This window comes from Bos grunniens, chromosome 18, assembly GCF_055505025.1.
Source record: "Bos grunniens cultivar Pamir isolate PY7600 chromosome 18, Bosgru_T2T1.0, whole genome shotgun sequence".
Lineage (NCBI taxonomy): Eukaryota > Metazoa > Chordata > Mammalia > Artiodactyla > Bovidae > Bos > Bos grunniens.
In genome coordinates, this window is record NC_141182.1 from 15,495,978 (window position 1) to 15,568,066 (window position 72,089).

At 41.9% G+C, this 72,089-nt stretch overlaps 1 protein-coding gene and 1 long non-coding RNA gene across 3 annotated transcripts; one reads left to right on the plus strand and one right to left on the minus strand.

Moving 5' to 3' along the window:
- Window positions 1–5,919: 5,919 nt before the first annotated feature.
- Window positions 5,920–17,771, minus strand: DNAJA2 (DnaJ heat shock protein family (Hsp40) member A2). 2 transcript variants are annotated; one of them, XM_086350559.1, is made up of 9 exons: window positions 17,593–17,771; window positions 16,106–16,165; window positions 15,589–15,812; window positions 13,213–13,293; window positions 12,835–12,968; window positions 11,089–11,285; window positions 7,599–7,743; window positions 7,336–7,463; window positions 5,920–6,800 (listed from the first exon to the last, which is right to left on the minus strand). In XM_086350559.1, exons 1-9 carry the CDS (start codon window positions 17,668–17,670, stop codon window positions 6,609–6,611), a joined length of 1,239 nt encoding a protein of 412 aa, XP_086206685.1. In that variant the 5' UTR covers window positions 17,671–17,771; the 3' UTR covers window positions 5,920–6,608. The 2 variants fall into 2 exon arrangements, with proteins under 2 accessions (XP_086206685.1, XP_086206684.1); XM_086350558.1 differs by having other exon boundaries at window positions 16,106–17,390.
- Window positions 17,232–54,567, plus strand: LOC147353148 (uncharacterized). The gene is made up of 2 exons (XR_015145431.1): window positions 17,232–17,370; window positions 53,600–54,567. It is a non-coding gene; the product is annotated as an uncharacterized LOC147353148 (long non-coding RNA).
- Window positions 54,568–72,089: the final 17,522 nt, after the last annotated feature.

Here is a 72,089-nt window from a genome sequence, read left to right on the forward strand (position 1 = left end):
GGAAATAAACCAGACAGAAAAAGACATAGTGTATGATTCCACACATGGAATCATACACCATGTGCAAAGATTGAAGGCGGGAGGAGAAGGGGACGACAGAGGATGAGATGGTTGGATGGCATCACTGACTCAGTGCACGAGTCTGAGCAAGCTTCAGGAGATGGTGGAGGACAAGGAAGCCTGGTGAGCTGCAGTTCACGGGGTCGCAAAGAGTCGGACACAACTGAGCAACTGAACAACAGCAACCACTTGTATGTGAAATCTAAGAAACAAATGAACAAACATAACAAAACAGATACAGAATCACAGATACAGAGAACAAACAGCTGGTTGCCAAGGGGAAGGGGTTGGGAGATGAGAGAAATACATGAAGGAGAGGAAGGTAATGAACTTTCAGTTACAAAATAAATGAATACAGATAGGAAATGTACATTGCGGGGAACGCACTATGTGGGGAATAGACAGTAATGTGGTAACACCTTTGTATGGTGACACATGACAACTAGATTTATCATGGTGATCATTTCGAAATGTATGGAAACATCTTACTATGTTGTATACCAGGGACTAACATAGTGTCACAAGTCAATTATACTTCAAAACCAAACAAACTCATAGACAAAGAGATTAGATTTGTGGTTTCCAGAGGCAGAGGTGTGGGGAGAAAGGATTGGATGAAGACAGTCAAAAGGTACACACTTCCAGTTATAAGTAGTAGGGTTGTAATGTACTAGGGATGTAATGTCATTAACACAGCTACACATTACATAAAAGTTTAGAGAGTAAATTCTAAGAGTTCTCATCACAAGAAAAAATTATTTTTGTCCATTTCTTTACTGTTTTTATTTATATGAGATGATGGGTGGTCACTAAAATTATTGTAATAATCATTCCATAATGTATGAAAGTCAAATCATTATGTTGTCATACCTTAAATTTATACAGTACTGTATGTCAATTATATTTCAATAAAACTAGAAGGAAAAACAAAGAAAATGAGTGAGTATAATCAGTACTTGGGGCAAAATACTCAAGACCTAATTGATGTAACTGTTGAACGGTACCTTCATGTGGATTCCCAAATAAATTATCAATTACCAAATAAGATCTACAATGTCTTACATACACCCAGCCAGAGCCAGATGACTGCTGTATGTAAAAAAGAAGCTACTGTTTCGCAACGAAGATGACCTTTGGTAAGGTCATCTCCAGTGTTAAACACAGTTTTAACACACTTTGGTTGAAAATTTTATGTAAGTAACAAAAGAAAAAATAAACTGGAGTTAATGAAAAATTTAAAACTTTGTGTTAAATTCAAAAGACACTATCAAGAAAGTGAAGACAACCATGGAATGGGAAAAATATTTGCAAATCATATACCTGATAATGAATAAACTGATACATCCATACAATGAAAACTTTTTCAGCAATGGTAAGAATTAAACAAATTGAGAAAGTAGCATTGACATATATACACTATCATGTGTAAAACAGACAAGTAGCAGGAAGCTGCTGTGTAACAGGGAGCCCAGCCTGGCACCCTGTGACGACCTAACGGGTGGATTAGGGGAGAGGAGGAAGGCTCATGAGGGACAGGAGATACATGTATATATATGTAATTATCACTGATTCGTACTGATGTAGGCAGAGACCACCACACTATTGCAAAGCAATCATCCTCCAACAAAAAAATAATAATAAGTGAGCTATCAGGCCACAAAAAGATATGAACACACCTTAAGTAAGTGAAAGACTGAAAAGCTTACATACTATATGACTAATTTTATAAAATTTTGGCAAAGGCAAAACAGTAGGTGTTTGTCATGGGTTCAGGAGTGGGGAGAGTTGAATAGGTGAAGTCCAGAGGATTTTTTAATTCAGTATAGCGTAACAGTAAATCCATGACACTATGCACCTGTCAAAACATACTGAACTGCACAGCACAAAGAGTGACCTTTAATGTATGCAGGTTTTCACACGTTTTGACTGTGTTGGGTCTTTGCTGCACTACGTGGGCTCTCCGTTGCAGGGCACAGGCTTTCTGTAGTTGCAGCACACAGGCTTTTGTGGCACACGCGCTCTAGAGGCTTAGTGGTGGCATACAAGCTCTCTAGTTGCAGCATGTGGAATCATAGTTCCCTGACCAGGGATCAAACCCATGTCCCCCACTTTGGAAGGTGGATTCTAAACCGCTGTACCACCAGGGAGGAACCCAGAATTTATTTATTTTTGACTATGCAGTGCAGCTTGCAGGATCTTAGTTCCCCAACCAAGAAATGAACTCATGTCTTCAGTGTGAAAGCGAAGTCCTAAAAACCACTGGACAACCAGGGTATCCCTGTATGGAGGTTTTAAAAAATCATTTAGGAGGTGGTGGTGGGGTGGCACCTAGGATAGAATGCAGAATGCTCGTAGAAGGCAAGCACATAATTTAGCGGTATTACAAACATACGAAACAGTTCTCAAGGAGGGGGGTGGGGCAAAGGTGTTGGCCTAAATAACTTTGAAAATAGAGTCTGTAAAATTAAAGGCAAAAGAAACGATGCTTAGCACTGTACACTAGTTGACCTAGTTTTTTTCCCACGTGGGTATGGGTTAACAATGGATATTACCATTCATTTATACTAGAATTGAACAACTCAGCAGAAAGTTGGCAGATGATAAAAGCAAGGTTTCTACCAAAGTAATACCACATGGATTCATTCATGCAAAACTATTAGAAATAACTTTTACACATGTGCCTTGACAGAGTTTATAATATGCAGCTTTTGTGTTTCACAAAATAACACTGTGATATTGTGATAGAATAAGAAAAATGTATTTGGTTTTCATCCCTGGTTCCTGGCAGAGCTCCCTAAACCCTTGGAGTTTTCCAATAGGAGTTAGTGGAGTATCTTTTTATTACAAGCCCTTTTCAATCACTCCTGGGTTTATGTTAATGATGGGGCTTACCAGAGGGAACCAACAATATGGTAAGAAGGTTGGACCTTTCCATCTCGCCCCTAGACCTCTGGGAAAGAGAAGGGCTGAGACAGTTCAGTCGTCAATGAACAATGATTACGTCCTGTTCCACTGGGCTGTTCCTGAGTTGTATCACTTGTAATAAGCCGCTAATCTGGTATGTGCTCCTGAGTTCTATGAGCCATTCTAGCAAATTATTGAACTGAGGAGAGGGTTCTGGGTACCCATGATTTATAACCACTTGGTCAGTACAAATGACAACCTGGAACTGTGATTAGTGTCTGAAGATCAGGCAGTCTTGTGGGACCTGAACCCTTAACCTGTGGAGTCTAACTCCAGGTAGTGTCAGAGTGTTTTGAATAGAAGAAACAGGTTTTTCTTTTAGGCATTACACTGATTCATTCCTGTAACTAGTACTGTTAGAATCAACTTTTACATATGTAATACTAATATTACATTGTTCATTCTATAAAATACTTGACTCCTCAAAATTTTCTAAGTCATCAATCAAAAATAAAGAAACTCTGAGAACTGTTACAGCCAAGCAGAGCCTATGCAGATATGACTAAATGTAATATGGTGTCCTGGAACAGAAAAATGTTAGAATAAGAAAACATATTGAATAAAGTATGGGAAAAGGATTTGAATAGACATTTCTCCCAAAACACAAATGGTCAGTAAGCACATGAAATGATGTTTAAAATATAACATCATTAGGCAAATGCAAATCATACCCACTAGGACAGCTATACTAAAATATAGCAAATGTTGGTTGTTACATGGAAAAACTGAAGTCTTCAAATATTGTATTGTAAAATGGTGCATACTTTTTGGAAGTTTGACAGATCTTCAAAAGATTAAACCACGTGAACCACTAATTACACTCCTAGATTTATGCAAAAGAACTTAAAAACATGCCCCCACAAAAATCTGTATGTTAATGTTCATAGAAGCATTATTCCAAATGGAAAAAATTCAAATGTTCACCAACTGATGGATGGGTAAACACGGTATTTTATACAATGGAGTATTACTTTGCTATAAAAATGAAATATGGATACATGCTATGACAGCGATCAACTGCTAAATGAACATGTCACAAATGGCCGCATACTATTTATTCCATTTTGGAGACAATGTCTGAAACAGGCAAATACTTAGAAACTAGAGATTGTACCAAAGGGGCAGGGAATGGAATGAGGAGCAAATACGAACAGACTTAAGATTCCTTTCCTGGGGTAATGAAAATGGTCTGGAATCAGTGGTGATGGTTGCAAATCTGTGAATACACTAAAAACCACTGAATTGCACACCTTTTATTTGGCCATGTGGCTTGAGGGATATGTTTCCAGTCACAGATTGAAGCCAAGACCCCAACACTGGAAGTATGGAGTCCTAACCACTGAACAGCCAGGGAATTCCCTGTACTTTTTTTAAAAAAGTAGATTTAAAGGTATATAAAATTATTTCAATAAAGCTGTTGTAAAAGGTTCTTTGTACTGATGATACATGCTTTTTCTTTAGACAGATGCTCTACAACAGAGCCAGTAGCTTCAGTGAAATAACCTTAACAAGGTTTTATTCCCCTTCTACATGGTTCACTTCTCTCGTAGCTCAGCTGATAAAGAATCCACATGTGATACAGGAAACCCTGGTTCAATTGCTAGGTCAGGAAGATTCCCTGGAGAAGGGACAGGCTACCTCCTTCAGTATTCTTGGGCTTCCCTGGTGGCTCAGCTGGTAAAAAAATCTACCTGCAATGTGGGAGACCTGGGCCCGGTCCCTGGGTTGGGAAGATCCCCTGGTGAAGGGAACTACCCATTCCAGTATTCTGGCCTGGAGAATTCCGTGGACTGTATAGTCCATGGGGTCACAAGAGAGTAGGACACGACTGTAGCAACTTTCACATAGTTCACTACTACAATTCAAAAATCTGGATAGAACTGAAAGAAAGACTACACTGTACAACTGTTTTACAAACCTTTATTGGAAAGGCTACAGACTTTGTATTGCCACTGCATTTCTTTTGCTTAAAGTGTTGTGGGGGAAGTAACCTTGGATACAAAACTACTACGCTGTTGCATCTTGCCCAGGCTGGTTGTGAAAGTTTTTGTACAATGGAGGTAGAGTGGATAGGGCAATAATTTAAACCTCACAGGCCTTGATTAATGTCAGGACCTTTTTCTTTCTTCAGGTTCTAGAAGACCTAGAAATAGACTACAAGTACTACAAATAGGCTCAGGGATGGCATATTTAAAATTTTTAATTTTCAGTTTTCTCCCATTTGTCTTTTACAAACGTATCTACAACTCATCTATTTTTTCCCTAAGTGTGTTCTAAAAATATCTACTCTGGAAATGAAAAGAAGATAATAGAAAATGAAAAAGCAGTACATCCTTTTCATAGTAGTTTTACCTGATTTTTCTCATACCAGCCTAAGAGTCTTACCTTTCTGTAAAAGAATAGTAATCAATGCTTCCCCCAGTCTCAAATATTCAACTTAATGGAGACAAGAGAATCTTTAACTTAACATTTAATGAAAACAGAGCATCTTAACAGGTTCTATGCAGACATGGTTCTAATACTGATTTGCTGTTACCTTATTTTTTTAAACAGAGTTGGGTGCGGAAATACAGAGGCCAGGTTAACTTGGCCCCAGTACTCAGGATCATGAGTTACATAACTTAGATGTCCTTGACTCTACAAAGCATTAATTGAAGCCAATAAAGCCCGTTTCTACCAATATATCAAACTTTCTCTTGTCTTTTGAAACTATAAAATGGGCATGAGCCTGAGGCATAAGCTTCAGGCCAATGGGTTTTTAAATACTGTTTAAGAACCAAAACTAGGATACATTCTCCAGTTTAAGGATAGATTTTACAGTTCAAATTATGTCCTTAAGGAAAGATTTTACAGTTCAAAATATGTTCTTCTTTCTAAAAATGTTGAGACAAAGAGTAATTTACACCAACTGCTTTTTATTATTCAGTTCCAGAAACCTTTCACAAGATGGTAAAAAAAAAAAAAAAAAAAAAAAAACCAAAAAAAACAGGTGGGGGCGGGGGAGAAAGAAACAAAGAAAAAGAAACACCCCGACCCCACCCAAAACTTTACAAACACAGCTCAGCTAATGATATTTTTTCCATTGTTCCCAGTCAGCTCCAAACCCATTGTGTGCAAAGCCCATTTTCCCATGCATCTAAATGATAGACACAGGCTATGAGATTCTTTATTCTATTTGTAGCAGCTTATGCAGGTGCAGCCAAACACAAAGCTTCAGGACAAACTGTACACAAACTTTACAATGTGGGAATTGAATTTAAAATATGAAACATAAAATCTACACAAAACTGATAAAAATCAAGCACAAATATCAGGACTGAAACTTATAACCCATGTGTGAAAGGGAGTCTTGTTTCCTTTCAAGTGCTTTATTCTGCTATAGAACAGTCGAAATGAAGATGTAAAGCTTTGTGGTTAGTTTAAATTATACACTCTGTAGATACTATATCAATTTTAAAAGTTACACATAGACCAACAGATGTCCATCAGTTCATCTGGGTTGACCAGACCCTCCAGCTGGATTGCGGCAAACAAACCAGGCCAATGTGGAGAGAAAATCCCCCTGTGCAAGTTGTCTGCAGAGTTTACTGATGGGCGCATTGCACTCCTGGTCCATGATGGCTACTGCTTTCTTCATCAGAGCTATCATTATAGGCTTCACGCCTCTGGCCGCCTCCTGAGCCCCGTGTGCTATCAAATTCTTGAAGCTCTACCTCCTCAGTGTCTCCAATAATATTTGGAACTTCTGGTCTAGATGGCAGAAGATCTTCTAATTCCTTCATGAAAATGAACAAAAATAAGATTAGCTTGAAGATTATTATCTACTATCAATTTCCCTTTTGATACAATCCAAGGTGTATGTTTGACAGTTAAAACCTTTGCACTTTAAGCCAGAGATCACAAAGGGATGACCCACAGACCAAATCGAGACATCTTTTGTGCAGCCCATCTACTGATTAGAAAACAATAAACAGATTTAATCGCTAACATTTAAACACTGGAAAACTTCACATTAGACATGTCTTCCTGCATGAACGACCAGGAGATGCTAAGCTGGGGTAAGAGATCTGCTCTGCAGAGTCCCAATCCTCCTACCCCCACCTCACACCGTCTGCTTATGCCTTCACTATTCCCGACTTGGCCCCATAAACTTTCACATCAGCTATTTCCATTTTAAAAAACAATGAGGCCAGACCATCAATCACTCAAATTAATAAACTATGTGATCTAATCTTAGCACCCAAAACAAATGGTAAGTGACAAAGAAACAACTATCATTAACCTTTAAGTCATCTGTTGCCTAATACTTACAGAAAGTTTATCTGGGTTGATCCAGTTGTTTTCAGGAAACTGCACATCAAACTTTATGTAAAGATCACCTTTTTCAAAGGGATTACGATATTGTGGCATTCCTTCACCTCGAACTACACGAACACATCCTATTATTTGAGTAAATAAAGGGGAAGATATTAAGAATTTTACCCAAGAAAGTGCTCAATAATAAATGTTTTTTGAGAGTCACCCACTGTAGAAGATTACAGAGAATCTTAGATCAGACAAAAATCAAGATTTACCTGGTTCAATTACTTTGCCAGGGGGGTATTTCACCACAATCTGACGTCCATCAAGGTGCTTAAATGTGAACTGAAACCCACAAAGAGCTTCAACAAGTCCTATCTTATATGTCATGTGCAAATCATTCCCGTCTCTCTGGAACACCTACAAATGAAGCAAACAAGAAATAGCGGGACTATGGAGGCATGCTCTGTTGTGCTGTGTTACTTGAATCAATTCAAAACCTTAATTCTACCATTTACTGCAAAGGTCAAATTGCCACCATCCCTAAGTTCTCTAAATGTATCAATATATATAAGGAAATCTAGCTATTCAGAAGTAATATGCTAGAAACTTCGATCACGAAAGAATTGGAATTGGGAATACAATGGCTCATAAGGCACAGCTGAAGCTTAAAAAACAGAACCAAGTATATTTTACAATTATGGCCCATTTCTGAACCATGAGGGAAAAGGTGTACAAGGCCCAGTGGGATTCTGTAGAGGCTAAAATTCAAACAGAAAATCAACAGGCAAGCATGGCCAGGAAATTTTTGAAAAACAAGACTAATGAGGAGATTACCAAGGACCAGACAATAAAACACTTAAAAGCTGAAATAATTTCTGAAAAATAGAGAGACTAGTATCACCCAATGTTACCCACCACTGTGGTTCTTTGCTGTACAACTTCATTATGACAGCAAAATCACCAAAAACAAACACATACCTATACTGAAAAATGATACACATGCATACACATTACTCTCAAAATTGCACTACTTTTTATCAGATTTACATTGTTTCAAGCTACAGAAGCCACCCTGATCTCATGGCCTCACAATTCCTACAAGTGTTGACAATTTTTAAACAAAAAGCCCCAAGCAAAATACAAGCTTGTTCATGAACTAGTTCAAACTAGTCAATTTTTCTTAAGAGGGTTTAGAATATTCTCAGTGGTATAAATTAAACAAGATGCTTAAATCTCATTTTGGGTTCAAATTTACGTTACCAGTCAATAAAACCCAGAAGGAAAAATCTTTGACCTCTTACTAGATGAACTTCCATTCTAGCCTTTATCATCGTCTATTTTCTACTTTAGACAACCAGTAGCATCTGCTATCACCCCACTCCAGTACTCCTGCCTGGAAAATCCCATGGACGGAGGAGCCTGGTGGGCTGCAGTCATGGGGTCGCAAAGAGTCAGACACGACTGAGCGACTTCACTTTCACGCACTGGAGAAGGAAATGGCAACCCACTCCAGTGTTCTTGCCTGGAGAATCCCAGGGACGGGGGAGCCTGGTGGGCTGCCATCTATGGGGTCGCACAGAGTCGGACACGACTGAAGTGACTTAGCAGCAGCAGCAGCAGCATCTGCTATTTGTTAGAAATTCCATGCAATTCCACTGTAGCCAATAATTTTAGAGGCTGATTTAGTTCCAAATGCCTCCTCACAGTTCCCAGCAAGAGCAGGTTATTCTTTATCTCATTTGATTCTACACTATCTTTCTGACGGATGAGTTTTGTTTTTAAGTATGCAAAGCCAAGTCCAGGGAAATCAAAACTAGTAGTACATGGGAGCCAGAACTTAAGTCTCTTGTCTCTAAGAACAGTGATTTCTATTTTGTAAAACCCAATATACTTACAGAATATTTCAACCCATAAGATGGAATTCTAGAAATTATTCCTCGAAAAAAAAAAAAAAACAAAGCAATCTAGGGACGCTTGTCATTGGTAGGTTTGGCAATACTCACAAAAGAACAAGATATATTGCAATTCATAGATTTTCACTTTCACAGATTTGCTGAGGCAATACATTTGACTACCATTCCTTGAGAAAGGCTAGTGTAGTAGTAAGCCAGTCTAGTGAAGGAATGAATCTAATCAAATTCCCAGAATCTGCATCTCAATATGGCTTTATTCTCTACTGGATTCTGAGTAATTTTTAAAATTTATTTGTAGAAATCACCATCATATGGGAGAAAATTTTATTGTGAACTAAAAAAGGTGGCTGACTTGTGATCTAGACTTCCAAAGGAACTCAAAATAGCAATGCAATCAAATACAAAGCCAGGATTCTGTCAAATGCTTCTATATTCAAGAACTAAGTGAAGTAAAGTGAAGTCGCTCAGTTGTGTCTGACTCTTTGGGACCCCATGGACTGTAGCCCACCAGGCTCCTCCGTCCATGGGATTTTCCAGGCAAGAGTGCTGGAGTGGACTGCCATTTCCTTCTCCAGGGGATCTTCCCGACCCAGAAATCAAACCCGGGTCTCCCACATTGCAGGCAGACGCTTTACCGTCTGAGCCACCAGGGAAGCCATTCAAGAACTAGGTGGGCACCAAAGCTCCACGCATGTTCTTCATGAATGAAAAGGTCTATAATATACTCCACGGCACATGTAAAACATACAGGTGCAATGGTGTAATCAAAATAACATACTCCAGACCACACTGTTAGCTCAGTTCATTTTCCCAAGTACATTAACACAGCAGTCCCCAAACGTTTGGGCACCAGTTTTGTGAGTTCTTCCTGGACTGTGGGGTGGAGGTGGTGTAACAATGTTCAGGCAGTAATGCAAGCATGGGGAATGATAGGGAGCAGCATATACAGCTCCACTCAAGGTCCAGGGGTTGAAGACCCTTCGTTAACAGATACAATACTGAGTCAGTCAGAAATTTAAAAACAGGGAGTTCCCTGGTAGTCATGTGGTTAGGACTCAGTACTTCCACTGCTGCGGGCACAGGTTCAACTCCTGGTCAAGGAACTAAGCTCCCACAAGCCACAGGACGCCCCTGCCCTCCCCTACCCCCAAAAAGAGAACGAGAAATTTAAAATGCAATGTTTTTAAAACTGAAGAACTTTTTTTTCAAGAAAAGCTCACATGGATACCCAGTATGTAAAACAAATCAACAAAGCAGTACTGAGGACACCGTCACCAACTCACCGACCGTCGAAGGAGCTCACAGTGAAAACTAAGCTGCCTACGTTATCTGGTCCAGTGCCTTATCTTCATAAACAAGGAAACGGGGGAACAGACACAGCAGGATTACTTAAGGTTACAGTGCCAGTCAACGGCAGAGCTGGGACTAAGGTCAGCTCCTCCTTCTGACAGCACCTGTCTTGCTGGTCTACTAAGCAAGTCAGTTCTTATGAACTCAGCCAAACCACTTAACAACTTCATCTATATTCAATGCTACTTCAGGGAACTCAAACTGATCTAACCTGTATCTTGGGCTTCTTTCATAGCTTAGTAGGTAAAGAATCTGCCCGCAATGCAGGTGATCCGGGTTGGATTCCTGGGTTGGGAAGATCCCCTGGAGAAGAAAATGGCAATCCACTCCAGTATTCTTGCCTGGAGAATCCCATGGACAGAAAGGCCTGGGGGGCTATAGTCCACACGGTCGCAAGAGTCGGACACGATTTAGCAACAAAACCATCACCAACCTGTATCTTGCATACAAGACACATTTCTGATCCTCTGAGGCAAAAATAAAACAAAAAGGAAATTACCTCATGCTCTTTTTCTTGTAGCAAAAGAACAATGTCTCCTGGTTCCACTCCTGGGGCCTGGTCTGCTTCCCCAGTAAATGTAATTCTCTGTCCATGTTTCATGCCTTTGTCTACGTGGACTTCAAGAATCTTGACTTCTTTAATCACTTTCTTCCCTTCACATTTTTTACAGCGGTCCTTTTCATTAATTACCTCTCCTGGAAAAAGAGGTCATTCAAACTTCCAGCAAGGGTACTATATTGCACTCTTAAGTAAGACAGGTCCTGATAACACCTTTATTCACTAAATAAATTTCCTGTACTTCTTTAAACTGCTACCTGAACTTTTCATGAACGTTCTTAGGAACAGAACTCACATCTTACTGCAGATTACCTAAAGGACCCAGCTACTCTATTCCAGAGTATAAAGTATCTTAAATAACATTATCTTACCTCCTGACACTACTTCCTAAAGTTAAAACAAAGCCTGAGGATCAAGCAAACAAAATGGGTAGTTAGACACTAGAACTTCTACAAATGCTTCATTTTTTGTCTTAGTTTCATTTAAATTTAACAATGGAGCGACAACCCAAATAAAAATTTAAACATCCTTTATGACTCCAACAGTTTTTTCTTTCATGTATTCTGAAATATTTGATCAGTGGTATAAGAAAATAAAACTGAAGTCATACAATAGTATATCATGAAAAAAATACCATCAATTTCTAATGTCTGATTATTGGCACACTTTAATGCTTAGGTGACATATAAATGACTTTAGGAACACTGCTTCTGCCAGGTATGTTCTGCAAAGCACCAGTTCCTTAAAATGGTAATGGCACATGGGAAAAGATTTCAGTCAACTCCAATTTCTTGAGTGGGAAATGTCAGCAACTTTAATAAGGTAAAATGCACTAAGACTCTTCAGGAGGGAAATATAATATGTGGCTTCTCAAAATTATCTTGTCACTTTCAGAAGCAATTTGGAAAAGGGTGTTCTAGAACTGTCCAATATAGCAGCCATTAGCCACCTGAGGTTATTTAAGTTTAAAATAATTAAAAGCTCAGTTCCTCAACCACATCCAGGTGGCTAGAGGCGACTACAGTAGCCATCACACACACACAACCTTTCCAGCACAGAAAAATCCTTTTGGACAGCACCGCTCTAGAACAGGGCTGGCAAACTAAGGCTCACAGGCCAAACTGGGCACGCTTGTTCGTGTAAATACTGTTTATCCAGAAGACAGTCATGCCCACTTATTTACATATTGTCTGTGGCTATAAAAGGGCTAAAAGGGTAGAAGAGTAGCAGTTTCAAAAACCATTAACCTACAAAAACCTAAAATATTTACTTCTGTAAAATAAGCTTCAATTATAACGATCTATCCTCAAAAGCTAACTAAAGTTTACAGTAAAATTCTCTACTTATCAGAATGAGAACTAAACAATTTGCTGTCTCCCTTTTACCTTTTAATACATAAAGGATAAGTAAACAACAACAACAAAATCCAAAAGGACAAAAAATTTTGCCCATCTTTTTGGAAAAAGACTAACATTCCACTCAACACAATATAAATTTACTGTTTATCGGTGTTCACTGGGCCTATGCAAAAGGAAATAATATCTTTGCATTTTTAAAAATAACTCTCTACCTTTTACAATACGATGAATATAAAAACACGTTGAAAAAGAAAAACTGTAAGCCTCTCCAATTTCTGCACCCCCAATCCATTCCAACAGAAGGGCAGAGAAGCACTGGCATGCGTACCTTCTCCATTACAGTCAGAACACACAGACTGCATCTGCTGCACCATCCCTGGAGCCAGCTGTCTGATCATGATGCGGACACCTCGACCCCGACAAGCACTACACTTCTGAACAGCTCCAGACTTCCCACCTTGGCTAAAGCAAGCAAAAGTATAAATTAGACTTTTTCCCCCCTAGGTCATGAAAAATGGGAATTGTGCTTTTCACCTTCATCTTCAACCCCCAAAGACTGGAATTTTAACCAACTTTCAGAGGTATCAGAAACTGTTCTGGGTTGGGTAGTCAGTTTGAAATCATGAATAATTTTTATTTGATATAGACTCAACAAGTTATTCAAACAACAGATGAAATGTATTTCATAACCAGGAAACACACTCACCCACTGCATGCACTACAGAGTACATTCTTGCTAAGCTGTAGTTTGGTTGTCTTGCCATTATACAGGTCTTCTAAAGATACTCTGTGGAGAAAAGAATTAGATCCAAATTTTGCCAAGTTGTCTTAAATACAAGAAAGCATTAGCTGATACAGCTAATTTCACTATAACCTTTTAAACAAAGAATTCAAGAACACCTTACATTAAGTCAACTGAGTGAGATTTTATTTTGTAGCTCAAATTGTTTATGGCTATAAATACTTAAAGCCAGAATGTAAAGGATCAAGCCAATAATTGATTGTGCTGTATTTTCTGATAAAGCTGATAACTACACAAATTCAAAACATTACACCTTCTTCTAGCTTTAGACAAAACCTTCACCTAATCCAACCCTTTGAATGAAGCAAAATTATTATCCTCATTTTAGAGGACAAAACTGAGGCACAGAGAGGTTAAGTAACTTGGCCCAAGATCACACAGGGAGTCTAGCTCCGGAGTCCATGCTCTACTTGTAAGCCTCTGTCTCCTTCAAGGACAATTCAGAAAGGCTACAAAGTTATATTACAATTTCTGGGAGATGCTCAGATTGGCTATCTCTTTAAAAAAAAAAAAAAAAATTGGCTTTATTATACTGTAATAGAGAATGGGTTTCCAAATAGAAAGCCTACAAGCTTTCAATGTCTGAAAAACCCAGAGAATTACAAGCAAAATTTGAGCAACTTTTACAAAAATTTCAAAGGGGTCCATGACCCCCAAATGGTCCAGATAAAAAGCCTATTAAAAATCCCAACTGATAAACCCCAACTTGCTTTTATTCACACAACATATTTGAACTGCAGGACCATTCATTTTCAAATAAACCTCAAAAAAAAAAAAAAAAACAACTATATCAAAGTCTCAAAAATATTCATTTACAACTTGAAAACAGCTTGCATTTAACTTGGTTTTACCCTTCTCATAGTGTGTGTTTTTTTTCTCATAGTGTTTTAAAATCTTCTTTAGTAGTAAAGTGAAAGTGAAGTCGCTCAATTTACTTTAAAACAAAGGAACAAAAGTATTTTTTAAAAAATTAAATAAAGGAACAAAAAAGTTAAAACTACCTGGCAAAGCACCTACATTATTCTGCAGCATTGGAAGCTAAAATTTTTGTACATTATAAATAGTGTAAGAATAAAGCACTTAAGGTCAAAACATTACCAACACTTCTAAACTACGGCATATCTAGACCTTAGACCAAAGTACTTGGTTCCATCAGCCTTTTATCTTCCTCCTCCTAAGAACCTTTAACCATTTACATGATAGGTAGGTCTTCTTTGCCTTACATATTAAATCGCAATTAGTATGCAACATCACTATATAAGAGGTCAGCAAGAAAAATCGTTATTTCAATAAACATGGCGAAGAAAGAAAAATGCGGGTAATGGTCTAGGGAAGCTGGCACTCTCCACCAGTGGGGCTAAACTGACACATCCTCTAAAGACAATATAGTTGTATTATCTATCAGCCTCAAAACACTGACACCTCAGGAATCCCTACCAACGAGAGACAAAGCTGTATATAAAGATACAGCAGCACTATTCATTATAGGGAAAAAACTGGTAACACCCTATAGAAAAGGGAATGAATAAATAAATCACGGAATGCAATATTATAAAGACATCCAAAATGAAACACTGTAATGAAAATTTTAACAAATCATGCTTTACAGTCCCCTTATCTACTCAAATGTATAAACTAGATAATACGAAACATTTTAAATACACACTTGAACTTCAGTGTCATGCATTTGCTAGTAAAACCATTGTTGGTTTATGAAAAATTAACAGATAAAAGATTTCACAGAATGTGCAAAGTAAAACAGCTATTTTCGTCTTGGGTTCACAGTCTAAGATTAAGGTAAGATACCATTCATATGCTGGCAGATTAATGTCAGGCCTGAAGCCAGCAAGCTCCATGAAAATCAATTTAGGAGAGCTCACACTGTGGATCAAGTAATACGTGACTGTAACATGTCAACCAACCAGTCAGATGGTCACTCACTTTCTAAGTTTTTAAATTAAAACTAACTCAGAAGGTTTAAATACTTCAGAGAAAAGAATCTTAATTGAAATTTTAAAAACAAGAAGCCTCAGAAGCATATACCAAAACCACCTTCCCATTCTGTAAAAACACTAACCATCCTTTAAGATCTGTCACCAAATACCAACACCCAGGTTATTAAATTCAACTTAGTCATCCTATGAGGACAGTATGGCAAATGGAAGACTTTTTTTCTGATTAAAGACAGAATATTTTTTGATACTTTTCCTCTCCTGTACTGAATACTTCTACTTGGAAAGAAAGTGCTTAGTATTTTTAAAGAAAAAAAGAGATATTCACTTGAGTGGATGCATCATGTCTTCTCCTCTTCTTCTGCCATTTCGACTTCTGCTCTGATTACCCATAAAGCTAAATAATCCTCCACCAAAGATGTGAGAGAAAATATCATCCATGCCACCACCTCCACCGCTACCTTCCCGAAGACCTTGTTCTCCATATCTGTCATATAGTTCGCGCTTCTCAGGATTTGATAGTACTTCATATGCAAAGCTTATTTCTTTGAACTATGAACAAAAAGGGAAAAAGGAAAACAGTTGGATTTTCAAATAAATAACTAGGGAAAGGCTACAGGAATCTAGAATTCATTTAATTCTAAAAAAAGTTACAGGTGGTCCTATTTACCAACTGCCACTACCCAGAATGTTAGTATCCCTATTATGAAGTCCAAAATATTAACATAAAAACGTGCTCTACGGGCGTAAGTGGACTTTCCTTACAACATTCCCTTTTTGTCCAAAAAGGGCAATTTAAGTTTAAAACAAAAATCTCAGGGGGAAAAAAGTCTCGAATAACTTACTTTGTCACCAGCATTTGGATTCTTATCAGGATGGTATTCTTTGGCTAACTTTCTGTATGCCTTCAATAAAAGATTTAAAAAAAAAAGGTTACATATAAAGACCAGTTTAAAGACCTGCTGAGTACTAACTTTCACATCCAAATTTCTGAGAAGCAATACTTCCATCGGCACTGTTGGACATTCCCATCTTAATACCATTTACTCACTAATAACAAAGTAAACAGTAGTTACATTAGAAAACATATTATACTAAAGACAGACGCAAACAATAAAACAAAACCACAGAGAAAAACAAAACACTGAAACATCCCATATTTTTACTGTTGTCAAACGTCTTTGATGGCCAGTAACCACACCAAGAAGACTCCAATAAACTCTAAAAAATTAAGCTAAGGTAAGAATCCAGGCTCATGATGGCTTCTCTAATTGTAGTATCAGGAAAAATCCAAGACAATCTCCTATGTCATGTTTATTTTCATACGGTGAATTGACTGTGGTCTCAATTGGCGTGACTTCAGTCTTCGCGAAGCTGCATACATTTGGGTGACTGAGCTATAAACCACTTAAGCGTTCATTCACAGATAGATGAATTATGTAATAGAGAACAGCATTTCCGGTAAGGTAACAGGAAGTCCTTTTACTCTGAACTGCACCCGTCCCACTGCCTAAGAAGCATTCTCATTTTTCTAAGCTTACAAATCCGGATACTCTAAGCCCCGTGAAGATGCTATGGGACTTAAATGTCTCAAATGCTTTGAAATCCTGCGAGGAAAGAGTCGCAGCACTGCAAAGAGCGATAATGAGGCCTTCTATTTATTTTTAGTCAGTGTACACTCAGGTGTTTGGCTGGGACCCATGGCTTCTTCCTGAAGCTGGTAGAGAACATCTGAGTTACCTGCCTACAGAACAATGCACCCAAACACAGACCCACGCCACCTCCGGAGCGACAGGCGAGGGAGAAGCTCCCCAGCCGCGGCTCCCAGGAAACATCCCTAAGCTTCCCCAAGCAGCCAGCGGGGGCGGCCTCGACCCCTCCACCAGGCCCCAAATCAGTCCCAATGCGGCTCGGGCGCCGACGTCCGCGGCGTGGTCAGCTCCTCTCCTGGGGCTAGGATGCGCTGGACGCCTTGGTCCAACCTGTTTTTCCAGGGTGGTGACCTCCGCATGAGCAAGGCCAGGCAGGCAGCTGCCTCCCGGGAGCGCCCGGCCTCCGGCGCTCGCCGGGGGAGGGAGGAAGGAAGCGTTTTCGTAGTGTTTGCGCAGAGGTGGGTTTTATTTGCTGCATCTGCGGGCGGGCGGGCGGGGACGGCGGCCCAAGGTCAGCCGAGGCCGGAGTGCGCGGCACGACGCGGGCCGGTCTCGCCGCCGGCCCCCAGCCTGGGCCGGCCGCTGCCGGCTCGCGGGCTGCCCCGCAGCGCGGCCTGGCCGTCCCAGTCGCGCAGGCCCGCGCCCCTGACACCTTGCCCAGCCGGCCCGCGCCCCAATACCTTCTTCAGCTCGTTCTCGCTGGCTCCAGGCGGGACGCCCAGGATGTCGTACAGTTTCGTGTCGGCCACGTTCGCCATGGCGGCCGGCCGGGCAGCGCTCAGGAAAGAAGGCGGAGAAGGAGGAGGAGCGGAACCGGGCCCTAAGCAGCGGCAGAGGTGGCGGCAGCGCAGGCGGAGACAGTGAGGAAGCGGAGGTGGGGCTAAACTTTGACCTGACGCACGGCGCTCCGTGACGTCGCTGCGCAGAGCCCGCCGCGAGCGCAGGGGACCGTTGGGGTCGTGGGTGGTGAGGAAGCATGCTGGGTACTCTTCTAGATTGAAGTTATGGGCCGCCAGATGAGGTCCAGAGTAGAAACCCGGAGAACTAACTCTTCATGGGGCTCTCAGGGACATTAGCTCTCTCCAGAGGCATTTATTGGGGGTACTGAAAGGATGAAGAAGCCGATGCGGCCCACGCCCGCCCCTTCGGTCCACTTCCAGTCCCGCCGTAGAGAAAGTCTGTTCCGGGCTCGCGGAGGTCGTCCTCAGAGTTAAAAGATGCCGCGCGCGGACCCTGTGGGTCTGGTTCCCTCCGGGCTTAAGATAAAAAACATCTTGTAGGACTTGAATGGTGTTTTCTATTAGGGCATTTTGAAGCATTCACCAAAAGTTGTGTATTAAACTGTTCAACGGTTAGCTGCATTTTGCCGATTTTTAATGTATTCCCCCATACCCCCTACTTACAGTGTCTTAAGGGAAATCATTTGTTTATAAATACTCTGTGTGTGTGTATACATATAATTTTTTAAGGCAGGGTCACATCCCCACATGTAATGAAATGAATTCATTTAATTCCTAATCTGCATTTGAGCCTAGTGGCTCAGTCATGTCGGACTCTGCGACCCTAGGGACTGGAGCCTGCCAGGCTCCTCTGTCTATGAGATTCTCCAGGCAAGAATACTGGAATGGGCAGCCATTCCCTTTTCCTTGGGATCTTCCCTCCCCAGGGATGGAACCTGGGGTTACTGCATTGCAGGCAAATTTTTAAGGGACTGTTTAGACTTTCACCATTGTCCCATGTCCTTTCACAGTTGGTTCGTAGCATCTAGATGCACAAGTTCCACCCCTTGCATCTGGATCAAGTGCCTACGTCTCTTACTTGGTGTATAATAACTTTAAAATTAGTCAGTCAGAGATCTAGATGGTAGCAGCAGCCTGGTTGGGCGCATAGTCATCTGATGATTGTTGCCCATGATTTAGGTTCAGAAAATGTTTGCCATGCACCTAGCCATGGACTTACCTTGTGGCTCAGCTGGTAAAGAATCCGCCCGCAATGCAGGAGACCGGGGTTCGATCCCTGAGTTGGGAAGATCTCCTGAAAAAGAAGGAAAGGCTACCCACTCCAGTATTCTGGCCTGGAGAATTCCATGGACTCTATAGTCCATGGGGTCGCAAAGAGTCCCACACGACTGAGCGACTTTCACTGTTTACCACGTGCTAAGATGTATGGCCTCCTGGTGGAGGGGAGTGTTACAGAAGAATAAGTCATAATGCCTAGCTTTTAAACTCACTAATGATTTATGAAGATAGAAAAAAACAACATCTTCCGATCCTTTGGAACCTGATCTAGTATAGTAATAAAGACTCCAGCACAGGCATCTCATTTAGGATAACCATTTCTCCCTGGCATTCCTCCAGACCTAGTTTGGAGGGCTTTGAGTGCCAAGCCAAGGAGTTGAAATTTATCCTGAAAACCCTGGGGAGTAATTGAAGTCATGATTCTCTTTTCACCTAACTCTTCTGTTTTTCTTAAATCCTGACCAAAATGCTGCTCTTTGAGTGAAGTCCTTCTTGACTCCATAACCAGTTGAACATTGCTTTCTTATTTGAATCCCCACTACCCGTGGCTTGTGGAACTTGAATGGTATTTTGCTGTGAGTCTGAGCTCCATTAGTAGGTTCCTTAGGGGAAATTCACTCTTCTGTTTTTGAATGCAGATGGTCTAGTTTTGAATGCAGTAAAGGCCCCAATAATTTCAATTCCTCCACTTCCTTTTCACATTTTGAGTGGTTCATAAGAGGCAATATAAAGTTGTGGAGGAGTTAAAACACGTAGGCTGGTAGCCTGGCTCTGCCATTTATTAACAACATGACCTTGAGCAAGTTACTTAACTTTTCTGAGGCTGTTGCCTCACATGTAAAATGGGGTTTAATAGTTTTCATATCATTGACTTACTCTGATGATTAAAAGAGTTGATATACAGTACTGAAAACAGGAGCTAAAACCAAGTAAGTATTAGCAACTTTTTTTGCCCATTTGCCTATGAACTGTCACCACATCTCTATTCATTGTCTTTATCTAAATTCTTGGCTTTCCAAGTGGGATTTCCCAACTTCATTTCCCAACTTCATTGCCTATGTGGAATAGTCCTCAGTCCTTCTTGGTGATCTCGGCTATCCAGTTCTCCCTGCTTGCTGATTACCAGATTCTCTCCTTCCTCCATCCATTCCTGTTCCACATGAGATTATGAACTAAAAACTTTGTCTGAATTGCAACTTTTGTATAGTTCATTATTTTATTTTCATCTTATTTTCTTTCTGTCCATAAAGAGTCAAACTTCTATTTGTTTCAGTTTTACTTAATTTTTTTTTTTGCAAAGGTTTTCCCTTGGTTAGATTTTAGCTTCTGTTTTCTAGTGAAGAATAGCTGGGTAAGTCCCACCACCACCACCACTCCCACCCAGGTCAGATTTACTTTACTACCTGACTTAAATCAGTTGTCACAGCTCATATTTTTATTTTCATTTACTTACAATAATTCCTCCATTTCTGAGCATTAATTGTAGTCAGCATTGTTATTTGCTAATGTTATAGGTCAACAAGTTATTTCAGAAGAGTTCTGTGTGCTTCAGCTGACACATGCTCTCCTCCCTGTCATCACATACTGAGTCAAACCTGGGTCAGGGTGAGCACTGTAACATTTTCAGCCACTGACTTTGTATTTTTAAGATAGCTCATTTATTTTAGCTCCATATTTAGCTAATGCCGTGAAGGGAACAAGATCTTTATCTCATTTCATGTTTCAGGCATCATAAAATGCTGAGTCACAGTGCATCTGAGGGCTGCTCTCACTAGGCAAGTGATTTAAAGTTTGAAGTTGGAGTGATTTCAGATTTCTGCCAGGTTTATATTGTTGTTCAATTTCTTTTTCTTTTTTAAATTTACTGTGCTTGTGTAATGTGGGATTGGGAGTGGGGTGGAGGTGGAGAAGGACTAGGGAGAGACTGTAGGAACCTGAAAGGCCCTTCATATTGTTCACAACTAAGTGAATACAGTACCATGAGGTCCATGCTTTTAAATAGTCTTAAATATACTGAAGCGACTTAGCAGCAGCAGCAGCAGCAGCAGTAAATATATGGTTCAGGCAGTTCAGACAGTAGTTTTGCTTTCTGCCTTTTACCTAACTAGTGTGTGTGTGTGTGCATGTGTGTGTGCACTTGAATGTTTATTCTGCTATTGTGTGGAATGTTCTGTAAATCTAACTAGTTTTGAATGTACAGAGCAGATGATGCCAGTTGAAATATTTGTCAGGGTATACAGAAGACATACCCTTGTCATGAGGATGTTAGTACAATTAGAATTGATGATTGTTGGTACTCTGAGAAAAAAAATTGTGGAGTTTGGATGGCTGGATAATCTGCATTCCTTGCAGTTCCTGAACTAGATTGTTTAGTAATAGTGCAGCGTGGTTATATAGGGTATATATGTATATGTGTGTGTATATATTGTACATACACAATACGGTGTTTCTATGAACTGCCTTACAGTCTCATTTTTGTGCATGTTCTTAGTTGCTTCCATAGGATACATTTCTAGGATACTGTTAATATTTTCATTTTGTCAATTTGCATGTGAGGAGCACATGCTTTTGTTCTGGCATATAATCTTAAAATATTCTGAAGTTGTGGGTTTGCTTAATAAAATGTCCATACCTTAAGTGTTAGAACAATTGTTAATAAACAATTGACAATATAGATTAGGAAAATCATCCAAAATCTATACTGACATTTAAGTATCAAATATATCTATATCTAAATATATATGTGTGTATGTACACATATACACACACATCTATACATTTATATACACACACATATACATATGGTGTACATCATTGTATAGCTCCACAGCTAACCTGTTAAACCCTGTCACGTCAAACCTTTCTTGTCAATTAGCACATTTAACTTTTCAGTTTGCTTATATCATTGCAATGGTATAGTAAGCAGACAAACTGGAAAGTTAAAGCATTTGTTTAGGGACAAATAATGGGGAAAATATGTCTATATATTTATCCACTCATTCAACAAATATGTATTATGGACCCATTTTGTGTTGGGCATTTTTTAGGGTAAGGGATACAATCATAAACAAAACAAAATCCTTTCCTTTACAGAACGTACATTCTAGTGGTGAAGACAGGAGGTAAACTAACAAGTAAATACATGGTATAACAGGTGAAAAAGAAGAAAGATAAGGAAGTATTGGGGTTGGACAGTATTTTTATTTACAATATTTGGGGAAGACTTCATTGATAAGGTGACATTTGAACTTTAAAGGAAGTGATGGAGTTAGCCACAGGAATATTTGAGAAAGCTTTCCAGGCAGTGGGCAAGCAAAGGCCCTAAGGCAGAACATGCCTGCTGTAAAGCATGTTCTTTATAGAGGATGGAGGCCAGGATGGCTGGGTAACAGCAAATGAAGGAGATAGTACAAGGAGCTAAAGTCAGAGATGTTGTCAAAGACCCAGTTAGGTCCATTGTAAAGACTTTGGCTTTTACTCTGAGTGTGATGGGAAGCCTTTAACAAGATTGACCAGAAGAGAAACAGAAACTAAGTGACATTTTAAATGGGGTGTGGGACCTCCCTGGCGGTCCAGTGGCTAAGACTGTGAGCTTTCAATGCAGGGGGCCTGGCTTCCGGTCAAGAAACTAGATCCCACATGCTGAAAGAAAGACCGAAGGTCCTGCATGCTGCAACTAAGACCCAGTGCAGCCAAATAAATAAATATTAAACAAATAAATGCATCCAGTAACTGTGTTGAGAATCTATTGTAATAAAACCCAAGGGAGGAATGACTTGGGCCCAGGTTGAAGAGGTGGAAGTTGCTGAGGAAAGGTCAGATTCTGGATATATTTTGAATTTGGAACCGATAGAGTTAAATCTGGGGTGTAATGGTAAAAATAAGCATTCATGTTAAATTAGAGATGCTTATCATACATTCAAGGAGCAATGTTGAGTAAGCAGTGGGTTTATAAGAATGGAGTTGGAAGGGCTGCAGTTTAGGCTGCAGTTTAGATGTAAATTGAGGACTCCCTCAACACATTGATGGTATATAACTTAAGACTTGCTAATCTCACCTATGATAGTTTACTCAGTAACTACACATTAGAACCCCTGGAGGAACTTTTTAAAGATTCCAATGTCCTCCCAGAGGTCCTGACTGAACTGATCAGAAATAGAGGAAGGCATTACATTTTTTAAAATAGTCTATTTTTGAATACTTAGATTGTTATAGTTTTTTTTTACATAGTAAATGTTTTTTTACATTACAATGTTTTTTTTTTAACATTGTAAACAATGCTTCTATGAACTGCCTTATAGTCTAATTTTTGTGCGTATTCTTAGTTGCTTTCATAGGATACATTTCTAGAATATTGTTAATATTTTCATTTTGTCAATTTACTCCTGAAGAACACATGCTTTTGTTCTGGCATAAAATCTTAAAATATTCTGGGCTTCCCGTGTGGCTCAGCTGGTAAAGAATCTGCCAGCAATGCGGGAGAGCAGGGTTCGATCCCTGGGTTGGGAAGATCCACTGGAGAAGGGATAGGCTACCCACTCCAGTATTCTGACCTGGAGAATTCCATGGGCTGTATAGTCCATGGGGTTGCAAAGAGTCAGACATGACTGAGCAACTTTCACTTTCACTTCACTGCTGAGATGGGAAAAGGACGTGGAATGATTGGCTAATACTCAGCAGGAGGGCAGAAAAATTGGCAAAGGGCTTGGCAATAGCCTTGAAAATATTCTAAAAGTGTGGGTTTTTTAAAAATAAAATTTCCATACCTTAGTTCATTCAGTTCAGTTCAGTCACTTAGTCGTGTCCGACTCTTTGTGACCCCATGAATCGCAGCACGCCAGGCCTCCCTGTCCATCACCAACTCCTGGAATTCACTCAGACTCACGTCCATCAAGTCAGTGATGCCATCCAGCCACCTCATCCTCTGTCATCCCCTTCTCCTCCTGCCCCCAATCCCTCCCATTATCAGAGTCTTTTCCAATGAGTCAACTCTTCGCATGAGGTGGCCAAAATACTGGACTTTCAGCTTTAGCATCATCCCTTCCAAAGAAATCCCAGGGCTCATCTCCTTCAGAATGGACTGGTTGGATCTCCTTGCAGTCCAAGGGACTCTCAAGAGTCTTCTCCAACACCACAGTTCAAAAGCATCAATTTGTTATTAAACAATTGATAATATAAATTAGGAAAATCATCCAAAATCTATAGTGACATTGAAGTGTCAAATCTTTTTCCTAGACATCGTACTTAAAGGTCTTAACATTGTTTAATCAGAATAAATTGTTGCTAAGAATTTCTTCTAATTAAACAATGTAAATGAACAGAATCCAGAAAGTTCATTCAATTCTGACTTAGTCATTAAGGTAGTCACAATCTGGAAGTCAGCTTAATTTTCTTATCAGATACCTTTTTTCTCAGTACATTTCATCAGGTTAAAACAAATCACGGTATCAAAGACACACAGTATAAAATGTTGGTACACAAGGATCAGGGCTTCCCTGTTAGGGAATTAGGAAGCTCAATTGCAGGAATTCAGACAGTATGGACTAGGATGCCAATGGTAAAAATGGAGAGGCGTGAATGAATTTGGTATCAGTTCAGTTCAGTCGCTCAGTTGTGTCCGACTCTTTGCGACCCCATGGACTGCAGCATGCCAGGCCTCCTTGTCCATCACCAACTCCCAGAGTTTACTCAAATTCATTTCCATTGAGTCAGTGATGCCATCCAACCATCTCATCCTCTGTCGTCCCCTTCTCCCGCCTTCAATCTTTCCCAGATAATATGGATGAATCTCATTGCTATTTCCAGGTATTTCTCCCTCCCACATTCCTGAAAACATAAAGCCTTTAGTTTTTAGTCACCAGATAACATCATTTACTACCTGATTGTCAGTTTATTGACCCTTATTATTCCTCTTATTTCTCTTGTAGCTCTTGGTTTGTTTACTCTCCAGCTTCACTTCTGTCTTAATCTTTAGCTTGAAACATGTGTAAATGACCCTTCTAACACCTTGGCCTCTCACTTCCTTGAACTCACATTCAATGGTCTTGTCCTCCATTGCCATGGAGCTACTTACTCTGGTGGTTTTATAACTTTGTCATTGCCAAACTCTCATTAATCTCATTCACTGATTACCACTTATCTTTCCACTCCCTCTAATACTCTGAACCCAACAATCTTTCAACCACACCAGGACTGGATTTAGCAAAGTGGAGACCATTATGAGAATGGAACAAGGACTTTTAAAGTGTATAGTGGAGAGATGATAATGTTTGATTGTGGATATCAGAATGTAGTACTATCAATGGATTATGGGGTCCTGGTCCTATAGGGGGATGGATTTGATATAGTAATAGATGTTTGAAAGATGAGAAAAATTGAAATGATTTCATATTTTAATTTGAGGCACGAAAGTGGTGGTAAAATCATTTACAGAGATGAAAAAGGCTAAGGAAGGAGCAGATTTGGTGGTTGTATGAATCAAGACTATTAAATATTTTGGCAGAGTTAAATTTGAAATTCCAGTATCTGACTAGAAATGTAGACTAAGGAATCAAATCTAATTAATCACTTAGAGCTCAAGGAAGAGGTCAAGGCTGGGATAGAAATTTTGCAACAGTTATCCAGGTGGCTTTCAAAGTCTGGGGAGTGGCTGAAGTCACCTTCTAGGCCCAGGGGAAAGGAGGAAAAACAGTCACAGTTTAAGAGGGCTTCACTTTCAATCTGAATAAGAAGGCAAAGTTCATAGGAGTTGAGGCTATGGGAATTTTGATGGGCAGTGAATTCCAGAGGGCAGAGAGGAAGAATTTCAGACTTAATTAGTTTAGACCCAATCGACAGGAATTTAAATTTTTACTACTTCAAATTTTTTCCAATTCAAATCTGGTGTGATCTGGCTATGAAAACTCTTGAATGGTTTATTGTTGTTGTTGTTCAGTTACTCGGTCATGTCCGACACTGCAGTCCCATGAACTGCAGCACACCAGGCTTCCCTGTCCTTCACCATCTCCCGGAGTTTGTTCAAACTCATGTCCATCGAGTTGGTGATGCCATTCAGCCACCTCATCCTCTGTTATCCCCTTCCCCTCCTGCCTTCAATCTTTCCCAGCATCAGGGTCTTTTCCAATGAGTCAGCTCTTCGCAGCAGGTGGCCAAAGTATTGTAGTTTCAGCTTCAGCATCTGTCCTTTCAATGAATATTCAGGACTAATTTCCTTTAGAATAGACTGGTTGGATCTCCTTGCAGTCCAAGGGTCTCTCAAGAGTCTTCTCCAACACCACAATTCAAAAACATCAATTCTTTAGCACTCAATCTTCTTTATGGTCCAGCTCTCACATCCATACATGACTACTGGAAAAAAACCATAGCTTTGGTTTTTCCAGAATGGAAAATGGTTTTCCAGGACGGTTTATTGCAGAACTTTAATTAAATCAAAATATGTTGGCTATCTTTCCAATTCTAGTGTAATCAAGAGTCCTAACACCTTCTCTTTAAATATCTGGGTCTGAAGGATTTATCAGTTTCTTAGAGGAAAAAGAAAGAAAGAAAAAGAAAACTTGATTCAGCCTACCTTAGAGTAGGCTGAATGAGTAGACTTAAATGATTATAATCATTTAATCATTTCATTAGATGATTTTCAAATCACCTATTCTTCAGTTTCATCTATCTCAACTTAAATGTTCTTATACCTATGAATTTATGAATGTAGACATCTTGGTGACAATAAAGTTATTTTAAAATTTATTTTAATTAATATATTTATGTCATTCAAAATTATACAAGGAGAAATCTTGCTTCCATCCCTGTCCTCTTCACCCCTGTTTACCTCATACAAATTGCCTGTATTTCTTGTCTTTCCATCATTTTTTTATACAAGTCAAGCAATTTAAATTTGTATTCTTATCTCCACTTCTTTTTAATATAGAAGTATAATGCTATAAATATATGCTTTGCTCTGTACTGTATTTGAACTAAAATCCTCAAAATCCTTCCACATCAGTACATAGAGATTTTCCTCATTCTTTTTTTCTCTCATAATAGTAAAAGATGTTTATCAGTTTTCACAATCAATAACTAGACAAAAAATAAAAGATAATTACAATTGCAAGCCATAATGGGAACATGATTAACTTAACAATATAAAATAATCACATGCTATTTGGCAGGGGGTGTCAAGCAGAGTGATGTGGTAAGTGGAAGTGCATACATGCGCTTCATCCACCCAGCCAATGTCTTTTTCGGTTGTTGCGTTTAATCCATTTACATTTAAGGTAGTTATCAATATGTATGGGCTTCCCTCATAGCTCAGTCGGTAAAGAATCTGCCTGCAATGCAGGAGACCTGGGTTCAATTCCTGAGTTGGGAAGATTCCCCTGGAGAAGGTAATGGCCATCCACCGCAGTATTCTTGCCTGGAAAATCCCATGGACAGAGCAGCCTGGAGGAGTACAGTCCATGGGTTCGCAAGAGTCAGACACGACTTAGCAACTAAACCACCAAACCACCATCAATATGTATGATCCTATTACTGTTTTCTTAATTGTTTTGGGTTTATTTTCTTTAGGGCTTTTCCTTTCCTTGTGTTTCCTTCCTAGTGAAGTTCCTTTAGCAATTTGTTGTAAAGCTGGTTTGGTGGTGCTGAATTCTTTTAACTTTTGCTTGTCTGGAAATATTTTGATTTCTCCAACAAATCTGAAGGAGAGTCTTGCTGGGTAGAGTATTCTTAGCTGTAAGTTCTTCCCTTTCATCACTTTAAATATATCGTGCCATTCCCTTCTGGCTTGTAGAGTTTCTATTGAGAAATCAGCTGGTAGCCTAATGGGAGTTCCCTTGTATGTTATTTATCATTTTTCCCTTGTTGCTTTCAATATTTTATCTCTGTCTTTAATTTTTGTCAGTTTGATTACTATATGTCTCAGTGTGTGTCTCCTTGGGTTTATCCTTTCTGGGACTCTGTGCTTCCTGGACTTCGTTGACTATTTCCTGTCCCATATTCAGGAAGTTTTCAGCTATTATCTCTTCAAATAGTTTCCTAGAAAACAAAAATATTTCTCAGGACCTTTCTCTTTCTCTTCTCCTTCTGGGACCCCTCTACTGCGAATGTTTGTGCATTTGATGTTGTCCCAGAGATCTCTTAGGCTGTCTTCATTTCTTTTCATTCTTTTTTCTATATTCTGTTCTCTGGCAGTGATTTCCACCATTCTGATGGGAGGGACTGGTGGTAGGAAAAACTGGGTCTTGCTCTGGTAGGCAGGGTCTTGCTCAGTAAAGCTTTAACCCAATTATCTGGTGATAGATGGGGTTGCACTCCCTCCCTGGTAGTTGTTTGGCCTGAGGTGACCCAGCGCTGGGGCCTAGGGCTGTGTGGTAGGGTTAATGGTGAACTCCAAGGGGATTTATGCCAAGAGGGACCTGTCAGTGCCCCCATCCCTATGGTGAGCCCCTGCCAACCCAGGCCCTGCAACACTAGCAGGGAGTTTTGGTTCAGTCTCCTGTGATGACTGGTCCTCTCCTCTGGGTTTAGGAGCATGCAAAATTTTGTTTGTGCCCTCTAAGACTGAGCTCTGTGTTTCCCTCAGTCCTCTGGAAGGCCTATAATCAAAACCCACTGGCCCTGCAGACCAGATTCCCTGGGATTCCCAGTCCCTTTGTCGGATCCCCAGGCTGGGAAGTCTGACAGGGGGTTCAGAACCTTCATAATAGTGGGAGAACTTCTTTGGTATTATTATTCTCCAGTCTGTGGTTCACCCACCTGGCAGGTATGGGATTTGATTTTATCAATATTGCGCTCCTCCTACCTTCTCACTGCAGCTTCTTCTTTGACTTTGGACGTGGGGTATCTTTTTTTGGTGGGTTCCAGTGTCCCCCTGCTGATGGTTGTTCAAAGCTAGTTGCAATTTTGGAGCTCTCGCAGGCGGAGATGAGCACACGTCCTTCTACTCAACCATCTTGAACTCTTCATTCTTTTTTGTAGCAACATACATTGTGAGAACGTACCATGATTTATTTAATTAGCTCTTTTTGATGGACAATTGACCTGTTATCTGGTAACTAAGATATGTATCTATCCCAGAGATGAAAATACCTTAGAAGTTATTCTTTATTTACCAATTTCAGGAAATAGGATCAAATTCTTCAGCAGTATTCTACAAGGGTGTAAAAAGTCTTGAGTTTATTTTTGATAGCTTAATTTTTAAAGGAAGTTGCTTTAATCAAAAGAAAAATTCAAATTTTCTTAAGAACAGAAGGTATTGTTTTCAGATATCCTAGAATTCTAGGTCAACGTAATGGAGACATTTCTTCAGCTGTGGTTTAGCTGTGAACTTGGCTAGCAGATTTATTCTTCTAAAGAAACAAACTACTCAGGTCCAACTGGAAAAATACATAGAAGAAATCCAGAAGATTGTTGGCCTTGACGATGGAAGCCCTCTTTTTGCTCTAAAAGAAATCACAATAGAATACTCTTTAGGGGGATCTCCATGAGCAATAAAACTCACTGAAATGATTGTTGTTAAAGTCTGTGTCTCCTTGGAAAGAAGATTCCATTCTGAAATTTTCTTTCAGCAAATCTAACTATTTAATTTTTTTTCCCAGCCAGATTAGGGGGCTTGCAGACTAATAAGGTTAATGAATGAATAGCTCTCATTATCTAAAAAGCCAATGGTGACTTGAAGTGAAGTGCCCCACCTCAACTCCTGCAAGAATTTCTTGTAAGTGTTCTTTTATCTCTTTTCTTAGCAGGATTAATTAAGTTTTAAAAATTAGTTGTTAGTCCTCTAAAAATTGCTCCACAACTTCAAAAAGTCCACAAGTTGTGGCTGTTCTCCTTTGCTGAAGTGGTCCTCAGTAACAGCAATTAACATTCTAACATTTATTGAGCGCTCACTCCTACCAGGTACCATAGAATAGGCATGGCCTCTTTCCTCAAAGAAATCATCATGAAGATAGCTTCAACACTGCTGTGTTTTCCAGCAGTTGGATTCCACAATTGGAGGAACATTGAGATGTGAATGTGGTTTATCACTAATAAAAAGATTTCAATTGCTCTTTGGAGATGGGAGATGCATACTATAACTATAATTGTATAAATACTGTAATTGTAGGTTCCAGGATGCTCTATTAGGCTAAAGGAAATGCCCATCTGTAGATTGTGCAAAGACCAAAGTCATGGTTCTCATGTCCTGTTGTGCAGTAAGTTTTCTGAGGGTGAAAGTAATTTAAAGATCACTTCCTACTTTTCTGTAAGTTTCATGGGAGCAGAAATTATATCTCTCTTGCTTGTTTTATTTCCTCTACTTTAAAAAGTGCTTTGTACATAGTGGTAAAGTATTAAAATGACAGTTAGCCATAGTAAGGAAAACTTTACAGGGGGCAAGGGAGGGGAGAGCAATGTAGTAATTGGTATTGTACCACTGGGTAGAATTTGCAGTGAGAGAGAAAGATGGGACATAGCAACTCTTAACATAGCATGGACAGGTGAGAATTTATAGTCAAGGAGCAAAGTGGGGATCAGTGGGTAGAAAATTACTGGGAAACAACATCAGAGGTAACGGGAGATTCTGCTAAACTGACCTAACAGGCTTCTTGGTAAAGTCAGCCTAGGGTGATCAGACATCATCTGAGAGATCGTAGTGGTTGAGGAAGCTGCTAAGATATAGAGGGTGATGAGGTATGCAGGATGGAAGATTCTGGCTAAACTGATTTATCAGGATTCTTGTTTAAATTGGACAATGCAGTAGATGAACACAGAAGTCTGGAAGTCAGGTTGAGCTGAAAAAAGTTCAGGGGAATCTGAGTAAAGTTTGGTCAATGAGAGAATATTTTTCAAAAGAAAGCAGTCAATTATCTGTGGAATGGATAATGAATAACAATGAATTCCTTGTATAAAATATTCATGTATTCACCCATTTGTTCATTTCACAAATACCTAAGTGAAATATTTATATAGACACCGTTCTAGGCACTTGGGGAAAAAAAGTCAGTGAACAACACCCAGATTCAACTTCTATCCTCATGGAACTTATATTCTAGTTGTAAACAAGATAAGTAAGTAAAATATATATTAAGTTTGATAGAGACCAGTGCTTCAGAGAAGAAGAAGCAGAGAAAGAGAATAAGAAATGTTGGGAGAAGGATATAGTATTGAAATTGTAGATATGATGTCCGGAGAAGACCTCCCTAGATGGTGACATTTAAGTAAAGCCAAGATATAAATGAAGAAGGAAGGATCTGCCAGATATCTGGGGAAAGAACATTCCAGTTCAAGCAGAAGGAACAGCATGTGTACAAATCCTGTGACAGGAGTGTGCCAAAGTTAGAAAGGTAAAGCAAGACAGGGCATACAGAGCCTTATGTTCCTTGTGTAGACTTTGGCCTTTACATAGCATTAGATGGGAAGACATTGAAAGATTTTGAGCAGGGAAGCAAGGTGCTGGGATGGACATTTTCAAAGGGTATTTTCAGTTCAGTTCAGTCACTCAGTCGTGTCCAACTCTTTGCAACCCCATGAATCACAGCACGCCAGGCCTCCCTGTCCATCACCAACTCCCGGAGTTCACTCAGACTCACATCCATCGAGTCAGTGATGCCATCCAGCCATCTCATCCTGTGTCGTCCCCTTCTCCTCCTGCCCCCAATCCCTCCCAGCATCAGTCTTTTCCAATGAGTCAACTCTTCGCATGAGGTGGCCAAAGTACTGGAGTTTCAGCTTTAGCATCATTCCTTCCAAAGAAATCCCAGGGCTGATCTCCTTCAGAATGGACTGGTTGGATCTCCTTGTAGTCCATGGGACTGTCAAGAGTCTTCTCCAACACCACAGTTCAAAAGCATCAATTCTCGCATTGCAAATGGATTGAAGAGCAATAAGGGCAGAAGTTAAGAGGTTATTACAATAATCCAGGCAAGATAAGAAAGGTTTCCTCAGTGATCATTGCAAAGAAGTAGAGGACAACAATAGAATGGGGAAGACTGGAGATCTCTTCAAGAAAGTTAGAGATACCAAGAGAATTTTTCATGCAAAGATGGGCTCGATAAAGGCCAGAAATGGTATGGACCTAACAAAAGCAAAAGATATTAAGAAGAGGTGGCAAGAATACACAGAAGAACTAAAAAAAAAAAAAAAAAAAAATCTTCATGACCCAGATAACCATGATGGTGTGATCACCCACCTAGAGCCAAACATCCTGGAATGTGATGTCAAGATGGCTTTAGGAAGCATCACTACCAACAGAGCTAGTGGAGGTGATGGAATTCCAGTTGAGCTATTTCAAATCCTAAAAGATGATGCTGTGAAAGTGCTGTACTCAATATGCTAGCAAATCTGGCAAACTCAGCAGTGGCCACAGGACTGGAAAAAGTCAGTTTTCATTCCAATCCCAAAGAAAGGCAATGCCAAAGAATGTTCCAACTCCACACAATTGCACTCATCTCATACACTAGCAAAGCAATGCTTATATTCTCCAAGTAAGGCTTCAACAGTTCATGAACCATGAACTTCCAGATGTTCAAGCTGGATTTAGAAAAGGAAAAGGAACCACAGATCAAATTGCCATCATCTGTTGGATCATGGAAAAAGCAACAGAGTTCTAGAAAAACATCTATTCCTGCTTTATTGACTATGCCAAAGCCTTTGACTGTGTGGATCACAACAAACTGTGGAAAATTCTTCAAGAGATGGGAATACCAGACCACCTTACCTGCCTCCTGAGAAATCTGTATGCAGGTCAAGAAGCAACAGTTAGAACCAGACATGGAACAAAAGACTGGTTCCAAATTGGGAAAGGAGTATGTCAGGCTGTATATTGTCATCCTGTTTATTTAACTTCTATGCAGAGTACATCATGTGAAATGCTGGGCTGGATGAAGCCCAAGCTGGAATCAATACTGCTGGGAGAAATATCAGTTACCTCAGATATGCAGATGACACTACCCTTATGACAGAAAGTGAAGAGGAAGTAAAGAGCCTCTTGATGAAAGTGAAAGAGGAGACTGAAAAAGTTGGCTTAAAACTCAGCAATCAAAAAAATGAAGATCATGGCATCCAGTCCCATCACTTCATGGCAAATAGATGGAGAAACAATGGAAACAGTGAGAGACTTTATTTTTGGAGGGTCCAAAGTCACTGCAGATGGTGACTGCAGCCATGAAATTAAAAGATGCTTGCTTCTTGGAAGAAAAGCTATGACCAACCTAGACAGAATATTAAAAAGCAGAGACATTACTTTGCCAACAAAAGTCCGTCTAGTCAAAGCTATGGTTTTTCTAGTAGTCATGTATGGATGGAGAAGGCAATGGCAACCCACTCCAGTATTCTTGCCTGGATAATCCCATGGATGGAGGAGCCTGGTGGGCTGCCATCTATGGGGTCGCACAGAGTCGGACACGACTGATGCGACTTAGCAGCAGCAGCAGCATGTATGGATGTGAGAGTTGGACTATAAGGAAAGCTGAGCACTGAAGAATTGATACTTTTGAACTGTGTTGTTAGAGAAGACTCTTGAGAGTCCCTTGGACTGCAAGGAGATCAAACCAGTCCATCCTAAAGGAAATCAGTCCTGAATATTCACTGGAAGGACTGATGCTTAAGATGAAACTCCAATACTTTGGCCACCTGATGCAAAGAACTGACTCCTTGGAAAAGACCCCGATGCTGGGAAAGACTGAAGACAGAAGGAGAAGGGGACGACAGTGGATGAGGTGGTTGGCGGTGGCATCACCGACTTGATGGACATGAGTCTGAGCAAGCTCTGAGAGTTGATATTGGACAGGGAAGCCTGGCATGCTGCAGTCCATGGGATTGCAAAGAGTCGGACACGACTGAACGACTGAACTGAACTGAGGCAAGAGATGTCCAGGGTGTTATTGGTGCCAGATATTTATCAGTGGCTGAATTCTAGATTGATTTTTGCAGACAACAAAGAAAGTAATAGCTTACGGATCTGTTGTGAGGTGTAAAAAAAAGGGAAGGGTGAGAACCACGGGCAAATGCTTACAGTTGGTGCTGAGTTGAGTCTTGGACCACTGTATGTTACACTGAAACATTATTCACACGTGTAAAGCAAAAATATAATGCTCCATAAAAACAGGTAGTGGAAAACAGCATGCCCCACCAATTTCTTGACTTGTGCATCTGCTTAGCATTTACCACACTAGCGTATGTTTAACTTGAATGTTAAACCCCGTAGAGTTTAGGCTCTTAATGGGTAAGGTTTGTGACTTATGTTTTTATTTCTCTATTTCCTAGCAAAGTACCTGGCATAGTGTAGACACTAAATACACATTTAGTAAGTGAATAGATTTTTCTAAATATGTTACATTCCCATATTAATTAATTTAAAACTCTTTGGGGGGACTTCCCTGGTGATCCAGTGGCTAAGAATCTGCCTGCCAATGCAGGGAACATGGGTTCAATCTCCTGGTCCAGGAATATCCCATATGCTGCAGAGCAATTAAGCCCATGTGCCATAAATACTAAGCCCACATGTCTCAACTAGAGAAAGCCCACATGCCACATTAAAGACCCAGCACAACCAAAAAAATAAAAGAAGGGAAAAAGGTTACTTTAAAATTAAATTAAAATGATATATTCACGAATAAAATATTCCTTTTCCTTCGCTCCAGACTCTCAGAGCCTTTCCTTAGAAGGCTATTTCTGTTAATAACACTCTCTTATGCATAATTTCAGGCATTTTCTATGTACATGTAACCATATATACATTTTATTCACAAATAATTGCATAGAATGCAGTTTTCTTTTTCCACCAAATCTTAATAAAAATTGTACCTAGGAACAGATTGGTTTACTAATCTACCTTCTCTGGTCAAAGCAATTCATGTTAGAAAAAAATTCAATAAAACAGTTTCTACTTTTTCTGTAGTCTTTTTCATTCATTAGTTATTCACTCCTTTTTAATTTTCCATACCAGAGCACCCCTTCGGGGGCGTATTAAGGGATTTAAAATTTGGATCGTAAAATAAATCACTCATTCCCGATAAGCAGTGCAACACCACACGTTATTCAGTTCAGATACATTGACCATGGTTGTGTGTTGCTACAAATGTTTTATGATTTCAGCTTCGCAGTGCTATCATTTTTGGCCAAGACCAGAGCAGTTTACATTTTGCAGTGGGCAAGAAACAGAACTTTTTCTGTTGCTCTATAACTCAATCTCTAAGACCTCTGTTTGACCAAGGTTGTGGAAACATGGAGTTCCTCCTTTTCCTGTGGTTATGTCTAAGCTCTAGGGGCTTTTGTCGTACCACAAAGTTGGGGTGCCCTCCTTGTTGCCTACTAGGTGTCCATGAAACCATGCTTCCCCTATCTGCTGGTCCCTTCAGGTCATGTAGCCAAGTTCACCCTGTAGAGAATGGCAGCGTTGCTGCTGCTTTCATTGTTGTACTTGGGCTTTGGGCAGGAATTGTGCCTCTCTGAAGCCACATACGCCCAGACTCCTTCGCACTCATTTCCTCTCTGGGGCTTTGCAACTTTCTCCACATAAGGGGATGCAAGTGGATTTGTTCTCAGACTCTGAGGTTTTAGCATGTTTCTTTCCACATTGTTCATCAGACAGCATTCAGCCCCGTTCCCTCGGTTTTCACTGTGTCTAAACCTTCATCAGTTTCTCTCCATTTCTCTTGTCTCCCCAACAAGCTACCAGTCTTCAATCAGGGTGTCTTTTGTTTTAGTCTGGGATAGATGTAGATGGGGACGGGATAAAGAGCCAAGAGGTAAAAGGGGTCATTATTCTGCTATGGTAAAATCTCTTAGCATTTCTTTTAGGCTTCTGTTCTGGGACATTTCTCAGCTGGCCCTCCCTCCATCTACATCTGGCCCCCTCCCTTCTGGCCCCAGCATATCAGCCTCCTCCTATTACATCGTATAAAGGAAAATCCATTAGAAGTGCTCTACCTGGTCAGCATTTAACTTTCCAGAGGATTCTATTTGTTAAAATTCAGTCTTCCTCTTTGTATCTGAATTCATAGGGTTAAAGGGGGCAGAGTATTTGGCAAACCTGAACCCGAGGACAGTAAAATCTGTTCTTTGTCTGCTCCTGGAGGGTAATGCCCTAAGCGAACATCTGAGAAGGCCCAGAAAGTGAGCTGGATCAAGTCTTGGTCCCAGGAGATGAACGATTTGGGGTGTGGGCAGTGCAACCACCTATGTCTCCCCAGCTCATTATTGGTCCTATCTATCTTTGGGACAACTAGGCTTTGTGGTTTCCTTCTTTCAAGCCTTTCCAGATACATCTCTACCAACTCCTGCTTTAGAGAGAAGTCCAATACATAGTGTGTATGACTCTTGATTCAGGGCTCTAAGATGTGGCAGAATTATTTAGAAATGCTTAAGACAAAATTAATTTCATTGCACTAAACAAGAAACAGTATATACATTCTATTGGGCTGAAAAACTCAGTTTCTTTCTTTTTTCCATTTGTGTTTACTATGTAGTATTATCACGTATATGTGTGCATGTGTGTGCTCAGTCATGTCTGACTCTTTGCGACCTTTTGGACTGTAGTCCACCAGGCTCCTCTGTCCACAGGATTTTTTAGGCAAGAATACTGGAGTGGGTTGCCCTTTCCTTCTCCAGGGATCGAACATGGGATGACACAGGGATCATGTCACCTGTGTCTCCTACACTGCAGGCGGTTTCTTTACTGCAGATCCATTGGGGAAGCCCATAATATTAGCAAAGATTAAGCCTTTAGGAAAGAAGTGAAAATATGTAAAGTTCTGTTCGTGACATAGACATTAAAAAGCCAGTGTCCAACATGGTCTGAGACACTGGGTTGGCAGCATGCATCTCTGCCTTGTTTGTGCTGCTCTGCCCCAAGCAGGCTTTGTCTATAAGTGTACTGTCACTATGGTAAAGGCTGCAGAAAATTCATTCATTCTCTTTCCCTCTTTCAACACCATTGACCTTACTTCATCATCTGTGAACTGATGTTTTCCAGTCATAATTATACTTCAAATTTAGAAAAACATTCAACATGTAATTTAAAGTCTAAGGACTGTGTTGAATCCCACAGCAAGTGCAAAGGTGAATCCTGGGAACTGACTTTGTTTCTTGCCTTGAGTACCAAGAACCCCAAACTTTGGTTGGCAGCTTCAATAGTACTATCCCTAAATTAGTACATTTATAATAAGTTGCTAATTTCTTTATTACTTTATTCTACAAATGTGTAAACTGATTATTTTAACCTGGTTTTATAGGGTTTGCACAGGGCTCATTTTGCTTCATATGTTTAACTATTTTCTCTTTCTCTTTATGATACTCCAAAGAAAATCATTTAGACAAGAAGGCATTTGGTATTCTAGGTCAGGACTTGGAAATTTAATCAGCTGCAGAGAGGCGCAAATGGGGTGAACTGTTCAGTTCAGTTCAGTCGTTCAGTTGTGTCCGACTCTTGGCGACCCCATGGACTGCAGCACGCCAGGCTTCCCTGTCCATCACCAACTCCCGAAGTTTGCTCAAACTCATGTCCGTGAAGTCAGTGATGCCATCCAACCATTTCATTCTCTGGCATCCCCTTCTCCTCCTGCCTTCAGTCTCTCCCAGCATCAGGGTCTTTTCCAGTGAGTCAGTTCTATGTATCAGGTGGCCAAAGTGTTGGAGTTTCAGTTTCAGCATTAGTCCTTCCAATGAATATCAGGACTTTCTTTAGGATGGACTGGTTGGGTCTCCATGCAGTCCAAGGGACTCTCAGGAGTCTTCTCCAACACCACAGTTCAAAAGCATCAGTTCTTCAGTGCCTAGATTTCTTTGTAGTACAAGTCTCACGTCCATACATGACTACTGGAAAAACCACAGCTTTGGCTAGACTGATCTTTGTTGGCAAAGTAATGTCTCTGCTTTTTAATGTGCTGTCTAGTTTGGTCATAGCTTTTCTTCCAAGGAGGGTCCTACAATTTGGGTAGATGAGGATTGTGGCATTCTGAAGGACTTGAAAAGTGAAAGTGAAAGTTAGTCACTCAGTCGTGTCTGACTCTTTGTGACTCCATGGACTGTAGCCCACCAGACTCCTCCATGGAATTCTCCAGGCAAGAATTCTGGAATGGGAAGGACTTAAATATCAACAAAATGAAGAAGCCCTTTTTCAGGTCCAGCTAGCTGTAACCAGATAGAAATGAGAGTCCTGGGACTTCCTTGGTCGTCCAATGGTTAAGATGCCACACTTCCACCGTAGGGGACATGAGTTCAATCCCTGATTGGGCAACTAAGATCACACATGTCACATGGCCAAAAACAAAAAAAAGAAGAAAAATATGAGTCTTATGTTGACAGAATTACTATTTCAAGACAATGTGAAATTCCAAATTTTCATGAGAAATTAACTTTTTTTAAAATTACGTGGGGCCTACCAAAACAAACCTTCATGCCAGATTTGGCTTATGGGTCACTTGGTTGAAACTTCTGTTCTCAACATTATGGTTTATAATACTTCTGTTATTAAAATTAAACTATGAGACTCCATAAGGAAGATCTTGGCTGATTTTTGCCAAATCAATACAGACATTAGAGAACATATTTTTAATCCAGGAAAGAGAGTGAGAAATTGAAACTCCCTCCAAATAGTGGCAATTTTGACATCTTTCTTCAGAGAATAAGAATAGAGCAAAAAAATTTCACTAAAAGAATTTGAACATGGGGGAAAATGTCTTTTAGAAAAGGATGTGACAGAGGCATCACCAAATGGCAGAGTAGAAAGGGCCTGTACTCACCTCCTCCCACAGGCACACCAAAATTACAACTATTTATGGAGACCCCCTCTATGAGAACTACCTGAAGACTAGAAGAAAAGATTTTCCAAACTAAAAATATAAAGAAGGAAATGTGAGACAGGTAGAAGGAACAGAGACGCACCATAGTCAAGACACTAGCCCCCAGGTAGGGGACCCACAAATAAGATCATCACAAATGCAAAGGTGTCCCCAAGGAGTAAGGGGCCCAAGTCTCATATTGGGCTCCCCTGCCCAGGGATCTTGCACCAGGAAGACAAGCCCCCAGGACTTCTAACACTGTAGGCCAGCAGGAGTGTGTGGGAGAGCAGGAGGGCTGCAGGAAGCACACTGTTCTGAAAGGACACTCCCCAAAGCTCACACCCTCTGAGTGCTGGCAGAGGCAGTGCTTTGGAAGAGGCCTGGGTCAGACCTACTTGCTCATCTTGGAGAGGCTCCTGCAGAGATAGGAGGGTACTGGGATTCACGCTGGGGACACAGATGCTGGCAGCAACCATTTTGGGGGGATTTGTTCTGCCATGACAGCACTGTGCTAACAAGTGCCATTTTGGAGTCTTCCCTCTAGCCTATTATCTCCAGGGGCTTGCATACCTTCCAGTGGGTCTTCATGAGCCCAGGACCCAGTCCTTCTGCCAATGGGCCAGCAGCAGTCCTGGGACCCAACCTCATTCACGAGTGGACCCCATAAGCAGTTACCCCAAGACCGAGCCTCCCCCCCCGCCGAACTAGTGAGTTAGTACCATTCCTGGACCCCAGGTGCCAGAGCCAGCCATCCTGACACCTGGCCCTGCCCACTAATGGGATGGCACTAGCACCAAGATTCCCTTGGCCCCTACAGCCAGTTGCTCCAGGACATAGCCCTGCCTATCAGTGAACTGGCACAAGTCCTGGGACCTCACGGGTTGCTTAGTCATCTAGTTTGAAACCTTGCCCCACCCACCAGTAGGCCAGCATCGGGCCCAAGACACTGAGTTATATAGTCAGCTGTGGTGGAACCTGGTCTTTCCCACCCATGGGCCAGAAGCCATCACAAAAGGCAGGGCCTGGCAGCCAACCAGGTCAGTGGCCAGTCCTGTCTACCAGGACACTTACAGCAGGCAGCCCCATCATAACAGAAGAAGGGCCCACACAGCCCACATAGAGGGCCCTCCTAGGGCATATAGCTCTGCTGACTAGAGGGAAGAGTGCTCTAGGGCCCCATAGGGTGTCTGCTACTAAGGCTACTTCTCCAAGGTCAGGAAATGGAACTGAACTACCTAATTCATGGAAGGAAGCATAGAGAACCAGGCCAGATGAGGCAACAGAGGAATATTTTTGAGATGAAGGAACAAGACAAAATCCTGGAGGAACTAAATGAAGTGGAGATAAAAAATCTACCTTATAAAGAGTTCAAGGTAGTGACCATAAAAATGATTAATGAACTAAGAGACACATAGATGAACACAGTGAGAAGTTAAAGATTTAGAAAATATAAAGAATAACTAAACAGAGATAAAGAGTACAATAGCTGAAGTAAAAATACACTAGAAGGACTAGGTAATACAGAGGAACAGATGAGCTAACTGAAAGACAAGAGTAGTGGAAACTACCCAAGCTGAACAGAAAAAAAAAGAATTAAAAAATATGAAGATAGTTTATGAGACCTCTGAGACAATGTCAGAATACTAACATCCACATTATAAGGGTCCCAGAAGAAGAAAAAAGAAAGAAAGGGACAGAGAACTTATTGGAAGAAATTACAGCTGAAAACTTCCTATCCAGGAAAGTAAACAGACATCTACTCCAGGAAGTACAGAAAGTCCCAAACAAAATGAACACAAAGAGGTCAACACCAAGACATATTAAAATTAAAGTGGAAAAAATTAAAGATAATGAATCTTTAAAGCAGGAGAGAAAAGCAACTAGTTATTTAAAAGAGAACTCCCAAATACTCTCTGTTGACTTTTCCATAGCAATTTTGTGGAACAGAAGGAAGTGGCATGATGTATTCAAAGTGATGAAAGGAGAAAGCCTAAAACTGAGAATACTCTACCCAGAAAAGCTGTCATTCAGGTTTGAAGGAGAGACAAACAGTTTTACAGACAAGAAAAAGCTGAAAGATTTCAGCACCATTAAGTTGGTTTTACAAGAAATACTAAAGGGACTTCTCTAAGCAGTAAAGACCAACAACAGAAATATGAAAATTAAGAAAAGATAATTGGATGCAGTCTCAAAAACGACAGAATGATCTCTGTTAGTTTTCAAGGCAAACCATTCAGTATCACAGTAATCCAAGTCTGTGGCCCGACCAAAAAGGCTGAAGAAGCTGAAGCTGAACAGTTCTATGAAGACTTACAAGACCTTCTAGAACTAACACCCCCAAGAAGGTGTCCTTTTCATTATAGGGGACTGGAATGCAAAAGTAGGAAGTCAAGCAATACCTGGAGTAACAGGCAAATTTGGCCTTGGAGTACAGAATGAAGCAAGGCAAAGGCTAACAGAGTTTTGCCAAGAGAATGCACTGGTCATAGCAAACACCCTCTTCCAACAACACAAGAGAAGACTAACATGGACATCACCAGATGGTGAATACCAAAATCAGATTGATTATATTATTTGCGGCCAAAGGTGGAGAAGCTCTATATGGTCAGCAAAAACAAGATTGGGAGCTGACTGTGGCTCAAATCATGAACTCCTTATTGCAAAATTCAGACTTAAATTGAAGAAAGCAGGGAAAACCACTAGACCATTCAGGTATGACCTAAATCAAATCTCTTATGACTATACAGTGGAAGTGACAAATAGATTCAAGGGATTAGATCTGATAGACAGAGTGCATGACGAACTATGGACGGAGGTTCATGACATTGTACAGGACGCAGTGATCAAGACCATCCCCAAGAAAAAGAAATGCAAAAAGGCAAAATGGTTGCCTGAGGAGGCTTTACAAATAGCAGAGAAAAGAAGGGAAGCAAAAGGCAAAGGATAAAAAGAAAGATATACCCATTTGAATGCAGAGTTCCAAAGAATAGCAAGGAGTGATAAGAAAGACTTCCTCAGTGATCAATGCAAAGAAATGGAAGAAAACAATAGAATGGGAAAGACTAGAGATGTCTTCAAGAAAATTAGAGATACCAAGGGAACATTTCATGCAAAGATGGGCACAATAAAGGACAGAAATGTATGGACCTACCAGAAGCAGAAGATACTAAGAACAGGTGGCAAGAATACACAGAAGAACTATATGAAAACATCTTCATGACCCAGATAATCATGATGGTGTAATCACCCACCTAGAGCCAGACAGCCTGGAGTGTGAAGTCAAGTGGGCCTTAGGAAGCATCACTACCAACAAAACTAGTGGAAGAGATGGAATTCCTGTTGAGCTATTTCAAATCCTAAAAGATGATGCTGTGAAAGTACTGCATTCAATATACCAGCAAATTTGGAAAACTCAGCAGTGGCCACAGGACTGGAAAAGGTCAGTTTTCATTCCAATCCCAAAGAAAGACAATGCCAAAGAATGTTCCAACTACCGCACAATTGTACTCATCTCACACGCTAGCAAAGTAATGCTCAAAATTCTCCAAGCCAGGCTTCAACAGTACGTGAACCGTGAACTTCCAGATGTTCAAGCTGGATTTAGAAAAGGCAGAGGAACCACAGATCAAATTGCCAGCATCTGATCATCGAAAAAGCAAGAGAGTTCCAGAAAAACATCTATTCTCCTTTATTGGCTATGCAAAAGCCTTTGACTGTGTGGATCACAACAAACTGTGGAAAATTCTTCAAGAGATGGGAATACCAGACCACCTTACCTGCCTCCTGAGAAATCTGTATGCAGGTCAAGAAGCAACAGTTAGAACCGGACAAGGAACAAAAGACTGGTTCCAAATTGGGAAAGGAGTATGTCAAGGCTGTATATTGTCACCCCGCTTATTTGACTTATATGTAGAGTACATCATGTAAAATGCCAGGATGGATGAAGCACAAGCTGGAATCAAGCTTGCCAGGAGAAATATCAGTTACCACAGATACACAGATGACACCACTCTTATGGCAGAAAGGGAAGAAGAAGAGCCTCTTGATAAAAGAGAAAGAGGAGAGTGAAAAAGCAGGCTTGAAAGTCAACTTTCAAAAAGCTGAGATCACGGCATCCCATTCAATCACTCCTTGGCAAATAGATGAGGAAACAATGTAAACAGTGAGAGACTTTATTTTGGGGGCTTCAAAGTCACTGCAGAAGGTGACTACAGCTGTGAAATTAGAAGACATTTGCTCCTTGGAAGAAAAGCTATGAAAATCTTAGACAGCATATTAAAAAGCAGAGACATTACTTTTCCAACAAAGGTCCATCTAGTCAAGGCTATGTTTTTCCCAGTAGTCATGTATGGATGTGAGAGCTGGACTATAAAGAAAGGTAAGTATCAAAGAATAGATGCTTTTGAACTGTGGTGTTGGAGAAGACTCTTGAGAGTCCCTTGGACTTCAAGGAGTTCAAACCAGTCAATCCTAAAGAAATCAGTCCTGAATGTTCATTGGAAGGACTGATGCTGAAGCTGAGGCTGAAGCTCCAATACTTTGGCCACCTGATGGGAAGAGATGACTCATTTGAAAAGACCCTGATACTGGGAAGGATTGAAGGTGAGAGGAGAAGGGGACAACAGAGGATGAGATGGTTGGATGGCATCACACACTCAGTGAACATGAGTTTGAGTAAGCTCCAGGAGTTGGTGACGGACAGACAAGCCTGGTGTGCTGTAGTCCATGGGGTTGCAAAAAGTCAGACACTGCTGAGCGACTGAACTGAATTGAACTGAAAAATGACTTAAAGGGCAAAAATGTTGAGAAATAAGGATACTCAGGGTTGATCTACCCATACATCCAAAAAGGAGCAGACTCTGCCTAGTCTCTAACTGATCAGAGATCCAGAAGAAAGCATATATTGGCCATCCTTTTTAGAGGGGAAGATGGGCTTCATAAACTAAGAAGAGTTTTAAATTTATGGAACAGTTACAGAGATACTACAGAGGGTTCCCACAAACCCTTCACCTCATCTCTCCTATTCTTAATATCCTACATTGCCGTGGTAAATCTATCACAACCCTAAGATCTAACTTGGTAGAACTACAAAGTGTAGTTGATTTATAATGTTGCATTAGTTTCAAATATACAACATAATGACTCAATATTATTATCGGTTATACTGCATTTAATGTTATTAGAATATATTGGTCATATTCCGTGTGCTGTACATTACATCCTGTATCTTATTTATTTTATACCTAGTAGTTTGTTCCTTAAGATCCTTTTTCTCTGTATTGTCTCTTTTCAGAAACCCTCTCACCACTGGTAACCACTAATTTATTCGAAGAGTCTGCTCTGCTCTATTATATTTATATTTTAATTTTTCTTATGTTAAAAATATGTGAACATATACAGCATTTGTCTCTCCTTATTGACTGAGCATAATCTCTCCCAGGTCCATACATTGTTTTTTCTGGCCATGTTGCGTGGCATGTGGGATGGTGGGTCTTAGTTCCCCAACCAGGGTTTGAACCTGCATCCCCTGCATTTCAAGGCTGATTCTTAACCATTAGACCACCAGGGAAGTCCCAAGATTTCATTCCTTTTTGTGGCTGAGTTATATTCCATTGTATGTATAAATGTATGAACATTGAGGTGCATATATCTTTTCAAATTAGTGGGGTTTTTTTGGATATATACCCAGGGTTGGAATTGCTGGATCATCTTGTAGTTCTATTTTTAGTTTTTTGAGGAAGCTGTATACTATTTTCCATTATGTGGCACCAATTTACATTCCCATCAATAGTGAACCAGGGTTCTCTTTTCTCCACATCCTCACCAATATTTGTTATTTGTAGACTTTTTGATGATAGTCATTCTGAGGGGTGAAGTAATACGTCATTGTTATTTCAATTTGCATTTCTTTAATAATTAGTGATGTTGGGCATTTCTTCATATATCTGTTAGCCATCTGTATATCTTCTTTGGAAAAAATGTCTATTCAGATCTACTGCCCATTTTCTGATTGGATTGTTTGGGTTTTTGTGAAAAATACCATTGATATTGTATTAGCGGTTGCATTGAATCTGTAGATTGCCTTGGGTAGTATGGTCATTTTAAACTATTAACTAATCCAATTAATGAATACCGTATACCTTTCCATCTGTTCATGTCATCTTCATTTTATTTCATCAGTGTCTTAATGTTTTCTCAGTACACGTCTTTTATCTCCTCAGGTAGATTTATTCCTAGGTACTTTATTCTTTTTGATACCTTGTAAATGGGATTGTTTCCTTAATTTCTCTTTCAGATAGTTTGTCATTAATGTTTAGAAATGCAGCAGATTTCTGCATATTAATTTCATATTCTACAACTTTTCTGGCTTTATTGATGAGCACTAGTAGTTTTTCTGTGACATATTTAGGATTTTCTATGTAGAGTATCATGCATGTGTGCATGCCAAGACACTTCAGTAGCTTCTGACTCTTTTCAATCCTATTGACTGTAGCCCTCCAGGTTCCTCTGTCCATGGGATTCCACAGGGAAGAATACTGGAGTGCCCCTATCCCGGGGATCTTCCCAAGCCAGGGATCGAACCCGTCTCCTGAGACTCCTGCGTTGCAGGTGGATTCTTTACTACTGAGCCACCAGGGATGGCCTCATATAGTATCATATCATCTGCAAATAGTGACAGTTTTACTTCTTCCATTACAATTTGAAGATCTTCTATTTCTTTTTCTTTTCTGATTGATATGGCTAGAGCTTCCAATACTTTGTTCCTCCCCCCTAAAACTTCATTGAATAAGAGTGGCAAAATGGACACCCCTGTTTTATTCTTTATCTTAGAGGAAAAACTTTCAGCTTTTCACCACTGAGTTTGATGTTAACTATAGGCTTGTCTTTTACATAGCTTTTATCATGTGGAGGTATATTTTCTCTATACCTACTTGTTCAGAGATTTTATCATAAATGAATGCTGGATTTTCTCAAAAGATTTTCCTGTATCTATTGAGATGATTGTATAATTTTAATCCTTCATTTTGATAATGTGGTGTATAACAACGATTTACAAATGTTAAACCATCCTTGCATTTCATAAACAAATCTTGTGTGATTATGGTATCAGTTCAGTTCAGTCTCTCAGTCGTGTCTGACTCTTTGTGACCCCGCGAACAGCAGCACACCAGGCCTCCCTGTCCATCACCAACTCCCGGAGTCCACCCAAACTCATGTTCATTGAGTCGGTGATGCCATCCAACCATCTCATCCTCTGTCATCCCCTTCTCCTCCTGCCCTCAATATTTCCCAGCATCAGGGTCTTTTCAAATGAATCAGCTCTTCACATCAGGTGGCCGAAGTATTGGAGTTTCAGCTGCAACATCAGTCCTTCCGATGAACACCCAGGACTGATTTCCTTTACAATGGACTGGTTGGATCTCCTTGCAGTCCAAGGGACTCTCAAGAGTCTTCTCCAACACCACAGTTCAAAAGCATCAATTCTTCAGCGCTCAGCTTTCTTCACAGTCCAACTCTCACATCCATACATGACCACTGGAAAAACTATAGCCTTGACTGGACAGACCTTTGTTGACAAAGTAATGTCTCTGCTTTTTAATATGCTGTCTAGGTTGGTCATAACTTTCCTTCCAAGGAGTAAGCGTCTTTTAATTTCATGGCTGCAATCACCATCTGCAGTGATTTTAGAGCCCCCCAAAATAAAGCCAGCCACTGTTTCCCTGTCTATTTCCCATGAAGTGATAGGACCGGGTGCCATGATCTTAGTTTTCTGAATGTTGAGCTTTAAGCCAACTTTTTCACTCTCCAGTTTCACTTTCATCAAGAGGCTCTATAGTTCTTCTTTGCTTCCTGCCAGAAGGATGGTGTCATCTGCATATCTGAGGTTATTGATATTTCTCCCAGAAATCTTGATTCCAGCTTGTGCTTCCTCCAGCCCAGCATTTCTCATGATGTACTCTGCATATAAGGTTAATAAGCAGGGTGACAATATACAGCCTTGATGTACTCCTTTTCCTGTTTGGAACCAGTCTGTTGTTCCATGTCCAGTTCTAACTATTGCTTCCTGACGTGTATATAGGTTTCTCAAGAGGCAGGTCAGGTGGTCTGGTATTCCCATGTCTTTCAGAGTTTTCCACAGTTTATTGTGATCCACACAGTCAAAGGATTTGGCATAGTCAGTAAAGCAGAAATAGATGTTTTTCTGAAACTCTCTTGCTTTTTCAATGATCCAGCAGACGTTGGCAATTTGATATCTGGTTCCTCTGTTTTTTCTAAAAACCAGCTTGAACATCTGGAGGTTCACGGTTCATGTATTGCTGAAGCCTGGCTTGGAGAATTTTGAGCATTACTTTGCTAGTGTATGCTGCTGCTACTGCTGCTAAGTCGCTTCAGTCGTGTCCGACTCTGTTCAACCCCATAGATGGTAGCCCACCAGGCTCCCCTGTCCCTGGGATTCTCCAGGCAAGAACACTGGAGTGGGTTGCCATTTCCTTCTCCAATGCATGAAAGTAAGAAGTGAAAGTGAAGTCACCCAGTCATGTCCGACTCTTAGCGACCCCATGGACTGCAGCCTACCAGGCTCCTCCATCCATGGGATTTTCCAGGCAAGAGTACTGGAGTGGGGTGCCATTGCTAGTGTGTGAGATGAGTGCAATTGTGCGGTAGTTTGAGCATTCTTTGGCATTGCCTTTCTTTGGGATTGGAATGAAAACTGACCTTTTCCAGTCCCATGGCCACTGCTGAGTTTTCCAAATTTGCTGACATATTGAGTGCAGTGCTTTCACAGCACCATCTTTTAGGATTTGAAATAGCTCAACTGAAATTCCATCACCTCCACTAGCATTCACAGTGATGCTTCCTAAGGCCCACTTGACTTCACATTCCACAATGTCTGGCTCTAGGTGAGTGTGAGTGATCACACCATCATGATTATCTGGGTTGTGAAGATCGTTTTTGTACAGTTCTTCTGTGTATTGTTACCACCTCTTCTTAATATCTTCTGCTTCTGTCATATGATCCTTTTAACATATTGTTGAATTCAGTTTGATAATATTTTGCTAAAGATTTTTGGATCTATGTTCATGAAGGATATTGGTCTTTAATTTTTTTCTTGTGATGTACTGGTTTTGAGATCAGAGTAATGCTGGCCTTGAGAAATGAGTTTGGAAGTACTCCTTCCTCTTCCATTTTGTGGAAGAATTTGAGAGGGATTGGTATTAATTCTCCTTTCAGTGTTTGGTAGAATTCATCAGTGAAGCTGTCTGGCCCTCTGTAATTGTTTGTTGAACTATTTTACCATTAACATATTACTTCTGGTTTGGATTTCAGTATACAGTATGATGAACTAATGTGGAGTCCCCCCTCTTGCTTTAACTTGTGCCTAACTCTTTGTGACCTCATGGACTATACAGTCCATGGAATTCTCCGGGCCAGAATAGTGGAGTGGGTAGACTTTCCCTTCTCCAGGGGATCTTCCCAACCCAGGGATCCAAACCCAGGTCTCCTCATTGCAGGCGAATTCTTTCCCAGCTGAGCCACAAGGGAAGCCCACTTTAGATAGTAACGTAAAATATTTTTTGAAAAGTTCAAATTCAAGGGAAAGCACAAAATAAACAGATTTCCCTGGGTGCCAGCAATGAAGAGGAGTTCACACGAGATTGCTGCTCGTGAAAGTCAGTGCCATGATAGCCCAGGGACAGTGGACCTTGATACTGACTGAAACAGTTCATTGGTCACAGTCAGACAGGGACATGGCCTTCAACCACAAGTGGTGGGGACCTGGAATTGACACCTGTGTAAACTTGGGTTTGAAATGGCAGCATCTCTGTGATTAGGGAACCCAAAACACTACACACATGCCCTAGCATGGGGGTTTATCTTGTCAAGACTCTGGATGGAAAAAAGGGAGCTTCTTGAGAAATTGAAACCCCAAACCTTCTCCATGCAAGGATGTGGAATCCAAATTTACTCTTCCTGCTTGTTTTAGCAATATAGAGCCAATAAATTGAGAGAAACTAACCACAGACAGGTGAAATACTTGGGTGTCCAGCAAAGAAGAACTTAGACTTGCTCTGTTTGGCCATTTTCACATACTACAGTCCATAGAACATGTGTGAGGGCATACACACAGACGTTTGCAAAGAGTCAGACATGACTGAGCATGCACACAAGGGTATAACATGTGAGAAAATGTGTGTGTGTGTGTACATGCATGTGCACACACACACACACACACACACACAACTCCCCTGGGAAAGATGAGCTCACATGTGAAATTCATAGACCATTAGAGAATAGCAGCAGACACAATCACAAAAAAATTAGTACCCCTGAGAATCTGAGATAGCTAAGCAACAAGAGAAATGACCCTACAGAAAAAGAATAGTCAGACTTGATGAAATACAAGAATCTCAGATTGAAGAAGCAGCCTGAATGTAGAGTCAAACATATGTGCCTTTGAGGTATTTGTTTTGTCAATTCAGGTTTTCATAAATTGAGTGTTCTTAAAATGGAGCCCATCACACACAAGGAGTACCATTTGGAAATGGTTTTGGAGCCTTGACCAAAGAGATCACCACTTTTCAGATGCCTGGACCAAGACTCAGCCCAGAGTCCTAAGACCTTGGTGGCCCACTGGAAGTCTTTTCTCCCGAGTCTGCACAGGACACTGGTTGTAGGTAGACTTAAGAAAGATTCGAGTAGCTGAAAATGAGTACTGGGCAGGGGGACACAGTCAAGCTGACAAGAGAGCTGCCCGCAGGGTCCTGCCCTGCCTGGGGGCTGATTGTGCTAATGGACAATCACAAGGAGAACGGGAGGGAAGTGCTCCCTGTCACCACAGCCACGGATGTGCTGCCTGAGCCAGTCCACTGGGTGAGCAAAGGAAATCATGGAGACTGAGAATTAGAAAGTTGAGGATGTGTGCCAGCAGAAATCTCTTGCCAGTAACATTTTCCTTCAGAGGAGAGGACTTTTGCAAGGAGAGAGAATTCAACTGCACTGGCTCTGCAGCATGAAATGATTGCACTGGCTGTGCCGCAGTTGGCTGGCTATTCAGTCTCTGAGACGTGATCAGCCAGTTGGTCTAGTCATCCTTCAAGGTGTGGCTGCAAAGTCCCCTCTCGGTGAAACGCCTCCACGTCTCCCCATCCCTAGCTCAGTCAAGTCCCTTCCTCAATGTGCCTTTGGTTTATGTCCATATAGTGGCAGTCTAGTGACCCTAGCGAAAAGGTCACAGTGGCTAAAACCTGGGGCTAGTACTTAGCGTGTCGCTGGTCCCCAAGTCCAAGTGATATAATGTCCAGACAAGCAAGGCCAACCACACTCCATACATTATTCGTCTCCACCATACATGGAGTTGTACTTGTTTAGTTGCTAAGTCATGTCTGACTCTTTTGTGACCCCGTGGACTGTAGCTCACCATGCTCCTTGAGATTTCCCAAGCAAGAATACTGGAGTATTCCCAGTACCATTTCTTTTTCCAGGGGGTCTTACTGACCCAGAGATTGAACCTGTATCTCCTGTATTGGCAGGCAGGTTCTTTACCACTGAGCCACCAGGGACATCCCCATACATGTAGGAACTAAGTTAACTTCCACTGATGAAGGTGGTAAACACACAGTCTTGATCAGGCAAACCAAATTAGTTTAGTAAGAAGCAACACAAATCACCGGGAAAAGATCAAACACATTTCCTGGCATAGAACAGACAGGAGATAATTGACTGAGTTTTGCTCTTCATTAAAAAGTTTTATCATCATTTATACTGTCAGAATCATGTGTCTGCCTTTCCTAGTGAGTTTTTTTTAACTCTGTGGGGGCATTTTAAATATATTTTCTGGCCAATGCTGAAGGAAAGAGACTTATCAGGAGAGCCAATAATTTTTTTTAAAGTTTAACTTTAGCAACATTATTATTTTTAATACAGAAAATTTAAACATTTATTTTAGCTATTAAGTTAGTGATTGCTCCTTGAGGCTTTCTGTAGAAGGTAGTGGAACAAGAGGGTTATAGTGTTTGAATAGAGAGGAATGCAGTCTGCATGAAATAAGTCATTCTTTAGATAAATTCCTTGAGTTATTAAAAGTGGTTCTTATTGTAAACATAATTTTTGAATTGGGAAAGGCATTAGAAGCATAATCTAGCACGCTCCAGTCCTGAAATCAGAGGTGGGACAAGAAGTTCATTTAAAAAATCCATTTATAAACTCAGCAAGTCCCTATTCATAAGCAGCAACTTCTCTCCTGAATTGGTTCATACTCGCAGCTCTGACTGCAGACATGGTTCTGTTCTAGAAAGCTCCTACATGATTCCAGTCTATTAATGCCTTTGAGGGCATAAAACTGTATCTTTAAAGCTGCTCTTGCTCTAACTTTCATGCCAGAAAGGAGCCTATAGAACTCCAGGAACTAATCTTGGAGGATGACAAGGCAGACATCTCTTCCTATCAAGCCACATGTGCTGGGCTGAGGCATGTATTATGTGTCTTTCTGTACAGATGAGATGAAAGATGCTCAATTTCTGTTTCTCGGCAGCTACAGTATGAGAGAGGGCACAGCACCAGAGGGGTCTGCAGTGCATGTAGTCACAGAACAAATGCTGTCTTACGACAGAGATTTGGTCAATAAATAAAGGACTTTTTTTGTTTAGATGTCAAAAGACTTGATTTGAAATAAGACAGGCATGATGTAAAATACAATGGCTAACTAATTGTTTATGGTGAATGGTGAACTTGGGCCCAGCTCATGAACAGCCTCATGGGGCCATTTTGTTTGGATTTGGGGGAATACAGCGGCCCCCACAAATGGTCCTCAAACTTAGATGATCTTCAGAGTCACACAGGGGACTTTAAAAATACAAATACCCAGGCCTGGGAATTTATACAAATTCCTAATTTACTGAATTAGCAGTGGGTGTAGGGAGCCTAGGAATATTGAGTTTGAGAATTGCTGAACCCTGGAGAAAGAATTTAGGCTTAGGGCCAGATAGATCTGGTTTTGAATCTTGCTAGTGGGACCTGAAGCAGGTTTCCAGACTCTTCTGAACCTTAGAACCCCTAAGAATAGTAACTTTGGGATGATCTCAAAAGGTTTGCACAGAAACTAGACATTATTAGGCACTTGGTAATTGTGTCAGTCCATTTAGGCTGCTATAACAATACACTAGCTGGCTTAGACAATAAACATTTATTTCACAGCCTTTTTGAAGGCTGAGAAGATCAAGATTAAAGTAAATTTGGTGTCTGGTGAGGATTTGCTTCTTTGGTTCATAGACAGCTGTCCTGTAACTGCACATGGCCAAATGGACCAGGGAGTTCTCTGGGGTCTTTTTAATAAGGGTATCAATCTCATTCAGGGCTTCCCTCATAGCTCAGTTGGTAAAGAATCTGCCTGCAATGCAGGAGACACTGGTTTGATGCCTGGGTTGGGAAGATCTTCTGGAGAAGGGATAGGCTACCCACTCCAATATTCTTGGGCTTCTCTTGTGGCTCAGCTGCTAAAGAATCTGCCCGCAATGCGGGAGACCTGGGTTCAGTCCCTGGGTTGGGAAGATCCCCTGGAGAAGGGAAAGGCTACCCAGTCCAGTATTCTTGCCTGGAGAATTCCATGGACTGTATAGTCCATGGGATCACAAAGAGTCGGACACGACTGAGTGACTTTCGCTTCACTTCACTTCAATCTCATTTATGAGGTCTCCATCCTCATGACCTAACCACCTCCCAAATACCCTCATGTTGGGAGTTTGGATGTTAACATATGAATTTTATTTGGATACAAACATTCAGTCTACCGCAGGCACCATGGGCTGCTCTCTCCTTCCTAACTCCAGCACCTCATGCCCTTTGGGATTCCTGTGGGTGTGATGATACTCAATTTAACCATAATCAGAGAGCCACATAGAAGGTCAAGAAGCTGGCTGAATCAGACAGGAAGTGTTTGACATCTGGTTAATTCTGATAATCTCAGGTTGAACTTGATTGGGAGTGTGGCTGCCCAATCAAAGGCCAACAGCACTAGAAGGAACCAGTTAAGCAGGCTGGCAGAACCTTGGGGCTTCTGATTCACTGAGTGATATAACTCCTCTTGGGTCCCTCAAGCATGCTATATTCATGCCTCATGCATGTAGGCCCTCGATATCTCTAAAGTTAACTTGATTCTCACCGTAATGAGTGGGAGGCAGACAGCAGCTGGCAGGCCTAGGATCTTCTTGAGGTGCAGACACTGAGGGAACTCAGAATAAACATGACCAGGCTTCCTGGATCGTCAGTGTTACTCAAATCCTGGAGGAAGCAGCATCATTTTTACAATATTACTAGCTGGTGGTTTTTTGTTTTGTTTTGTTTTTTGAATGTTTTCTTTGTTCCAGGCACTTTTATGCTAATAATACTCCTATGAGAAAATCCTGTGCTGTAAAAGCTAGTATCATTCTTATTTTACATATGAGGAAAATCTGAGAAATAGAGAGGCCGGGTAACTATTGGGAGTACAGATTATGAGAGAAGGCATTCCTGGCAGAGGCCCTGAGGCCAAAAAGAACACAGTACATGTAAGGGGAAAGGCCAGGACAGCTACTGTACAGACTGCAAAAAAACAAGGGCCGTCAGCCCATCAGGCCTTATAGGGCACCGTGATTTTGTCTATTCTCATAATAGCATTGAGAAGTGATTGAGACTTTATTTTTCATTTAACTTTTATTATAGAGTTTTAAAAATGTATGCAGAAGTAGAAAGAAAAAGATCACAGATTCCTATATATTAAGGTTGGTGCAAAAGTAATTGTTGTTTTTGAACTTTGCCATTTGATATTAGAATACATTCTTAAAGATATGTGGTTATGTTATTCATCATTTTGATGTACATTTCTTGTTTTATGTTTTTTTACTAATGAAATATGACTTGCTGTTTATGTATTTTAGACTATGAAAATGATATTAGACAAAAAGGAAATCGGAATGGTTTTCTTATTTGAGTTCAAAATGGATTGCAAAGCAGCAGAGACAACTTGCAACATCAACAACACATTTGGCCCAGGAACTGCTAATGAATGTACAGTGCAGCAGTGGCTCGAGAAGTTTTGCAAAGGAGATGAGTCTGGGAGGTGAGGAGCATAGTGGCTGGTCATTGGAAGTTGACAGTGACCAATTGAGAGCCATTATCAAAGCTGATCCTCTTACAACTACATGAGAAGTTGCCCGAGAACTCAACGTCGACCATTCTATGGTTGTTTGGGATTTGAAGCTAATTGGAAAGGTGAAAAAGCTCAATAAGTGGGAGCCTCATGAGCTGACCACAAATTTAAAAAAAAAGTCCTTTTCCAGAGTTGTCTTCTCATATTCTATGCAACAACAATAAACCATTCCACACGATGAAAAGTAGATTTTATATGACAGCTGTTGATGACCAGCTCAGTGGTTGGACCAAAAGAAGCTCCAGACCACATCTCAAAGCCCAACTTGTACCAAAAAAAAGGTCATGGTTTGGTGGTCTGCTACCTGTCTGATCCTCTACAGCTTTCTGAATCCCAGAGAAACCATTACATCTGAGAAGTATGCTCAGCAAATCAATGCACTGATAAATGTAACAACGGCAGCTGGTATTGGTCAACAGAAAGTGCCCAGTTCTTCTCCAAGACCACACCCGACCGCACGATGCACAACCAACGCTTTGAAAGTTGAATGAATTGGGCTATGAAGTTTTGCCTCATCTGCCATAGTCACCTGACCTCTCACCAACTGACTACCACTTCTTCAAGCGTCTCGACAACTTTTTGCAGGGAAAATGCTTCCACAACCAGCATGAGGCAGAAAATGCTTTCCAAGAGTTCATCAAATCCTGAAACAGATTTTTATGCTACAGAAATAAACTTATCTCTCATTGGCAAAAATGTGGTGGTTGTAATGGTTCCTATTTTGATTAATTAAATGTGTTGAGCCTAGTTATAATGATTTAAATTCAGGGTATGAAACCTTCATTACTTTTATGGTTTGGCACCATAATTACTTTTATGGTACCTAATACCATCACCCAGCTTCAGCAATTAACCCTTAAAATGTTTCAAGCAGGAAAGTGATATGATTAACTTTATATTCAAACCCACCCACCAACCAGCCCTCTGGCTACTGTGGAGAAGGAGTTGGAGGGAATGAAGTGGACATGGAGAGACCAGTTGGGAGGCCACTGCAGTAGTCCAGGAGGGACAGTGTCATGGTGAGGTGAGGATAAACCAAGGGCAGTGGACAGATTCTGGAGAAATGAATACGTCAGTGTCAGCTTCCCCCCAGAAGCAGACCCTGAGACAAGGACTTCATGTCAAGTAGTTTATTTGGGCTCAGGAAATACAAACAGGTGAATAGGGAAGAGAGACATGGAAGGAAGGAGGGAATGCAGCCAGTGTCTTCTCAAGCCAGCTACCTTTTTAGCAGGACCAGTTGTGCAATTTGCAGGGCTGGTACAAATGAAAATGTGAGGCCTTGTAATCATAAATTATTGAGAAATTCAGAATGAAAGCAGCAGAGTGTTTAGTCAAGCGCAGGGCCCTTTAAACAATGGAGTCCCATGCACATTGCAAGTCGGTGAAGCCCATCCTGCCTTTGGGCAACTGGAGCTTAATCCTGCAGGAAGCTTGGTGAAATGAGATAAAACACACAGCTCAGAAGAATCAGAGCGCCATCAGTCAGTGGCCAAAGGCTGCTCCTGGAGTGTTCTACCTTCCTGGTGTTTCCAGCCTGCCCTGCCTAGAAGAATGGATTCCCCTGGTTTCTTCATGTAGATCCTGGAGGTTGGAAGTATGCCAGCGTCATTACAACATGATCTGTTCTTAGGGACACAGGTTGGACAAGGATAATTTCAAAAGTACACAGGTGAACTTTCAGGTTTCTGGGACTTTCAGTTCCCTGGGACAGGGAGCACTGGAATGGGAGTAGGTGGGGGAAGCACTGGAGTTTGGTTTGCACGTGTTGAGCTTGACTCATCCACGTGGAGATGTCAAGAAGGCAGTAGGAATTTTGGCTCTTAGGCTCAGAGGAAATGTCTGGCTGTGGGTGGAGATGGAAGTACCAGGGAGAGAGAGTAGCGGGCTCTAGGAAGCCAGGCATCCACTGTCCACAGCTGGGGTGAGGACAGTGGTCAGCACTGAGGGTGCGCAGTTAACTAAACCCCTGGTCCCTGCTCCTTGAACCCTGGCTTCCGGACCAGGGCACTCAGGTGGACACCTGCCTGCAGGTTTGTGCCATCTCTCTGGAGGGAGGCTGAAGCCATCACCCTCCCCAGGCTCAGGTAAATGGCTTCCCGTCTCAGCCTTGGAAGAAACAGGGAGCAGATGACCTGAAACCATCAATGTCTGCTGGCCCCATAAGCACTCCCCCAGCCCAGGCAGAGGCAGAAAGAGAGGGAAATGCTAAAGTCACCCATGCAAACACTAAAGTAGTTTTCCCATCCTTATCTCCAGTTTCTGTTTCATAGGTTTTCTCTGTGAAATGAAACCTTAAGTTTACTGTGAATATTAAAACAATGAATTTCACCCAGCAAATGGAGACAGGAAAATGGCTGAAGTTGTACAGAATCCAATTACCAAGAGCAGTTAAAGTGTCCAAAACTCGGTCCAGGGGTGTTCATATGACATAGATACGCTTGCATATTTCAATGTCTATTTAAAGAAAGGGTGCCCAGGCTCCGTTAGTGTGGAGAGAGGCTGCTGGAAGCCACTTTATTTCTCATCATTAAAGTCAGTCTGAGTTTTCCAAAAAAAAGGAGGATAAATGAATCGGACCTGCCAGGCCCAGGCAGCTAGCTTCTCAGCCCAGTAATCGCTCCCTTATTGTTCTTTCCCATTAAAATGATGGTAAAACAAACCATATGGCACTTGCTGTTCTTGCTTTTAGAAAGAGACATTTTCCCATGGGGCCCTGGAGAGAGTGGAGGGGCCCTTGCGCCCTTCCAGGGGCAGTCACGATAATGGCAGTGGCCGTGGGTCAATCTTGCACTTTCATGGCCTTACTTCAATTCTTCCTGGGCAGAATCCACTTTTTTCCTGTGTTTATAAGAATGTACACATATGAAACTATCTCTTAGGTGTTGGTGTGGGCAGGTTGCAGTGATCTGAAAAAAAGCCAGAGTATATTTACACAGAAACATCTAGATGAAATACATTCTATTTGTCATTGTGGAATATTAAACATCTGGCCTGTTATTAATTTTTCACTTTTCAAACCAGCATTTTTGGCATGGTATAGTCACAGCTTGAGAGATTCTTCACAGCCAGTTCCATGGCCATTCTGCTTGAGTGATATTCAAATACTGAGCATCAGGTCTGGCATGAATGCCAGCCCCAAATAGCCAGCATCGACGTGTACCAGCCGGTGGCAGTCCTGGCTACCCTTTCACTCTGTGAGTGGAGGGAAGAGGAGCGGACACTGAAGTAGGACTTTAGATGGCATTTCCAGCTATCCTAGGGCCTTGCTGCTCACGGGAGGTGGAATGATGCTGGTGAAAATGCCGAGTGTTAGGTGACCCAGCGTCCCCTGGGAACTCAGATCCCAGGGCTGGTGCTGGCCTGTCTGCTCACTCCCGGGGCAGGCCTGCAGCCGCTGGCTGTCCTCCCAATACCAGAGCAGGAGAGCACAGGTACCAAGGACTTGGAATCCGAAGATGGATAATTTGCGATATCAAAAATGACACTCTAAATTGGTTCCAAATACAAGGATGTTTCGTGATGGTGCTGGCGCTGATTCTCTCACACAGCTTCACGCTTCAAATGTTTTTCAGCCAAATAAAGAGGCCTAATGGCCATCAAACTCCTGTCTAATGTAATTACTGTAAATCATTATAAACGAGCTCTAATACTGCTAGAAACATAGATGCACAGCCATGGTCACCGGGAAATGAGGCCAGGAGATTGTTTCTCTGAGGGAATGTGAGATCACACTGTGTTCTCAAGACTCACCTTGTTCAGAAAGCAAAGGAAATCTCCCCAGAATGTCTTGTGAAAGGGTGCCATCAAAGGTGGGAAAACAGTGGAATGCAATATTATTCCAGGAGAAAAATCAGTGGCTACGCCCCTAAGGAATCAGTGTTTTAACAGCTGTCACGGAAGAAGGCGCTGAGGTTTACAGAGCACTGACTGGGTTGCCAGGTTATCATTCTAGGGACTTGACACCAATTACCTACCTTACAAGGTAGGCCTGGAGGTAGCCCTCCCATGCCTCAACTTTTCCTCTTGACATCCATTCGTTTCACGCCAATTTTTGATGATACGCTCTAGGTGATTTTGGTTGTGGTATGTGCTGGTGTGCCCAGCAGACACAAGTTTGAAGATGTTGAAGGGAGGGCCGCTGGTGGGAGGGGACAGGAACGAGGGGAAACTTCAGGAAGAGAGAGGAATGGCGAAAGTAGTGGAGGAATGGTAGGGCTGGACAGGGAGGCCCGGCGTGCTGCGATTCATGGGGTCACAAAGAGTCGGACACGACTGAGGGACTGAACTGAACTGAACTGAACTGATGCTTTTACATTGTATAACTTTTTTCAGTCCTCAAGTCCCACATGGGTAAAGTCTATCTGTATTTGGCTGGTAACAATGTTGCTAATGGGTGTGTGATTACAGTCCCAGGGAAGCAGGGGGGATTGCAAAGGTCAGCATTTGGGCAGAACCTTGAGAACAGACAAGGCTCTCCTTGTTTTCACCCACACCTCACCACCATGATGTGGATGTAAATTCCATGTAAAAATGTGAAGTTTGCATTACTGTTCTGTGTGGTCCCAAGCAGGATTTAGACTCAGACCACTGTCCCCCCTCCCCCCACCCCACACCTGACCTGCCCCAGGCTCCTTTGGGGACCTGTCTGCCCAGCCTCCCTCTAGTTCGCCCCCACCTTGTCCAGATGGGCTCCATATGGCCATTACACTCAGTAGGGTCGCCAGCTTTAGCAAATAAATTACAGGACATCACTTAAATTCAAATTTCAAACGAACAACAAAAACGTTTTTTAGCTTGAGTATGTGTGCACCCTACAGTATGTGGAACTTAAACAAACCAAAGGGGGAAAAATGTTTTTTTCATTTATGTTTATCTGAAATTAAAATTTAACTGGGATGTCCTATGTTTTATCTGACAACCTAATACCCAGCCTCTGAGAGACTTCCCTCAGCTCCAGCAAGCCCTGGCCCACGTCCTCCCAGTGACGCCTGGTACCTGGTTTATCTGTAATTCATTGATCTGGGCTTCAGAAATGGCCCGAGCATCCCCCACCCCCGACCCCTAGCCCAGCCGCTGTGAACAGAGCCCCGTGCCAGACTCTCTGGCGGGTGAGACGACCTGGCAGGGTCTGCCTGGGTGAACCCCCGGTTCCAGTTCCGTGGGAGCGCAACACTGTTACAACGTGGGAAGCTCCAAGTACAAGTGCCGCCTTTGACTCCCGAATTGAGGTGGGCTGGGGCGGAAGGCTCCAGGAGGAGGTGGTCTCGGAGGGGGACACCCCGCGGGAGGGTGGCACCTAGGGACCAGGAGAGCGGGGGCGCGGAGCGAGGGCGGAGCGATGCCGCGGGAAGCCCAGCCTCCGGAGCTCGTCGGGGTAACGCAACCACGGCCGGGCCCCGACTCTGGCCACCAGAGGGCGCGCTGGCTTGTGAAATGATTCTCCGCCACCAGGAGGAAAACGCCCTTCGTTTCATTCAGGTTAGAGGTTCTCTTTCTTTGCTCTGAAACTAAACGAGGAGAGAAAACCGAGGGTACATCCCCTCCTCTGTGGCAGCGAGGGGTCTTCCTGAAAGCCTCATGAGAGCAAGGGGCTCAGAGGTGCACTTAGGCGGTGGGCAGGGAGTACGGGACTGGATGGAGGGATGGAGGGAGGGAGGGAGAAAGGAAAGAGAGAAAAAAGGAGGGAGGAAGGAAAGAAGAAGGAAAGGCAAGGCGGGAGGGAAGAAGGGTAAAGGAGAGAGGACAGGCCGCTGTTCTCGCTGCGTCAGGACCCACGTGGTGATCTCAGCGGTCCAGCCCAGGGCTTGACACACGAAAGACACTTGATGAAACACAGGTTCAAAGAGAACGAATGGCCCTCCAGGAAGGGAAGCACTGAGAACCAAGCATTCGGGGTGCCGATGGTGGTCTAGAGGGAAGCCTGGGAAGGAGAAGGGGTAGGAGGGCACAGGAGGGAAGGGGAACGTTTCAGAAAGAGAGAGGCATAGTGAAAGTGGTGTAGGAATCATACCATGGCTTTCACACTTAGACTGTGTAACTTCTTTTTCAGACCTCAGTTTCCACATCATGGATGTACTTGGCACTTGCCGCCTGTTAACAGTGTTGCTCATAGATGCCTCCTTCCTCTCCTACTGAGGTTCTCCAGGGCAGACCCTGCCAGGTCATCTCACCCCGAAGAGTCTGGCACAGGGCTGTCTTCACAGCCATTGGGCAGGTGGGGGATGCTTGGGCCATTTCTGAAGCCTGGGTCAATGTCAGTTCAGTTGCTCAATCGTGTCTGACTCTTTGCGACCCCATGGACTGCAGCACATCAGGCTTCCCTGTTCATCACCAACTCCCAGAGCTTGCGCAAGCTCATGTCCATCGAGTCAGTGAGGCCATCCACCCATCTCATCCTCAGTCATCCCCTTCTCCTCCTGCCTTCAATCTTTCCCAGCATCAGAGTCTTTTCCAATGAGTCTGTTCTTCGCATCAGGTGGCCAAAGTATTGGAGTTTTAGCTTCCGCATCAGTCCTTCCAATGAATATTCAGGGTCAATGAACTCCAGATGAACCAGGAAGGGGAGTTTATCTCACTGGGAGGCCCTGGGTCGGGCCTGTGGGAGCTGAGGGGAGGTCTCCTAGAGGCTGGGTATTGGGTTGTCAGACAAAACACTGGATGGCCTACTTAAATTTGAATTTCAGTGGTCAAAAGAGAAAGCATGTGACCATGTGACAGTGCTTTGTAAACCACAAAATGTGTGCGATATGGAGGAGCTGTCAGCTAGTGTCATTGTTAATCTCTTCTTCCCCTAAAAAAGTCGGGACACTGTGTTGAATAAAAGGAGGAAAGGAGGGAGGGAAGGAGGAAAGAGTGAAGGGAGAGGAGAGAAGGCAGGAGACACACTCTAGGTGTGATCAGCATTTCCTCTTCCCTCCTGTCCGTTTGCTAAATATTCTAGGGACTTCTTCGTTTATGCAGCTAGCATTTACTGAGTCCATGTTTCTATCCTCACAAGAGGGAACCTTCTAGTGGGGCACAGCCTGTACCCCACACAATTCCCCCCTAGGTCCACAAGACCTCAGTTTACAGAGCACTTCTATAGGAAGTTTCTCCTGTCATCTAGGCGGCTGAGGGATGGGATTGATTTCTCCATTTCTCCATTTTAGAGACAGGAGGCAAGGTTCAGGGACCCCAAGTGCTGCCCGAGGTGACCACAGAGAGTGGTCAGACTAACAGCCTTTTTCAGACTAACACTCCAAACATAGTGATCTGATAAGTGCATCAGGAGGAAAGTGATCTTGTTTGTGGAATAAATGAGAACACTGTGGAAAACTGGAAACAAGCGGAGTGAAGAGGCTGCATGCCTCCAGCCACTCCTCCCCTCGCTTGTCTGTTTCTGGGGTAACTGTCGTGGTTCCCACAGTCGTGCACGCTTTGGTTCTGCCAAGCCTCCCACACAGAGGATCACTTAATCCCCACAGCACCACGGGCAGGCCCTCAGGTCGAGTGACCTCTCCAGGGCCGCACAGCTGGAAGGTGGGGACTGTGAGCATGGGGCTGTCTGCGTCTTGCTCAGGCTGTGAACAGTGCCCAGGACACGCAGATGTGCAAAGACTGATAGTTCTTACCTGCCAGATCTTGACGGGGTTCTCTCTCTGAGCAGCCCTCTCGACTGCGAAGCAGCTCTGTGTGTGCTGACCTGGCAAAATGCCTCCGAAGCCTTGATGAGTGAGTGAAAGGGAAGTTGTGGAACTCTGCAGGCCAGTGCGCTGGGAACAAAATGTCCCGTGGGCTCATATTTTGGTTTCTGTGAGGGATAACTCTGAGAGGGTATTAACTGCTGTCTCTGGTGGTCACCTTCACGGGGAGTGGAATTGAAGAAGGGGAGGGTAGGGAGAACGTCCAACATTCTGTGATACTGGCTGCTGTCTGAGTTTCTTGTAACAATCCTTATCCTTCAGGAACGTTGGAAATGGAACATTTGTAACAGGGAAAATGTAGAGACAATCCAAAGGCCCCAGGCCAACCCTGGAGGTCTCCCCGGTCTGTCTAGTCAGGCTGCCCTTCCAGCCCAGCCTGCAATAGGGTCGAAGGTGAGACACATCAAAGGGTGGGAATCAGTCCAGAGTTGAGTCAAAGAAAAGAGAATTGTGCGGCCGTGGCAGGGACCCCAGTGGCTGCTGTGTGAGCATGTGCACACACACGTACCAGACCTGTTACCTTCCTGCCCCCAACACACGCCTCTGATCTGGCCTCTGCTCTGGGTTGAGGGCTCACATGTGGTTCTCTGCCCCAGGCCAGTCCTGGGACCCCCCACTGCCAAGGCCTCTCTCTGACTTTGCCCCTGGCCTCACCCTGCTGACAGGAATGGGCTGAGAGAGGGGGCTTAGGATTGTCTGGGCCCTGGAAGTTCAACGCTCTGGGCAGTCTGCAGTGGTCCTGGATTCCTTCTCATTCTTTTTCTCAAGGGGAAGAAAGCCTTCCTTTAGCTCCTTCCACAAGCCTCCTCTTCTCTGGAGTAGCCAGGAAGTGTGAGCTCTGTCTACTTAGGATCCCAATTTGGTAGGAAGTGTGTTGATAGGTGCGGACATGTGTGTGTATAAAACTCTGGAGTTGGTGTTCACGGTGGTTATCTCTGGGTGGGGGATTGTGGGTGAGTCTCGCTTGCTTCCTCACATTTGTGGTTCATGTTTGTTTAATTTGTTTTTTAAAGTTTATCCTTTAAAGTCTCACAGTCCCTGAGATAAAATCGTCCAGAGAGAAAGCACGAGAAGGAAAGTAAGAGAGATACATGAAAGGCAAGAAGGAGGGAAGGAGAAGCAGCAATGAAGAGAGGGTAAAGTACAGGGAGAAAGAGAGGGTCAGGGGAGCAGAGATGAAGGAGGGGGAGGCAAAGGGCAGAGGAGAGATGGGGAGAGCCCTGCAGGGCCTGGGCTGAGGCCTTGGTGTGCCCCCTGCCCCCAAGTGTGGCAGCAGCTGGTGTCTTCCACATGGCACTGCAACCCCTCCAGGCTAGCTCCCAGGCATTCCGGCTGTGTTACCCCGAGCACCTCTGCTGGGGACGGAGGCAGCAGATGCTGCAGGTGGCCAGAGCCCAGCCTCCAGGCCGAGGAGCCGGGTGTTAGAGATAATCCTCTAGGGTCTCTCGTACTTTGCACATTTCGTGAGCACAGGCACTGATTGCGTTCTTTCCAGATGGTCATTTCCAGGATGTTTGAATAGCAAACAACCTTAGAAGAGAGTGGTAGTGTTTCCTTTTGGAGTGAAGAGCAGACGTGCCCACTGCACGTTGTGTTTCCTTTTGGAGTGAAGAGCAGACATGCCCACTGCACGTTCCAGATGGTCATTTCCAGGATGTTTGAATAGCAAACAACCTTAGAAGAGAGTGGTAGTGTTTCCTTTTGGAGTGAAGAGCAGACATGCCCACTGCATGTGGAGGTTTACATTGCAATCTACACACAACTTTCTGTTGTATACTACAGTCTTTGTTCTCAGAAACATGGGAGGGCAGTGTGGCCTATTGGTTAGGAGGTCAGCCTCTGAGCATAGACTCCAATCCCAGCACTGCTATTTAGGGTATGACCCACAGAATGTGGTCTGAGAGCAGATGCTCAGAAAAGAAGGTGGGAAGAAAAATACTTGGCAACTTTTATTTAAAATGAACACAAGGGTACCAGTGAGTCAACAGTTTTACTTCTAGGTATATACCCAACAGAAATACATCCATATGTGTGCTGAAAAACAACTAGAATGTCCAAAGCAGTGGGAACTACCCCAGTGTTCATCAGCAGTAGACACTGCACAGGAGAGAGTTCTGTGCAGCAACGGGGACCTGCAGGAATATTCGTGAATCTCACAGCCATGTGGGGAAGGAGCCAGACGCAGTATCATGTACAAGGTAAGACTCCGTGCATGTAAAGGTCAGAAGCAGGCAGAGCTGAGGGAGCTGGTAGCAGTCAGGATGGCTGGTGGGCTCCCTTTGGGGTCAGATGGAAGGAAACACAGGGATGCTTCTGGGAGTGGGTCATTGTCCGTGTCTTGAGCGCAGGGCTGGTGGTGCAGGTGTGAAAGTTGACGACATGACTTTCCCTATGTAAATTATTTTCCAGTAAGAAGTTTAAAATTTGGGAAGGGGTGGTTAGAGATAGATTTGTTTAGTTTCAGGGGACTGAGTTCATTTTGAGCCCGAAAAGGATTCTTTCAGAAAAATCCTTACCATCTTACTCATGACCAACAATGGGAAGAGATGGATGTCAGTAACATGAGCCAAGAGAAACTTAGGTACCTCCGAGGAAGCTTTGTCCACAAAATGGGTACTTGTAGAAACAGGTAAATGACGCTTCATCTGTGGGCTGTACTTTGGGGTTTTCAAAGCGTTTTCACATTTATACACTTTTCATGCATTGAATATGAAACAATTATTTTGATGACTGGCACTGCTAAAGGAGGAGACCAACTTTAGGAAAGCCCTTGATAAAACAGTTCAGAGGTGGAAGGTGATATCCTGGTTTAGAAGGTGACAGTGAAGCAAAGAGGCATCCTACTGCTCTACATAAGAAATGCAAGGAGACTTCAGGTGGGACTGGGACAGAGGAGAGGAAAGGAGGTGGGGTGGGCAGTGCCAGGCAAGAGGGCAGGAGGCTGATTCTTCACAAGAGTCCATAACCCTTATACGACTTACTGTGTCCTGGGCGTGTCATAAGTGGTGCACGTGCATGCACACACACACACACACACACACACACATCATGAAGTTTCTAATCCTCACTCTGTAGGGAAGTGATATGAGGTCACTTGTTCTAGGCCACATGCCCAGTAAGTGGCAATGCTGGGATCTGAGCCTCCACGGGCCCCCTCCCAGTGCCTGAGCTATTAACCACTAGGCTACGTTGCCTCTCTGTGTCTTTGAAAACAGTCTAATATGCTATATGTGGTTGTTTGTGATTGACCGAGTAAACCTCCTCTTCCCCGGCCCCCATTTTCAGTAAATTTCACGCGTAAATGTCTCCTGGGAGCCTTTAGGGAGGTGCTGAGTTGCACGTGGGGATCAGCACTGAGCAGACGCCAAAACAGCCATGGGAGTGAGATACAAATGAGCAGGAGAGGCCAGCAGGGGCAGGGGGTGGCCCTGAGTGCAGCCGTCCCCAGGGAGTCACAGAAATCTTGGGGGAAAATATTGGATTTCCTGTTCACAAGGGATTGAAGTCCTAGCCAATTTAATTTAAATTTCAAAGAACAGTGTCTAACTGCAGCTGGCATCTGGGTTATACACACAGCAACTGTGAGAGGTGGGGAGAAAGGCTCTGTGAGCCCCATTTCACAGAATAAATTAGCCCCAGACAGAGTCAGAAACCCAGCCAAGGTCACACACAGGGTTGGCACTGAGGGATTTGAACCACTTCAGTTAAGAACAACTGGGGAGTATCTCAGTTAAGTTTAGTTCAGTCGCTCAGTCGTGTCTGATTCTTTGCGACCCCATGGACTGCAGCATGCTAGGCCTCCCTGTCCATCACCAACTCCCAGAATTTACTCAAACACATGTCCATTGAGTCGGTGATGCTATCCAACCATCTCATCCTCTGTCGTCCCCTTCTCCTCCTGCCTTCAATCTTTCCCAGCATCAGGGTCTTTTCCAGTGAGTCAGTTCTTCGCATGAGGCGGCCAAAGTATTTGAGTTTCAGCTTCGGCATCAGTCCTTCCAATGAATATTCAGGACTGATTTCCTTTAGGATAGACTGGTTGGATTTCCTTGGGGAAGAACTGCGCCTTGAAAATATAGTTCCTGTCACCTGGGTCCCCAGGCTGCCCCGCTCCTGCCCTTTCCAAGGCTGGGAAAGGTCATTCAGGCCTTTCTCTTCATCTGTGAGCTGCCTGCATCCTTCTGATAAACTACCTTCTTTGGCCTAAGTAAGCCAAGAGTTTTTCCTTAGCTTGCCATGACTTACCAGGTGGATATGAGGCCTGTGCCTGCCTCACCTGGCCCTGGGCATGCAGCCCCACCCCTCTTCTGGAGGAGCTCCTTGTCAGGAGGGGAGCCTCAGCTGAGCCCCTCAATGACCATCATCCTCACAAGCTGGGATGGGAGCAGTGGAGGCTGAGGGAGAATGAAAAGGTCCTTCATTTGCAGTGATGGACTCAGATCTATAAATAGTCGTCAGAAATAAAGCAGAGAAAGAGAGAAGTCATTTGTGGGCTCACATTTATTTTATTTTATTTTTTTTTAAAATTTTTTAATTTTACTTATTTATTCTCTTTTACTTACAGAATTCACTTAATTTTATGGTAAAAATTATTCTATGGAGGATATTTAGGCTTGCCATTAAACTAAAGATTATCACTTTTTCCCCTCCTAGCTAAGCACCTTCATTTGCTTGATATCTTCGAGTTCTTATTTTCTTTTTTTTTTTTTATTCTTTTTTAATTTTTTTTAATTTCAGATATACGCATGCTCCCCATCCTGAACCCTCCTCCCTCCCAACCTCCCCATACCATCCCCCTGGGCCTTCCCAGCGCACCAGCCCCAAGCATCCAGCATCGTGCACTGAACCTGGACTGGCATCTCGTTTCATACATGACATTTCACATGTTTCAATGCCATTCTCCCAAATCTTCCCACCCTCTCCCACAGAGTCCATAAGACTGTTCTATACATCAGTGTCTCTTTTGCTGTCTCGTATACAGGGTTATCGTTACCATCTTTCTAAATTCCATATATATGCGTTAGTATACTGTATTTATGTTTTTCCTTCTGGCTTACTTCACTCTGTATAATAGGCTCCAGTTTCATCCACCTCATTAGAACTGATTCAAATGTATTCTTTTTAATGGCTGAGTAATATTCCATTGTGTATATGTACCACAGCTTTCTTATCCATTCATCTGCTGATGGACATCTAGGTTGCTTCCATGTCCTGGCTATTATAAACAGTGCTGCGATGAACATTGGGGTACACGTGTCTCTTTCCCTTCTGGTTTCCTCAGTGTGTATGCCCAGCAGTGGGATTGCTGGATCATAAGGCAGTTCTATTTCCAGTTTTTTAAGGAATCTCCACACTGTTCTCCATAGTGACTGTACTAGTTTGCATTCCCACCAACAGTGTAAGAGGGTTCCCTTTTCTCCACACCCTCTCCAGCATTTATTATTTATAGACTTTTGGATCGCAGCCATTCTGACTGGTGTGAAATGGTACCTCATAGTGGTTTTGATTTGCATTTCTCTGATAAAGAGTGATGTTGAGCATCTTTTCAAGTGTTTGTTAGCCATCTGTATGTCTTCTTTGGAGAAATGTCTATTTAGATCTTTGGCCCATTTTTTGATTGGGTCATTTATTTTTCTGGAGTTGAGCTGGAGGAGTTGCTTGTATATTTTTGAGATTAGTTGTTTGTCGGTTGCTTCATTTGCTATTATTTTCTCCCATTCTGAAGGCTGTCTTTTCACCTTGCTAATAGTTTCCTTTGATGTGCAGAAGCTTTTAAGTTTAATTAGGTCCCATTTGTTTATTTTTGCTTTTATTTCCAATATTCTGGGAGGTGGGTCATAGAGGATCCTGCTGTGATGTATGTCAGAGAGTGTTTTGCCTATGTTCTCCTCTAGGAGTTTTATAGTTTCTGGTCTTATGTTGAGATCTTTAATCCATTTTGAGTTTATTTTTGTATATGGTGTTAGAAAGTGTTCTAGTTTCATTCTTTTACAAGTGGTTGACCAGATTTCCCAGCACCACTTGTTAAAGAGATTGTCTTTAATCCACTGTATATTCTTGCCTCCTTTGTCAAAGATAAGGTGTCCATATGTGCGTGGATTTATCTCTGGGCTTTCTATTTTGTTCCATTGATCTATATTTCTGTCTTTGTGCCAGTACCATACTGTCTTGATAACTGTGGCTTTGTAGTAGAGCCTGAAGTCAGGTAGGTTGATTCCTCCAGTTCCATTTTTCTTTCTCAAGATCGCTTTGGCTATTCGAGGTTTTTTGTATTTCCATACAAATTGTGAAATTATTTGTTCTAGCTCTGTGAAGAATACTGTTGGTAGCTTGATCGGGATTGCATTGAATCTATAAATTGCTTTGGGTAGTATACTCATTTTCACTATGTTGATTCTTCCAATCCATGAACATGGTATATTTCTCCATCTATTAGTGTCCTCTTTGATTTCTTTCACCAGTGTTTTATAGTTTTCTATATATAGGTCTTTAGTTTCTTTAGGTAGATATATTCCTAAGTATTTTATTCTTTTCGTTGCAATGGTGAATGGAATTGTTTCCTTAATTTCTCTTTCTGTTTTCTCATTATTAGTGTATAGGAATACAAGGGATTTCTGTGTGTTGATTTTATATCCTGCAACTTTACTATAATCATTGATTAGTTCTAGTAATTTTCTGGTGGAGTCTTTAGGGTTTTCTATGTAGAGGATCATGTCATCTGCAAATAGTGAGAGTTTTACTTCTTCTTTTCCAATTTGGATTCCTTTTATTTCTTTTTCTGCTCTGATTGCTGTAGCCAAAACTTCCAAAACTATGTTGAATAGTAATGGTGAAAGTGGGAACCCTTGTCTTGTTCCTGACTTTAGAGGAAATGCTTTCAATTTTTCACCATTGAGGATAATGTTTGCTGTGGGTTTGTCATATATAGCTTTTATTATGTTGAGGTATGTTCCTTCTATTCCTGCTTTCTGGAGAGTTTTTATCATAAATGGGTGTTGAATTTTGTCAAAGGCTTTCTCTGCATCTATTGAGATAATCATATGGTTTTTGTTTCTCAATTTGTTAATGTGGTGTATTACATTGATTGATTTGCGGATATTGAAGAATCCTTGCATCCCTGGGATAAAGCCCACTTGGTCATGGTGTATGATCTTTTTAATGTGTTGTTGGATTCTGATTGCTAGAATTTTGTTTAGGATTTTTGCATCTATGTTCATCAGTGATATTGGCCTATAGTTTTCTTTTTTTGTTGCATCTTTGTCAGGTTTTGGTATTAGGGTGATGGTGGCCTCATAGAATGAGTTTGGAAGTTTACCTTCCTCTGCAATTTTCTGGAAGAGTTTGAGCAGGATAGGAGTTAGCTCTTCTCTAAATTTTTGGTAGAATTCAGCTGTGAAGCCGTCTGGACCTGGGCTTTTGTTTGCTGGAAGATTTTTGATTACAGTTTCAATTTCCATGCTTGTGATGGGTCTGTTAAGGTTTTCTATTTCTTCCTGGTCGAGTTTTGGAAAGTTGTACTTTTCTAAGAATTTGTCCATTTCTTCCTCGTTGTCCATTTTATTGGCATATAATTGTTGATAATAGTCTCTTATGATCCTTTGTATTTCTATGTTGTCTGTTGTGATCTCTCCACTGTCATTTCTAATTTTATTGATTTGATTTTTCTCCCTTTGTTTCTTGATGAGTCTGGCTAATGGTTTGTCAATTTTATTTATCCTTTCAAAGAACCAGCTTTTGGCTTTGTTGATTTTTGCTATGGTCTCTTTTGTTTCTTTTGCATTTATTTCTGCTCTAATTTTTAAGATTTCTTTCCTTCTACTAACCCTGGGGTTCTTCATTTCTTCCTTTTCTAGTTGCTTTAAGTGTAGAGTTAGGTTATTTATTTGACTTTTTTCTTGTTTCTTGAGGTGTGCCTGTATTGCTATGAACTTTCCCCTTAGGACTGCTTTTACTGTGTCCCACAGGTTTTGGGTTGTTGTGTTTTCATTTTCATTCGTTTCTATGCAAATTTTGATTTCTTTTTTTATTTCTTCTGTGATTTGTTGGTTATTCAGCAGCGTGTTGTTCAGCCTCCATATGTTGGAATTTTTAATAGTTTTTCTCCTGTAATTGAGATCTAATCTTACTGCATTGTGGTCAGAAAAGATGCTTGGAATGATTTCTATTTTTTTGAATTTACCAAGGCTAGCTTTATGGCCCAGGATGTGATCTATCCTGGAGAAGGTTCCATGTGCGCTTGAGAAAAAGGTGAAATTCATTGTTTTGGGATGAAATGTCCTATAGATATCAATTAGGTCTAACTGGTCTATTGTATCGTTTAAAGTTTGTGTTTCCTTGTTAATTTTTTGTTTAGTTGATCTATCCATAGGTGTGAGTGGGGTATTAAAGTCTCCCACTATTATTGTGTTATTGTTAATTTCTCCTTTCATACTTGTTAGCATTTGTCTTACATACTGCGGTGCTCCCGTGTTGGGTGCATATATATTTATAATTGTTATATCTTCTTCTTGGATTGATCCTTTGATCATTATGTAGTGACCTTCTTTGTCTCTTTTCACAGCCTTTGTTTTAAAGTCTATTTTATCTGATATGAGTATTGCTACTCCTGCTTTCTTTTGGTCCCTATTTGCATGGAAAATCTTTTTCCAGCCCTTCACTTTCAGTCTGTATGTGTCCCCTGTTTTGAGGTGGGTCTCCTGTAGACAACATATGTAGGGGTCTTGTTTTTGTATCCATTCAGCCAGTCTTTGTCTTTTGGTTGGGGCATTCAACCCATTTACGTTTAAGGTAATTACTGATAAGTATGATCCCGTTGCCATTTACTTTATTGTTTGGGGTTCGAATTTATACACCATTTTTGTGTTTCCTGTCTAGAGAATATCCTTTAGTATTTGTTGGAGAGCTGGTTTGGTGGTGCAGAATTCTCTCAGCTTTTGCTTGTCTGAGAAGCTTTTGATTTCTCCTTCATACTTGAATGAAATCCTTGCTGGGTACAATAATCTGGGCTGTAGGTTATTTTCTTTCATCATTTTAAGTATGTCTTGCCATTCCCTCCTGGCTTGAAGAGTTTCTATTGAAAGATCAGCTGTTATCCTTATGGGAATTCCCTTGTGTGTTATTTGTTGTTTTTCCCTTGCTGCTTTTAATATTTGTTCTTTGTGTTTGATCTTCGTTAATTTGAGTAATATGTGTCTTGGGGTGTTTCGCCTTGGGTTTATCCTGTTTGGGATTCTCTGGGTTTCTTGGACTTGGGTGATTATTTCCTTCCCCAGTTTAGGGAAGTTTTCAACTATTATCTCCTCAAGTATTTTCTCATGATCTTTCTTTTTGTCTTCTTCTTCTGGAACCCCTATGATTCGAATGTTGTAGCGTTTAATATTGTCCTGGAGGTCTCTGAGATTGTCCTCATTTCTTTTAATTCGTTTTTCTTTTATTCTCTCTGATTCATTTATTTCTACCAGTCTATCTTCTAATTCACTAATCCTATCTTCTGCCTCTGTTATTCTACTATTTGTTGCCTCCAGAGTGTTTTTAATTTCATTTATTGCATTATTCATTGTATATTGACTCTTTTTTATTTCTTCTAGGTCCTTGTTAAACCTTTCTTGCATCTTCTCAATCCTTGTCTCCAAGCTATTTATCTGTGATTCCATTTTAATTTCAAGATTTTGGATCAATTTCACTATCATTATTCGGAATTCTTTATCAGGTAGATTCCCTATCTCTTCCTCTTTTGTTTGGTTTGGTGGGCATTTATCCTGTTCCTTTATCTGCTGGCTATTCCTCTGTCTCTTCATCTTGTTTAAATTGCTGAGTTTGGGGTGTCCTTTCTGTATTCTGGCAGTTTGTGGAGTTCTCTTTATTGTGGCTATTCCTCGCTGTGTGTGGGTTTGTACAGGTGGCTTGTCAAGGTTTCCTGGTTAGGGAAGCTTGTGTCAGTGTTCTGATGGGTGGAACTGTATTTCTTCTCTTTGTTCAGTCGCGCTGTGGGGAGGGAGGGAGGGATGCTGCAAGCAAATAACACTGGCATGCGCTCGCAGTGCCTCAGCCACACTGGGTCTGCCCCCGCTCACTGCGCGTGTAGCCTCCCTGCCCACACTGCTCGGGCTCTAGGTTGTTCCGCCAGGAACAATCCGAGGCTGGCCCTGGGTTGCATGGACCTCCCAGGTCCAAGCCGCTCAGGTTCAGGCACTCGGGTAGTCCTCAGAGGCGCAGACTCAGTTGGGCCTGAGTATTGTGCTCTTCCCAGGTCCGAGCAGCTCAAGTGATGAGGTGTTTGGCGAGCGCCAATGCTGCGACTTATCGCCTCCCCGCCACTCGGTTATCTGGGCGCAAAACCGGCGCACCTTCTTAGGCAGATGTTAACCGTCCAGACCCCCAAGAAGTTTTAGTTAGCAAAGAAGCCTGCTTACAGTTTTATAGATAATGTCTCTCTGGGGCTGCGATTGCCCCCTTCCGGCTCTGGCTGCCTGTCACCGGAGGGGGAAGGTCTGCAGCCGGCTATATCTGTTCAATTCTTTGTTCCGTGCGCAG

Excerpts from the sequence above, each read along its gene's own strand:
- DNAJA2 (XM_086350558.1), bottom strand. The coding sequence starts at position 16,303 with ATGGTATTAAGATGGGAATGTCCAACAGTGCCGATGGAAGTATTGCTT. Across the intron at positions 11,286-12,834 it reads TTCTGACTGTAATGGAGAAG|GAGAGGTAATTAATGAAAAG; the intron begins GTACGCATGCCA and ends CTCTTTTTCCAG. Across the intron at positions 7,744-11,088 it reads TACAAGAAAAAGAGCATGAG|GTGTTCCAGAGAGACGGGAA; the intron begins GTAATTTCCTTT and ends CTTCATTTGTAG.